The sequence below is a fragment of the Pongo pygmaeus genome, chromosome 1 (assembly GCF_028885625.2).
Source record: "Pongo pygmaeus isolate AG05252 chromosome 1, NHGRI_mPonPyg2-v2.0_pri, whole genome shotgun sequence".
Lineage (NCBI taxonomy): Eukaryota > Metazoa > Chordata > Mammalia > Primates > Hominidae > Pongo > Pongo pygmaeus.
Genome location: NC_072373.2, coordinates 84,522,753 through 84,594,841, shown reverse-complemented (window position 1 = coordinate 84,594,841; position 72,089 = coordinate 84,522,753). Strand labels below are relative to the sequence as shown.

Below are 72,089 nucleotides of genomic sequence, written 5' to 3'. Positions count from 1 at the left end.
GGGAACAGGTGGTTTTGGTTACATGGATAAATTCTTTAGTGGTGATTTCTGAGATATTGGTGCACCCATCAACTGGGCAGTGTACACTGTACCCAATGTGTGGTTTTTATCCCTCATTCCCCTCCAATCCTTCCCCACAAGTAGCCAAAGTCCATTATATCATTCTTATGAGGCCTGGGATTTTATATCTCAAATGAGCTCCCAAGTCAGGCTAATGCCACTGGTTAGGGAATCACACTTTAAGAACCACTGCTTTAAGACAGTTATTTTAGGTTTTTCATTGCATATAGCTGCACTTAATCTTTTCAGATACAGATCACCCCTCCTCTCAAGGAGCTTCCTTCCTGCCTCTTATGCTGTGTCCTGGGTACTTCGTGGCCTTGCACATTCCAATTAGGCATCTGGACATGTGCCCAAAGCCGCTGCCACAGAAGGGATCACTTTTAGCCACAGCCACAGAGGATGGTACTAAAGCTTATGATGAAAAGTACTCACGGGCATTTCTATAATTAAAACTTGAGCCTTGCCCAGTGCTCAGGAGTGTTACAGAAGGTTAAAGCCAGAAGGGGTGTTAATTATCATCTAGTTCAATTCCCTCTACCTCCTCTCCCCTCATTTTAGAGCTGAGGAAAGCAGGTCCCAGAGATGCTAAGTCCAGTGTCCAATATCACCCAATAAATTACAGAAGAGTTATTATGTAGAGTCCATGAAAAAACATCACAGTCACTCTCTAGCTTCAGAGGGCAGGGTAGTGATCTCACCCAGTCAAAGCCAAATGCAACATGAGGTAGGTCTAATATGATGTGTGTATCCCCCAAATAACAAATAATTCAAATCTGACTGCATGTTTCTACTCTAAACAGTCCAGCAGTTTGGGGTCCATAAAAGAAGTATAGTACTTTACCAATGTGGGTTTTACTCCTGTCATAAAGCCATGTTGTCAAGACATACATAACCAAATACTCATTTCTGCATGCTGTGGAGTGTGCCAGAGTCTGAGTCCTACATTCAGTTGACTCTGTTAGTATGTAATCAAAGCGGCATCTCCTGAGCGCAGAAGACAGCTACAGCAATCCTGAAGAGAGACACGGCTTTGCCACTAAAATAAACCAAACAACTAGTCAATATGCCTTAATCTCACAGCCTAGGTCTGGCTTACCTATGGACCATAGATATGGCCAATCTCATTTGAATTGCCACTGAGAAAATCTAGCCTTAGGAAAAGTTAAAATTTGTAATGACACCAATCCCTTAGAGTGGTAAATTGGCAGCAATCAGCGAAACATTAAAACTTGGCTACAGAACACTGAAATATGCTAGGTAGGTGCTGTGGTTTGAATGTATGTCTCTCTCCAAAATTCATATGTTGGAACTTAAATTCCATTGTGATGGTATTAAGAGGTGGGGCCTTTAGGAGATGATTAAATCATGAAGATGGAGCTCTCATGGGTGGGATTAGTAACGTTATAAAAGGGCCGCACAGAACTAGCTAGGCCCTCTTGGCCCTTCCACCTTTCCACTGTGCTAGAAAACAGCCTTCCAGAGGACACAGAAACAAGGCACCATCTTGGAAGCAGAGACCAGACCCCCACAAGACATCGAACATTTCTGTTCTTTATAAATTCCCTAAGTCTCAGATATGTTGTCATAGAAGCACTAATTCACTAATACAGTAGGTGAGCTACTTAGAAGAGCATTAAAAAAAAGTCAAAAAGAAAACAGCTAGTCTTAAAATGCTATGGGGCTTAAGTCATTATTTCTCACTCTTTTTAGATGCCGCAGAAGATCTAACTCTTAACCTGGACCTATTCAAAGATAGATGTTGAGAAATACAGATCAATGGCTCAAAAGCTTCTGAAAGTGATCAAGTAGAATATTTTTATTTTTAAATGTAAAATATCACCCCCGACTTGTTGCGAAAAAGTGGGGTGGAGGAAGTAACACCATTATTCATCCCCTCTATGGTGAAATATTCCTTATACTTAAGATGTAGTAGTCCACTCCATCTCCAATGATACATCTGTTTGTAGGAGATGATGGGGAGGTGAAGTGAGGGGCAGCTAGAATGCACATCCTCTGACTTTCTTTCTTGTAAACATCAATGGTGTTTACATGAGATCAGAGAAATGGTCAAGAAACCAAAGGGGTTAATTTGGCTGACCCCTAACAGTGTCTTAAGCATCAATACAGTCAACATGTGTCCCAGTTTCTTTCAAATTGATACCAGTTAATCGAATGACACTGACATTTTGGAAGCAACAGTCAAGGAAGAGGCTGCTGTGAAGGGCGAGTTGGAGAGCGGCAGACAGAAAGACTGGAGTTTCGGGAAAAGCAGAATCTGGGGAAGCTTGATTTCTCTGTCTCACTCCCTGGAATCGGCTGGATTTCCAATGGTGAATTAGGTTTGCAAGCCCCAGCCATAGGTGCCCAACACCCTGTTCCATTTGCTCTGCCTCGCACTGTTCTTCCCTGCCATCCCTACCCCTGAAGCCCTCTTTTTGGCCCCCAGAATCCTGCTAGAAACTCTCCTCTAGAAAACCATCCTGACCAATCTATCTACTGGCTGTACCTCCAGCAAACTTTTAGATACATTTCCTTAGAGTGGGTCCAGTGCATTCTTGAATGTAAGCATCTTACCCTCCCCTGTTTCGAGTCTATCAAAAGCTGCTCTTTTATTTCCCTTATGGACTCTGTCCTCATCACTTTCCCTGTTCTTCCAGCTTCTCCCCTTAGCCCATGGGGTGCTAACTGTTTAGGTTCCAGGAAAAGGCTGCCGATCTGCACTCCCTAACTGCCCCTGTATGTTAGGGCTGAGTTGATCTCAGATGCTGCTTTCTTGCAGGCTGAGAGAGCTTGAAAATAGAGGTCTGGGAAAGGTCTGGAGAAGAGTCCTAAAAAACTCACAAGGGCAAGCGTGCATGGTTGCTATGGTTACCTGGCAGCTTGGTTGTCTAGCCACCTCCTCCCAACAAGGCAACACTTCTCTGTGAAGCACAAAGAGAAGATGCTTAAACCCAATTCACCCCAAGAGCCGGGGGAGCAGTGACTTAGTCACATCGTCTGCTTGTCACAATGTCAACAGCAAAGTTAGGGGTCACTGGGGCTGTGAGGGGAGCACACATGGAAAGCTACCTTGTGAATATTTAAGATTAGAATGAGATTAAACAATCAAGCCAATGTGCCCTGCATTCTCTGAATTTTGTTCAGTTTTGCTTGAACTAACGCCACATCTGTCAGTGTGGTTCTTGCCATGCCTGGCAGCCGAGCACATGGGCACACACAGGGCTTGGCAGTGGGGAAATGGGCTGAGACCCAGTCAGGACAGTTTCATCTTTCTACCTGAGCCTCAAACTATGCTTTTCCAGGCTCCAGATGGTGTTCATGATTGTTAAAAAGCAACCATTATCCCTGTTAATGAGGATAATAAAACTAAACAATTCACGAGCACCGACAACATATGGAACATCCTACAAAACACAGATTTACCCAGCATTATCGGGAAATGAAGTTTTCCACATCAGTGAATTTTCTGGAAAATTAGGGCTTACCTCTTTTTTTAATCTTCAGTTTTTTTTATTTCAATAGTTTTTTGGGAAACAGGTGGTATTTGGCCACATGAATAAGTTCTTTAGTGGTGATTTTTAAGATTTTTGGTGCACCCATCACCCAAGCAGTGTACCCTGTACCCGAAGTGTAGTCTTTTATCTCTCATCACTGCCCACCATTTCCCCCGAGTCCCCAAAGTCCAATGTATCATTCTTATGCCTTTGTATCCTCATAGCTTAGCTCCCACATATGAGTAAGCACATATGATGTTTGCTTTTCCAGGGCGTACCTCTTTAGCTCTGATTTTTTTTTTTTCTGAAGATATTAACCAGTTGGGATGGAAATACGTGTCAAACATGTAATACATTCTCCCATCTTGCTAAATGGTGTAACAAATACTACATACACCATTTTTCCTGGATCTCTCCTTATGAACATGGAATGAACCACAGGGCTGGGGAGAGGTCTCCAACCACACCATCTTTGGGTCTTGATTGGGACAGTTAGCCCACTTCGCCTTGACCTAGTCAGCTGTATTCAGGTCTCTCTGCACTTGACAGTAAGCTCCTTAAGAAGGAACCAGGCCTTCCCTATCCTTCACCTTCATCCCTTACAGCCTTGCCACTCAAAAGGTGGCCCTCAGAATAGCAAATCAGCACCACTTAGAAGCTTATCAGAAAAGCAGACTTTCTGGCTCTATCCCAGACCTACTTAATGAATTAGATTCTGAATTTTAACAGGATCCACTGGTGATTCATATGCGCATTGAAAGTCGGGAAATATTACCCTCCAGTTGTGCATGCCAGCTTGTCCCTGACCAGTTAATCAGCATCACCTGAAGTTTCTTATTAGACACAGAACTTGGGGCCCGGTACAGAATCAGAATCTCTGAGAAGTGAAACTCAGAAATCTGTTTTTATCGAACTCTACAGGTAATTCTGATAGAGTATCCAGCCCTAGGCCTTGCTCAGGGGAGGTACTCAATAAGTCTTTATTAAATTTAATGGAATTCTTATATTTGTTTTTTAGGGTTATCCTATCTCCTGGACGAGCAAGGTGAAAGGTGTTCATCCTTTTGTCTACGTAGGTACAATTCCCATTTCTGATTTTCTAGCATAGTGACTAAGATCTCTAGCTTCACTAGTGAAAGAAGCCAGATACACTATGTAGGTATTTTATGATTGTATTTACATGAAACGTCCTGAATAGACAAATCCATGGAGACATAAAGTAAACTAGTGGTTGCCAGAGACTGGAGAGAGGGAGGAATGGGGGAGTGACTGCTGGTGGTTATGGGGTTTATTTTTGGGGTGATGAAAATGAAATGTGAAATTAGATGGTGGTGATGGGTACACAACCTTGTGAATATACTAAAAACCACTGAATGTACCCTTCAAAAGATAAAGTTATGTGAATTATATCTCAATTTTTAAAAGGTCTCAGGTTTTAGAATCAGGCCACCTGTGTTCAAATCCTGGTCTTGCCACATAGAGCCTATGTAATCTTGGACATGTTAATTAATGTCTTTGAGACCTAGTTACATTGTATGTAAAGAGAATAACAAAGTGCCTATGCCAGAGGTTTATTATGAGATTTAAATAAGATAATCTTTGTAAAAAGTGACATGTGTTGGCTGGGCGTGGTGGCTCATGCCTGTAATCCCAGCACTTCCAGAGGCCGAGGCGGGCAGATCACCTGAGATCAGGAGTTCAAGACCAGCCTGGCCAACATGATGAAACCCCATCTCTACTAATAATACAAAAAATTAGCTTGGCGTGGTGGCGGGCACCTGTAATCTCAGCTACTCCGGAGGCTGAGGCAGGAGAATCGCTTGAACCTGGGAGGCAGAGGTTGCAGTGAGCTGAGATCACGCCATTGCACTACAGCCTGGGCAACAAGAGCAAAACTCCATCTCAAAAAAAAAAAAAGTGACAGGTGTTAGAGCTCAAGACACACCACCCCAAAATATGACTGCAGGAGACCAAAATACACCACCCCAAAAATAGACCTTTTTGGCATATCATTTTGAGCAGGTTATTTTGAGAAATTGCAGACACAGGGTAGCTCTGAAATGTTGCCCTTTTGTAAAGGAAATTTACATTTATAAAGGAAATTTTTATTAGTAAAGATGTCTGTACCAGGAAGAGAGCTACTCCAAAATAACTTTAGTCACCTGAGAAACTTTTATCTTCATAACAAGACAATCTTTGTTCACCATGCATTTCCTCCCCTCATTCTTTCGTAACTCGTGTGCATACCCCACAGAAGCCCCTAACTCACATTCTTTAGTGTAGCTCAGCATGCTGTTATAAGCCTCAATCATCTCACCACTTCTTTAAGTCACATTTTTGTGGGACTCCCATGCATACACTATTAAAATGGCTTTTCTCCTGTTAATCTGTTTTATGTCAATTTAGTTTGTAGGCCAGCAAAGAACCTAGAAGAGTAGATGAAAGCAATTCTCTTCCTACACTGGTACATCACAAGTGCTAATACATTTTTCCTGCTGTAGGAGTGAAAAAATGTGTAATGCCTTTTTGATCACCCATCACAAGGATTACAACCAACACTCCTATAATAAAGGACAAATTAATAAGAGGCAAGCATTACAAATTTATTTAAAACCAAAATGTTATGTGACACAGGAGACTTCAGAAATGAAGACCTAAGAGCTGGGCATGGTGATGCCTGCTGTAGTCCCAGCTACTCAGGAGGCTGAGGTGGGAGGATAGCTTGAGCCCAGGAGTTTGAGTCCAGCCTGGGCAACGTGGAAAGACCCTGTCTCTTAAAAGAAAAAAGAAGGAAATGAAGAACCAACGACCCAGGGAAAAATATCGATTTTTTAATGCTTGGTTTCAATGAAGAATGGATAGCTGTGTAAAAATGTGATTGGACAAAAGGGTATGAACTAATAGTAGTAGACTCAGGGTGTTGGGAGAGGGAGCAGCAAGGCCTGTCCAGATTCTTCTTGACCTCTCTGTGTAACACTCTTTCCTCCATGCATAGGACAGAACATCTGTCACATAAAGAAGAAGATCAGACAGTGAACTTTTTAGGTTTTGTGGCTTGCTTTGGGGAGAGAAGTTTTAGTTTCTGTGACCTGCTTTAGGGGAGAGGAATTGTATGACTCATTTCCAGAAAGAAAGACAGGTGGGAAACAGGTGAGACAGACCTTGTTTCTGAGACCCTTCCAATCTTTTTCAATTCTAAGTATGTAGCACACCAAAGCACCATATTTTGGAGTATCATGTTCTGACCTTCAAACTGCTCATTTTGAATCCAACAATTCTTTTTTTTTTTTTTTTTTTATTATTATACTTTAGGTTTTATGGTACATGTGCCCAATGTGCAGGTAAGTTACATATGAATCCAACAATTCTTAAACTTTAAAATGCATAAGAATCACCTGGTGAGCTTCAAAAAATGAATGCCCTTGGATTTTCAGATTTGTAAGTCTAGAGAGTGGCTTCAGAATCAACATTTTTAATATGCTCACCATTCTGATTACAGATGGTCTGGAGAGGACACCATGAGAAATAGTATTCTAAACTCTTGTCAATTGGAAAAATAAACAATGTTTTTAAATTATTCATTTGTTTCCCATTTAGAATGTATAAACTGGAAAGAACATTGCTTCTACCCTTACACCCCCCAAAATTTTGGATAATCTACGAATTTGTTTTTCTTGAACCTATCAGAGAGCTGAGGTTGAAAGGGAAACCAGCAAACCCAAAATCTAAGGAAATATGGACATCTCTAAAGGGAGACAAACACAAGCACTTGATTACCAAGGGCAGAGGCCACTGCTCCCAGATAAGGATAATTCAATGAAAATTTTTAGCAAATTGCTAAGGGCTGAGTTTAGGCTAGCAAGAGACTATTAAAGCCCTGGGGACCCAGACAAAGGAGAATTTACCCCTTCTTGCAGGCTTTTCCCCACAGACCTTACTGAGTACACACAAAAAAGATCGGGAGCAGGACAACAGACTTCAGATAGCATCCCATGTGCTGCAAGCCTGGGAGAAAGTAATAGCTGCCCCCACAGGAAATGCATAAAGCCACACTTGATCTTTGTCCCTGACATCTCCCCTACAGAACAAAAGCCTTAAAATGTTGGTGGAAGGCAACAATCCCTGTCACTCTTAGGCCACTGATAAAGAAACCATTGCACCTGGGAGAAGGAGAGAGGTCGGGGGCAAACTGTCCAGCTATAGGAAGAAGCAAGTATATGTTTTGGGCCCAGACCCACAGCTAACGGTAAAAGAGGACCACTGAGAAAGCCCTACCCCCAAGACTCAGAGACACAATGCCTGCCTATACCTGAGACTTCTTTCTAAAATAATTTCAAATTTGATTTTAGATTCAGGGGGTATATATGTAGGTTTGTTATACATGAGTATATTGCTTGATGCTGAGATTTGGAGTATGAATATTTCTGTCACCCAGGTAGTGAGCCCAGCACCCAACAGGTAGTTTTTCACCCCTTATTCCCTCCCTCCTCTCCCCTTTTAGTAGTCCCCAGTATCTATTCTTGACATCTTTTTTTTTTTTTTTTTTTGAAACGGAGTCTCCTCCCTCTGTCGCCCAGGCTGGAGTGCAGTGGCGCGATCTCGGCTCACTGCAAGCTCCGCCTCCAGGGTTCACGTGTGTTTTTAGTAGAGAGGAGGTTTCACCATATTGGCCAGGCTGTTCTTAAACTCCTGACCTCGCAATCCGCCTGCCTCAGCCTCCGAAATTACTGGGATTACAGGCGTGAGCCACCACGCCCAGCCTTGTTGCCATGTTTATGTCTATGACTATCTAATGTAAAGCTGCTACTTATAAGTGAGAACATGCAATATTTGGTTTTTTGGTCCTGTTGTTAATTTGCTTAGGAGCATAGCCTCCATCTGCATCCATGTTGTTGCAAAGAATATGATTTTATTCATTTTTATGATTGCATAGTATTCCATGGTGTATATGTACCACATTTTCTTTATCCAATCCGCCGTTGATGGGCACCTAGGTTGATTACACATTTTTGCTATTGTGAATAGTGCTGCACTAAACATACAAGTGCATGTGTCTTTTTTGTAGAATGATTTATTTTCCTTTAGGTATGTACCCACTAATAGGCTTGGTGAGTCAAATGGTAGTTCTGTTTTAGGTTCTTTGAGAAATCTTCAAACTACTTTCCACAGTGGCTGAACTAATTTACATTCTCACTAACAGTATATAAGCGTTCCCTTTTCTCCACAGCCTTGCCAGTATCTGTTATTTTTTTTACTTTTTAATAATTGCTATTCTGACTGATGTGAGATGATATTTCATTGTGGCTTTGGCATTTTCACTTCTCTGATGATTGGTGATGTGAAACATTTTTCACATGTTTGTGGGCTGCTTGTATGTCTTCTGAGAAGTGTCTGTTCATGTCCTTTTCCCACTTTTTAATAGGGTTATATGTTTTTTGCTTGTTGAATTGTTTAAGTTCCTTATAGATTTTTGGATATTAGACCCTTGTTGGATACATTGTCGCAAATATTTTCTCCCATTATGTGTGCTATCTGTTTACCCTCTTCATAGTTTCTTTTGCTATGCAAAAGCTGTTTAGTTTAATTACGTCCCATTTGTCTTTTTTTTTTTTTTTTTTGCAATTGCTTTTGAGGAGTTACTCATAAATTCCTTCTCAAATCTAATGTCCAGAAGGGTATTTCCTAGGTTTTCCTCTAGGATTTTTATAGTTTGAAGTCTTAGATTTAAATCTTTAATCCATCTTGAATTAATTTTTGTATGTGATGAAATGTAGGGGTCCAATTTCATTCTTCTGCATATGGCTAGTTGGTTATACCAGCACCATTTATTGAATAGGCAGTCCTTTTCCCATTGGCTATTTTTGCCAACCTTGTCAAAGATCAGTGGTTGTGTGTGGCTTTGTTTCTGAGTTCTCTATTGTATTCCATTGGTCTATGTGTCTGTTTTCACCAGTGCCATGCTGTATTGGTTACTATAGCCTGATAATACAGTTTGAAGTCAGTTAATGTGATGTCTCTGGCTTTGTTCTTTTTGCTTTGAATTGCTTTGGCTATTCAGGCTCTTTTGTGATTCCATATGAATTTAAAATAGTTTTTTTCTAATTCTGTGAAAAATGATAATTAGTAATTTGAGAAGAACAGCATTGAATATAGATTGTTTTGGGCAGTATGGCCATTTTAACAATATTAATTCTTCCAAATGTTTTTGGAATGAAAAGCATTTCATTCCAAAATGAAATGTTTTTCCATTTGTTTGTATTATCTCTGATTTTTTTCAGCAGTGTTTTATTGTGTGTGTGTGTGTGTGTGTGTGTGTGTGTGTATGGCTATTGTAAATGGGATTACATCCTTGATTTGGCTCTCAGTTTGAACGCTATTGGTGTATAAAAATGCTACTAATTTTTTTACATTGTTTTTGTATCTTAAAACTTTACTGAAGTTGCTTATCAGGTCTAGGAGCCTTTTGGTAAAGTCTTGAAGTTTTCTAAGTATAGAATCATATTGTCACAAAGAGAGATAATTTGACTTATTTTCCTGTTTGGAAGCCTTTTATTTCTTTCTCTTGACTGATTGCTCTGGTTAGGACTTCCTACAACTGAGGCTTATTTAGAACAACAGAGAATGCTTCCCCCATACCCTACCACCAGGCTAACAAGAATCTAGTAACAAATAATAGTAGTCTACTACTGAGAGAGATGCAAAAGCAGGGAGAGAGACCCTCACTGGGCACAATGCAAAGGGAAGACCTAAAGCTGAGTATAGAGCAGATATTGGAAAAAACCTTCTGGCAAACCAGCCCCCACCCTAAACACAAGATATGGAGGAATATGAAAACTGTGTTACACCGAGGGTAACCATATCAACAAAAAAAAATCTCAAACTGGTTCAACTCTTAGAAGGATTGACTCATCTCCTACCTTAAATGCCAAGAATAAGGAAAAGCAAGCCCAGTTCCAGGTCTAACAGCTATAGTCATATATCTCTTAACGGGGGGATACATTCTGGGAAGTGTGTTGTTAGGCAATTTCGTTGTTGTCCAGACATCACAGAGTGTACTTACAGAAACATGGATGTAGCCTACTACACACCTAGGCTATGCCATATGGTATAGCCTATGGCTCCTAGGCTACAAATCTGTATAGCCTGTTACTGTACGCAATTGTAATACAAAGGTAAGTAGTTGTATATCTAAACATATTTAAGCACAAAGCAAAGTAAAAATACAATATTATAAATTCATGGAACCACTGTTGTATATGTGGTTTGTCATTGACCAAAACATCATATGTGTCACACGACTGTATTTAACTCAGCCTCTACTAAACTACACAAGATGTCTGGCATTCATCACAAAATTAGAAGGTATACAAAGAAATAAGAAAAGCAAAAACACTGTCAAGAGGAATAGCAATCAACAGAACCAGACTCAGATATGACACATGGCAGAACTATCTAAAGGGGAATTTAACATAACTATGATTATTATGTTAAAATACTCCAGATGAAAAAGTGACAACAGGTGTGATGAGATGGGTAATTTCTGCAGAGAGATGAAAACTATAGAAAGAATCTAATGGGAATGATAGAAATAAAAAATACGACAGCAGCTCGGAAGAATGATTTCAACTGACTCATCAGTAGACTTGAAACAGCCAAGGAAAGAATAAGTGAAACTCAAATAAGCCAATAGAAATTACCCAAATTTACCACGTGCAGTGGCTAATGCCTGTAATTCCAACACTTTGGGAGGCTGAAGCAGGAGGATTGTTTGAGCCCAAGAGTTTGATACCAAACTGGGCAACATAGTGAGACTCCATCTCTACAAAAAATTTAAAAAGTTAGCATGGCTGTAGTGCTGTGTGCCTGTGGTCCCAGCTACCAGGGAGGCTGAGGTGGGAGGATCCCTTAAGCCCAGGAGGTAGAGGCTGTGGTGAGTCATGATCATGCCACTGCACTCCAGCCTGGGTGGCAGAGCAAGACTCTATCTAGCAACAACAACAAATTACCCAAATTGAAACCCAAAGGAAAAAAAAGTAGGCAAAACAACAACAACAACAAAAACAGAACAGAGTACCCAAGAGTTGTGCGACGATATAAGTCTAATATGCGTGTAATTGAAATCGCAGAAGAAAAGAACACAAAGCAAAAGTTTGGATAGCGTATTTAAATTTATCTTCATTTACAGTGCTTTCCATTTCTTTGAGTAAATTCAAGATTCTGTCTGGTATCATGTTTGTCTGCCCAAAGAACTTCCTTTAACAGTTCTTGTAGCTCAGGTCTGCTGGAAGTAAATTCTTCCAGTTTTTGTTTGCCTAAGATCTGTATTTTTCCCTCATTTTTGAAAAATGGTTTTGCTGGATATGGAATTCTAGGTTGACAATTTTTTTCTTTCAACTGTAAGAATGCCACTCCACTGTCTTCTGGCTGTTTCTAGTAAGAAGTCTGCTGTAATAGTTGTCTTTGTTCATCTAAATGCAATGTGTCTTTTACTTCTAGCTACCTTTCAGAATATCCCTTGTCTTTCATTTTCAGTGATTTGGATTATATATGTAGATGTGTGTGTTTTGCTATTTATCCTGCTTGATGATCTCTGAGTTTTCTGGATCTGTAATTTGGTATCTTAATTTTGGGCCTAACTTTGCCTAACATTAGGGTATAATTATTTAGCTGACAACTAAAGAAGGAGATCTTAGTCAGAAAAAGAAAGGGTAAGCAATGTTTCAGAGAAGAGGGTCCAAGAGACAAAAGAAATGGCATGATTAGTAGCCTACAGGTAAAGAGAGATCCTCACACTTTAGGCAAATTAAAAAGACTGTTATAACTAAGTGAAAAGAGTGAATGCAAAGGTGCAATAGATAAAATTGACAGAGGATTCATTTTGGAAGACTGTGTAACCACATTAAGCATTTGTTATTATGGTAAACAGTGAAGGTTTTTAAGCAGTAGGGTGACATAATCAGATTCAAATTCTTAAATCCTAATTCATAATGATCACTCTGCCTGCTAAGTAGGGAGTAGATTGTGTGCAATGTCTTAGAAGCCAAAACAAATTTTTGGATAGAATCTTAAGCTATGGACTCTTCTCTTCCATATTCCTTTACCTATTATATATCTCCTAGTCTCCCTGGAAAACTTACCTATGCTATCGTCCGTTCCTTTGGATCTTGCTAAATGTTTATAAATATCCTTCACACAGCTGAACGGTGTTTTCCAGACTCCCTTGCTGTTGGATGTGGCCACATGCCTGAGTTCTGCCAATATGAATAAGAAATAAACTTTTATTACTCTATATCACTAAGATTTAGGAGTACATAGTTACAGCAGCTCACCTACTCTTACAAATAGACCTAGTAACTACCTAATAAACAAGTAAACTAAATTTCACATGGCTAGTGAATTCCTTGGATTAATATATTATTACATGAAAATGTTATATCTTATAGGGGCACTAAGAAATTCATAACTAGATTAAGAAAACCTAAGTAAAAGTTTGTGTATTCTCCAACTCACACAAAATCAAGCGCTACACACTTTATTTTACCAGTCTATCTTTAGGAAGTTTCTGACAAAATCCTTAGGCTTTATCATCTTAATTAAGCATGGTATGGTACAATGGAAAGTTCCTTACATTTGCAATAGGGAGACTAGCATTATTCTTTCTGAAATGTTACTGACCAGTCATGTGGCCTTAGAAAAAAATCTTTTTTATTTTTTTAGACATGAAATCTCACTCTGTCACTCAGGCTGGAGCACAGTGGTGTGATCACAGCTCACTGCAGCCTTGAACTCCTGGACTCAAGTGATACTCCCACCTCAGCCTCCCAAGTAGCTGAGACTACAGCCATGCATCACCATGCCCAGCTAATTTGCTTTTATTTTTTTAGAGACAGAGGTCTCACTATGTTGTCCTGGGCTAAGGCAGTTCCCCCCACCTCAGCAACCCAAATAGCTGGGATCACAGGCGCAAGCCACCACACCCAGCAATTTCTTATTACTTTGGTTTCCTTTTTTTTTTTTTTAATCTGCGAAAGAGGGAATAATATTAATACCAATTTTCATGGGTAAAGGATTATACCATGAGGATTAAACAAGGCAATATCTGTATGGTAAATTGCTATAATTGTACTAATTATTTTCTCTTCCCTGTATCTACACCCTTTGCCAGGTGAAATTTCTCTATCAAAAGGAATGGAGTACATTTCCCCACACCTTGGCACCAAATTCATGTGACTTGCTTTGGCCATTATATGAGACCTTGCAAGGTTTGCTTGCTTTCTTGTGCCTCTTCTATCTTTTCTTTCATTACCATGAGAACATGCCTAGGTTAGCTTCGTGAAAGATAAAAGACACATGGATCAGAGCTGAGTCCCCCAGGTCATCTGATAGCTCAGATCAATTGACAGCCCCAAACCCCCAAGTATATGCATAAGCCTAGCCAAAATCAGCAGAGTCATGTAGCAAACCTCTAGACTTATGAGCAATAAATCCATATTGTTGTATGCCCCTGCGATTTCATAGTTGTTTGTTACACAGCATTATTTTGACAACAGATAACCAATAGTCTGGGAGATTAGGCTCCCACAAACTGTAAAGTATTACACAAATGTAAACTATTAAAGCTTAAGGATGGCGGAAAAATATGTATGTATCCAAGGGCTCCCTTGGCCTATGAGATATTAAAGCCTACGCAAAATCTCATTAAATCCTGTTTCAGAGAGTCATGGGATCCCAGTTCAAGTTGGACAGGACATTAGAGAAGGTCCAGTCTTATTCTACTTGTGTATGAAAACTTTTCTCTTCTCGGTAACATGGATACTCTTTTGTCTGTACCAACAGACTTGTTCCTTCTAGCACTTCTATTCTCTAACAGTTATAAAAGACATCATCTTTAAATCCTGCCGTCTCTCTAGCACTCCCTGTGCACACAACCCAGGAGGCTGGGTCTGGTTCCATCCCGCTCATTTGGCCACTTCTCTGTGTTGACATCTGTCAGTTATGCTCTGATCATGCTGCAATTTGCAATTTTTCCAGATGCTTTCAACATGCGGCCACTTTGACAAGCTAAAAGCTGCTAATGCTGCATCATTTATCACATTTTCCCATATATTACATTAATCTTAAAGACTCAGCTTAATGCACACAAGGACATCCTCCCTGAATACAGAAGGGCTAGTCTACAAGTTTCATAAAATAAGCATCCTCCCAGATCTCCAAAGGAATAAAAAGCCACAAGAATAAATTGGAAGAGAAACCAGGCAAGCTGTTTTGTATTTTCTAAAGGAAGGAGGAAATTATTTAGCCTGATTTCTCTTTCAGGCATCTCACACATTGTTATTGCTGAACAAATACTTATTATTCTCTGAACAATGAGGTAATTCGAGATAGACCTTTTCTTCCCTAAAAGGAATAAGGAGTCTTTCCAGGTCCCATTTCTGCATCCTAGATGGTATCTTCACCTTAGCTGCTGAAGGATCCTTTTTTCTCTAACCTAGAATAAGGCAGGAGGCAGAGTGCCTGTCTAGAAAAGTGACAAATCAGACATGACATACATATAGACCCATTACTTCTGTCATATTTCTCCTGTTAACTTTTCTCAGCAATTAAGGTTTCCATGAGCCTCCCACTCCTTTTCAAATCCTGCTCGTGAGGCAGTTGTAATTAAATCCTTAATTTCCCAGTGCTGCTTCTTCATAAAATAACTTTATCTTAGAAAAGTTTCCCTTCTAAATTTCCCCAAACACTCTTTCCTAACTAGGGCTGTGATGGAAAAAAAATCTTTTCCTTCCTTTCTTCTAAGTCTAAATTGACTCTTCAAGCCAAGCACTACCTCTTGCAGGAAGCCTTCCCTGACAACCTAACCCAGCCTCATTTCCAGGCTCTTTCTCTGGACTTCCATAGCTTCTTATACACACCTTTATTATAATATTTACCACACTGTCTTGTAATCATCAGTGTCCTATTGTCTCCCATACTCAGCTTGTGCAAAGAGGACAGGCCATGCCTCAACGGACTTTGCATCCATGGAGCCAGTTTTGCCAGTAGAATACGAGAGGAGAAACACTGACCAGTTACTTATCCACCCTCACAGCAACTATTTTGTTTCCCTTGAGAGTGCTGTCAATGTGCTAAGCTTAATTAGGACACAGCCTTTGTTCCTACCTTGTTAGCATCACAAAAAGAATAAGATGTCATGATTTACCTGGTGATGAGCTTGATGGAATCTTCTGAAATCGTCAAATAACGTATCAAGTAATCTTTGAGCACCTGACATGGGGCCAGATTTGTACTAAGCACCACAGTGGGAAGGGAGCAGTAAGAAGGATGTAAAACTAGGTTTCAGATCATAAGAAATACATTACCTCGTTAGAGATTTAAACATACGTGTGTAAAACACTAACTTTACATCACAGTATATAAGTGTTATTTAAGTCACATAGACAATCATAGCTAAAGAATTCAGGCCGGGCGCGGTGGCTCACGCCTGTAATCCTAGCACTTTGGGAGGCCGAGGAGGGTGGATCACGAGGTTAGGAGATCGAGACCATCCTGGCCAACATGGGGAAACCCCGTCTCTACTAAAAATACAAAAATTAGCAGGGCCTGGGGGCGGGCGCCTGTAGTCCCAGCTGCTTGGGAGGCTGAGGCAGGAGAATGGCGTGAACCCGCGAGGCGGAGCTTGCAGTGAGCCCAGATCGCGCACTGCACTCCAGCCTGGGCGACAGAGCGAGACTCCGTCTCAAAATAAATAAATAAATAAATAAATAATAAAATAAAAAGAATTCGGAGAGAGAGAAATTACTGGAAAAGGAGGAACGCTTTTTAAGGCAGCTTTGCAAAAGCAGCGAGTGTTGGACCTTGAAGGAGGGTAAGATCCCAGCAGAGGGAAGAGAAGCAGGCGCCGCCCTTGCCAGGAACAGCATAAACAAGGGCGCCGAGCAGGATCTGCACAGTCTGTTTAGATGTGAAGAATAATGAGTAGACTCGTCGGCTAGGATGAAGGCCCTGTGATGAGAATAATGGGAAATTAGGTTCCAAAGCCTGGCCAAATTATCTTCATTTTTTCCCCCCAATAAAAACAACTGCCCAAGTCACCTACTTCTAAGAGGCCCCATGGTAGCCTTGTCCTGAACAGGAAATGCGCACTTAAGCAGGGAATGTGCAGTATTACCACAACTCAGCCACCACCAATTACTCCTCAAGAGCACCATGTTAACTCCTCGCTAGCCAAGGCAGTTTCTCACACAGATGAAGCTGTCTGTGCTTCATTTATTTCCACCAACCAGCTTAAAGTGTATACCCACTACATGCTAATCCATGTACTAAACTCCCTAAATAGCTAAAAAATGAAGAAGATAGAATTCTTAACCTCAAAGAATGTCTTTTCCTCTTATTTTTCTTCTGTCACAGTTCTCTGCTCTTCTACTATTTCTTAGAGACAGTATTCATTTAGGAGTTCCATCAAACCTTCTGTAGCCCTACCTTGCTAAATGCATCTTAATCATGCTGGTAGATTTAAAAAGAGAAGAAAGACAAGCCAGTAAATAATTTGGCTTCAAAGGGGAAGTGGTTAAATTCTCAGCTCCTTCTTTATAATGTTAGATCTTCAGCCATTCTCCCCTCAGTGGTTAAGAGTGGCCTCCAACTGCCAGAAAACGTCTTCTGCATCTCCCTCTGATGAGAAACAAGACGTCTCTCTTCTTGTCTAAATGAGGAATTGAACCTATGGCCAGGCCAAGAGAGTACAGTCCAACTCACCCTTCTGAGCATGACGTGGTCCAGCCTCTGAGCAGGTCCCCAAGACAGCACAGGAAGCCTGGGAAACCTCCCTCTCACTGTGCCAAGCCATGTGTCTCCTTTCATTTAAATACTTCCTGAAATCCCACCCTCTCAGTGCTCCCTGATGACTTCAGAGAAGAATAATGAACTCCTTCCCTTCCTCAGATCCTGTCTCCCCACGAAAGGCTTTTGGCCACTTTCCCTGATCACAACCCCAACCCCAATCAGGCTTTGCATTCTTCTTTGCTCCACACTCCTAAATATATGTGCCCTTGAAGTGTACTCACTATAAATAGCCTGCATTTTAACTCATCTGTGATACTGTAAACCCTTTCTGGTGGTCCAAGAAGTCTTGAGCTTGTTAGGATCTAGGGAACTAGCCTTGTTTGGGGTTGTTGTTGTCAATGAACTGAGAAAGGACTACATCAAACAGGCATTTGTTCGCATAGTATTTCCTCACTTAGGCCATGTGAATGATAGCAACTGTAAAAACCAATTATTTTTATAGCATTTATAAAATGCTTTCTGATCCATGACTTTATTTTATTTTTCTTCAAAATAACCCAGTGAAGTACCATTTGCATAATCCTCTCTTAATAAGGAAATGGAAGTTAAAGGAGATTTAAAAACTTGCCTTTGGTCAAGCAATAAATGGGGCCAGGAAAACTATTTGGGAATAATTCCATGTAGATGCTGCACCCGACACCATAAATAAATCTCAGATGGATTAAATGGTTAAACACAAAAAAATAAAACTATTAAGAAGAAAGATAGCTAAAGATTTGCCTGATCACTAGATGAAGAAAGGTATTCTACACATAAAAGCAATGGAGGCCGGGTGCAATGTCTTACACTGCTAATCCCAGCACTACTATGGTAGGCCAAGGAAGGAGGATCACTTGAGCCTAGGAGTTTGAGACCAGCCTGGACAACATAGCAAGACTCTATCTCTACAAGAAAAAAAAATTAGCCAGGTGTGGTGGCACATGCCTGTAGTCCCAGCTACTTGAGAGGCTGAGGCAGGAGGATCACTTGAGCCCAGGAGATTGAGGCTGAAGGGAGCCATGATCACATCACCACACTCCATCCTGAGTGACAGAGCTAGACCCTGTCCACCCATATACACACAAAAAAAAGCAATGGAAAAAATCCCAAAAGAAAAACATTCTGCTCTTGCCTGCCACCATGTAAGATGTGTTTTTGCTCCTCATTCGCCATCTGCATAATCGCGAGGCCTCCCCAGCCATATGGAACTCTGAGTCAATTAAACCTCTTTCCTTTATAAATTAAAAAAAGAAAAGAAAAGATCAGTCTACATAAAAATATACAACACTTATGTGTCACAAAACCAAATAGAAAGCCAAACAGTCTGAGGGAGAATTGCCTGAGAAAGGAGTGCCTTCTCAACTATAGATTTCAGGCAAATATATTTTTAAATCCCTCTAAATTAAAAGATATTACAAAAAGAGCAGACAACTTGTAGAAAAATAAACACAATTAGCTAATAAACTTATTTTTAAGGTCCAACTTTAGTAAAAATCAAAGATGTACAAAATAATACAATAAAACACTATTTTTGCCTGTCAATGTAATTGTAATGGCAATACACAATGCAGGTGATGGTGCAGTGAAGTGTACACAACCATTACATTGATGAAAGGATAAACTGATGCAATCCTCCTAGAGCAGTTAATAACTACCTACCAAGACCCTAAAAATATTCAGACAGATTGATCTAGTAATTCCACTCTGGGAACCTATTTCATGGAAACAATAGGGGATATTCTAGAAAATTTTTGTATGTTAATATTCATCAGCAATATTTAAATCACAATTAATTTGCACAAATCAACATTCTATTATATGCAAATAATGAAAATACTAAGCAATGTTAATACAAAATAATGTATATAAAGAATTATAATGAAAGAGCAAATATATTTATCATATATAAAAAATATATAATCTATTATATCTTATACATAATACATATAACATATATAACATATATTAAATGATATATTTATCATATTATTAAATAATATTAAATACAATGTGTGTATATATTATTAAATACAATGTGTGTATATACATACACACATTGTATTTAATAATATAATATATCATCATATATTAAATATCACATGGTATTTGCAATACTGTGTGTGTATATATATACACACACATTGTATTTAATAATATATACACACATTGTATTTAACACATTATATACATACACACATATTGTATTTAATAATATTATATATTATCATATATTAAATATCACACGGTATTGACAATACTGTGTGTGTATATATATATACACACACACACATTGTATTTAATAATTATACATACACACATTGTATTTAATAATATGATAGATATATCATTTAATATATGATATATACACACACATATATATATACACACACATACACATTGTATTTAATAATATAAGCTTGACTATATAACTATATGTATGAACAGTTAGGTTCTCCAGGATGTAGACAATAAGGAGTTATGAAAGCAAAATATTTTATCAGGGAGTAATACGTGCGAAAGACAAACAGCAGAATTGCATGGGACCCTCAAACTACAGTGCAGAGGTGGAAAATCAGTGCCAACCCAACAAGTAGCAACAAAGCAAAGATCGCCCTTTAGAAGAGCCCTATACTGGGAGAAGTAGCCAGGCTTTGTGGCACAAGCTGGCCCAGTCACCTGCTGGGACCACCACTAAAATAGTGGAACCTTGGCTCGAATGCTGAGGCCAGTCTTGAAGGAGCTAACAGCTGGAGTCAAGGTGCCTCTGGAAGGGGGAGCTGAGTGGTCCACAACTGCATCTGCATAGAATAAACACTGGGAATGTAACAAAATGTTAATAGTGATACTGGAATTATGCATTATCCTTATTTTCCTTTTTATACTTTTCTATATTTTTCATGTTTTTGCAGAAAGCATAATAATCAGAAAAAAAGGATTATACTCAGAAAAATAGGATTTTTTAATTTTAAAATGAGGACTATCTAGGGATTTCTGTGTTCCTTAGTCTCTCTTACTTCCATCTTCACACATCCTTTGAGAGTGGTAGTCCTAATGTATTCATATTAATAGTTTGCTTAGAGACATTTGTGTTAGGACATTATTTCCAGAACAAGACAAAGCCTTAAATTACACACACATACACACACAGAGTACTGCTTTTGATTTGCTTTCTGCGGTCTTGTTTTTCTTCAAGTTTTATAAGGAAGTTTCCAGTTTCTCTCTCATTGTTGGACTGCATTGGAAGAAACAGAAAGAGTATGGGTGGGCAAAGATGGGAGTTTACAGTTACTGCCTGCTACATGCCGGGCAAGAGTAGGAGTTTTACAAAAAACAAGGTCCAGAGTCAAGTATGTAGCCACACATCTAGTAAAAGCTGGAGACAAAATTCACTCCAGTCAGCTTGGTCTCAAATCTTTGCTCATTCATCTATCCCTAGTGCCTTCAATCAAGAAATATACATATCCTGCAGCTCAGCAAATTTGGCAAAGCTGATCATCAGAAACACCATTGCATGCACTGTGGAGTTCTGCCAAGAGTGGGCAGAAAGTCAAGAGACTTGTGTTCTAACCCTGGCTGTGTTCAAGGTGTCAGATGACTTTGGACAATTTGTTTTCTTGCCCGTGGAGGCAGTGGCTGGGGCCAGTGGTTTCAAAAGGGCTTTCCTGCCCTTAACCTCTGACTCTCTCAATATTCATTTATTTCTGCATTACATGTGCAGTTAATACATTCATTTATATATGTATATAATGCTCTCAGCAAGCCAGTGCTATTGCCATGCCACATCTAAATAACTCATGAATGCATTCTGCTTCTATAGAAAATTGAGATCTTTAAATAGTTCCCTGCTATTGCCTCACCCAGAACTACTGATAAAGACAACTGCGTTCACTGCAGCATTATTTACCAGCCAAAGACTGGCAACAATTCAAACACCAGTGTATAGAGGACTAAATAAGGTATGGCACAGCGTTGCAATGGAATACTATGCAGACATATGAAAGATTTAGCAGACTTAGCCAATACTATCTAGGCTGGGCTTCTGGGACACCATATTCTCACATTTCCCTCCTCCCTGACTGGCTGTCCCATCTCAGTCACCTGTGTCGGACCTTCTTCCTCTTCCCAACATCTAAATGTGAAAAGGACCCAGGAATCAGTCCCTGGCCTTCTTCTGTCTATATTCTCTCTCTACATTCAATCCCAAAGTTTAAAATAGTGTCTGATGATACCCAAACTTTTATCTCCAACTCTAGTCTAAGCCATGCCCTCTAAACTAAACACCTCATTGCTTCCTGAATATTGTATTCATTAATATTTGAGTGCCTATTAAGGGCCAGGCACTGACTGTTCTAGGCACTGAAATTGCAGCAGTGGAAAAACAAGACAAAATCTCAGCCCTCCTTAACATTCCAGCAGCAATACCAGAAAATAAACAAGGGAATGGTAATTATGTTCTATAATGCCAGGTAGTGCTAAGTGCTGTGTGGGAAAATAAAAACAGTAAGAAGACATAAGTGATGGGAGCTCTTTGAGATGGGATGATCAGGGAGGGCCAGTTTGGGGAGGTGACATACAGGAGTGACGCATGCCAAGGACAGGGTGGACGAGCCTTCCAGGTGAGGAGAAAAACACGGACAAAGGTCCCAGGATGGGGATGTGTTGGCACATTAGAGAAACAGAAAGGAGGCCAGTGTGGCTAAGCAGAGTGAGACACGGGAGTCAGGGGAGAGGACATCACAGCAGTGGACAGGGGACGAGCCCATGCGGCCCTGTGACCATGGCAAGGAGTTTAATTAATGAATATGTGTCCTGGTATAGAACAATTTCTAAGATGTATTGTTCCATGAAACAGCAAAGTGCAGCTGCTGCTTAGACTCCTTCTGGAAGGACACACAAGAAATTGTAAAAGGTGGTTGCCTCTGGGAATGGACACCAAGGGGGAGCCAGTAACAGAGAAAACTATTTTTCAGTGATAATTTTTTATACTGTATTAAATTATCCCCAGGGACATGAATTATTTTTTCAATTTATAAAAATCTCCTTCTATCTGGTCACTGGTGGTGTTCTAACTGGCCCAGTGGACTAAGCCACATTTGCCTTATCAGTAGAACTCCTCAGCCTCATCTATTGCCTCCCAGGGTCCTTAAGCTTTTCAAGTTCACTTTGTTATCTGAATGGAGATCACCGCATCCTGTAGGTTTGTTTTTGTTTCATTTTGTTTTGCAGGAGGGAGGTTCCTCACCTTGAAGACCAAAGACCAGAGTCTGTCATTCTCCTGAGCTCTCGGCGGCTCTTCTGTGGAAGGATACTTCTCCACTCCCCTCCCAAGGAAGCTGAGAGCTTTGCTGTCCCCAGGTTACAGTGTCCGCTCCTCTCCCAGTGGCTCCTGGATGTTCTAGACCTCAGGCAGCCAATTCCAGGGTGCACCAGTCACATTAGTTTGGACAATACTATTTTTAAAGGACAGCTAGAATGTGCAGGAGGTGAAGGAGCTGTTTTGCATGCCACCGTTTGTCCCTGGCCTGGACCCCGCAGAACTTGAGACCCAAAGCCATAGCTGTCTGGATTCACAGATGAGGAAACAAGCTTACGGAGTGCAATACTTGTCCAAAGTTGCATAGTGAGTTTATGAAAGAATCAGGACTAAAATTCAGGTCCCCAGATTTCCAGTTGCAGGCTCTTTCCAGCTAGGTCTCCCACCCCAATCCTAAATCCAATCCAATTAGCCTTTCCCGCGGCTCCATGCTTGACTTTCAGCAGGAGCTGAAGCAAGAGGGAGGAGGAGAATGAGTTGCCCAGCCAAGGCAGTTTCCGGAGCCTCCAAAGGGGCACCGGCCTCCCATGGATTTGGCAAATGCTACAGGCCAGCTCATGAACACTCCTGGGTCTTTTAGGGACACCCTAGTAATCTCCTCGGACCTCCTTTGCAGACCTCAACACACACATGATTTCCCTCTCATGCTCCAAAAAAAGAATCAGAGTCAGTTGTACTTTAAGTTGCCTGCAGAAATCTCATACCAAAAAAAAAAAAAAAAGAATGGGGGTTGGTAATTTCTTTTTTTTCTTTTCTTTTTTTTTTGTATTGAGACAGGGTTCTCCCTATGTTGCCCTGGCTGGTCTCAAACTCCTGAGCTCAAGGGTTCCAACCACCTCAGCTTCCCAAAGAGCTGGGATTACAGGCCATTGCACCCAGCCGGGGGTTGGTAATTGTAAAAGCAACGATCAAATGATCAAATAAAGCAACGCTTCTCCTTGGTAACGCATGATCATGAAGAAGAATGTTTAAAAAGACACTAAGGACATAAGATCCCATTTTTAATGAATTTATTCATCCAAGGTTACATACTCACACACACTCACCTGTCCTAGTCAGAATGCACGACAAGATTTGAGAATGACAGGTCTGATAAGAGAGAATCAAGAGGAAGCTTTAAGAGTAGCCTTCCTGTAACACCCCCAAGAAAGTTCATTGTCAAGAGCTTTTATCCAGTGCACGGGATGACACTGTCATACAATCCAGCATTGTGTGCAGATAGATTACCTGCATCAAGTATGCTTTGTGTGGCAATGTTGCAGGTCTGTATCCACACAGCTGTGTCCCAGCCTCATTCACATGGAGGGTCCTGAACATACATAGACTTTGATTGCTTCATGCAGAAACCTTACCAGTTGCTCTTGCTGTGCTTAGAACCACGGATATCTGAATAGCTTCTGAAGATAATCTTAGCCGAGCAGCTCTTTTGGAATTAGGGGACTGGCTCTAACCTCTGACAGTACTCGGAATAACAAACCATTTCTAACTTACCAGCAAATTAGTAATTCTTACGGCAATTGCTATTTCTTTGGGGGAATGTATATTATTATATTATTTTGGATTGCTATTTTATTAATAATTCATAACCATAAAATGAAATGAAAATAATAGCTACTATCTTTTATTGAACACTTTTCTGTATGCCAGGTGCCCTTTTAATCAAATGGCCTGAATAGCTCATTTAATGTTCAAAGCAATCTTAGTAGTAAATTATGATAATCCCCAGGTAACAAAACTGAAGAGATGTTTGATAAGTTGCCAGTTGTACAGCTGATAAGTCAGGTCCACCTGACTCTAACATTCATGTTTTAACCACCAAGTTACATGATCTCCCATTCCTGAGTATTTAGAGCATTTATAGTATGCTACAGGCATCATGAAGGAAGTGATTCTGTTGTAGACTCTAACTTGGAGCTTTCAGCTAGTTAACCAAAGGGGCAGCAATAAACACTAGATTTATCTTCATACTACTGCTGCCATGTATGTGAAGAAAATCCTCCTTCAATAGGAAACTGGAACTTTTATATGCACAGCTACAGTTGAGATCTGGGTTAGGTAATTCATTCCCCTAAAAAAATCTTTATGACACCGTAATTCACACTATTAACTGGCAATATGTCATTAACATAATTTCCTTCAGTAAGATTGAATCAGGACCTATTATGAGCTATTCATTATATGAAAATACAAATAAATAAAACAAGATGAGGTCCGTGGTCCCCAAGGAACTCACAGTCTGGTGGCAGAAATTTATATTTGTGATTAGAATTGCCATGAAAGTACAAAGTCCAAGAAAGCTTAGAGTAATTCTGTCTAGAGGAATCCAAGGGAGCTTGGCATTTGAACTAGATATGGAATTTAAACTGGGTCTTGAAGGGTGAGCAGGAGCTTCAAGGCCAACAGAGTGCATGAAAGAGAACTTCAAAGGGAAAATACCATAGAGAGGCTTGGGATACCACCGTCAGTGCCAGCAGAGCCAACAAGCACCTGTGTTACTACCTAGGTGGTAACAAATGAGATTGAGAAGGACAGTTGGGTCCAGACCCTAACAGGCCTAGAATCTCACATGTTAAGAAGATTGAACACCATCTGCACACAGGAAAATGGTGAGCCATTAAAAGTTTCTGAGCACAGGAGTAGAGCAATCAAAAAGCTTTCCTGGCAAAGAAAGATCCCTCTGGAGCCCAAGAGGCTAACAGATTAATAGGTATCTGGGCCTGGGTAGATTTGGTGGCTCTGAATATTTCATTAAATGAATTTCCTAAACACAGAAAGTAAGATACATTTTAATGTGTTTCTCTCTCTCTCTTTCTCTCTATGGCAACTAATCGTAATTATCTCAGAACTCTGAGTTCAAGAAGATATCTCCTCTGTTTACCTTCAGAAAGAACAAGGCAAGGGTTTACTCTGAGTATTAAATGTGCATTTTTATAGGTTTAGAGCTTAATTAAATAGTGTTGAAATCCATATGCAGGTTATTGAAAGCGTAAGTACCTGAAATGATAGGGAAAAAAATACTTAGAAAGTTGCCACGTTAAAGCATTGTTATTAAAAGAACAGAAAACTCTGTTAAAAAACAATTTACTGTGCCCTGGGTTCTGTCAACTGGAGCTAAATCCATGTCCCTTGGGTTCTTAGAGCATCTTTCTTCACTACAAAGAAAGTCAAGAAAGGAAATATGATCAAGTCCACCCCATGTACCTCCACACCTCCTCATTCCCCACCACATATGTAGGCAGTGCCTACCACCCAACACTAATATCATAACCCAGTTTCCCATTGTGGTGTACGTGACTCCAAACGTTCTTTAAAAGTCAACCCAAAAAAACCACATTAAGTTGGGGTAATCACCTGTCACAGCAGGGCAGTTGAAAAAGGAAGCAGTGTCACTAGTCAAACAAAAGAGGCAAGCCCTCATGATATACACCAGCATATGTATTCAGTTGGTCATCTATTCATTGAATGATCAGAGAGCACATGATATATGCCCAGAACTGGCCCGGGTACTGTGAATGCTAAGAGAAATTAGAAACAGCCTTTCTCCTCAATCAACTCCATCTATCTCTTGACATTTACTACAATTCTATAACTGCATTGTTCAGAGGAGGAAACTGATGCTTAGAGACACTAATTCACTTCAAGATCAAAAATCCCATCCAGGGGGAATTTGGAGTGAGACAAAAGGACCCAGGTGAGAATTAGGTGAGGACTGTGCCTCTGACTCCAAGCACAAACTCAGCAAGGCACATGTCATAAAAGAAATCCTGGAGTCTGGGAGCCAAATTTATACAAGGGGACTGCAAATAAGAGGACAAAACACAACCTAGGCAAGAATCAGCATGGACCATTATGTTCCCCCAAAGACCATCTTAGCACTAAAAACATGAAAAAGAGATTAATTTAATATCCATAGTAAAGATATTCAAGAGGCAGTGTATATAGTGGTAAAGTGTGCCGCCTCTGGAGACACAAAGTCTTGGGTTCAAATCCCAGCTCTGCATCTTCATAACTGTGGACAAGTTATGGGCAAGTTAATAACTGTGGGCTGGTTACTGAAGTTTGCATGGGTTGATAACCTTTACTGCAAGGAACTGTTGTGAGAATTACTAAGAGACAACATATGCAAAATGCTTAGTGTAGTGCCTGGCATTCAGTGAGAATCAATAAAAGTGAGCTATGATGATCAAAGTCAATAAGCCCAAAAATGAAATCATTATCTCTTCTCAAAAACCTGTTCATTCTGTGCCTGAATTCTCTATTGGCATGATTTCCACCCACTCGCCAAAATCAGGAGCCATTCTCAGTTCCATTTCTCAAACCACCACCCTTCCACCTTCCTCTACTATCATCATCATCATCAAACCTAACATTTCTGGTGCCTTTCTAAGTTTGAAGATGCCAAGCCAAGCACTTTAGAAGATGACCTTCTTTAATTTGGCAGAAGAAAACTTTTATGAGGAAGGTACTGTCATTATCTCTATTTTGCATTTGGGGAAGGTGCAACTTAGAGAGGTTATGAAACTTTCCTAAGGTTCCACAGCTATTAAGCGAAAGCAGGAAGATTTTATAGACAATCTGAGTCAAAACCCATGCACTTAAACACTATATTACATAGCCTCCCAACCAACAGGTTGCTCAATAAGCCCTACAGTTTCCTCTTTCCAATTCATCTTGGCTCTACCCCGTCACCACCCTTGGGCCACATCCTGCTCTGCTAAAGCACAGGCACACAGTGGGTTGTATTTTGGAACAATCGTGGAGAGCTTTGAATGTCAGGCTGATGGGGAATTTGACCAAGGAAGAGTGTCTGAACCTGAGAAAGAGTGTTGCTGAGCGAGGGGCAGCCCCGTCGTTGACAGTGGACTGGAAACACAGAGGCCAGGGAGGAGACCAACGCATCAGTCAAGATGTGAGGTACAGAGGGCCTGAAGCAAGGGAGTGGGAGTGGGAACAAAAAGAAAGGCTGGATGCGACAGACATTACCTCACCAGGCACAAATACTCTCGAGGCTGGAACTCGGTTTAATAATTCTGTTACTAGGGCAACAGCAAAAGAACCTATCTCAGAGAGAACCCATCGTAGCCTGTTTCTGCACAGAAGAGTGGTGGCTCTAAGCTGGGAAAACAGGGTTGAAGGCAAGTGGCAGAGTGACGCAGCAAGCCCCGTGGATCAAGACTTCACATAGACATTTTTTAGACCTTTCGCCCTCTACAATTTGGGGAGTAGAGACATTTGAAACAGGCTTTCCGAGAAGGAAGATAGCAAGATCTAGGGAGCTGAAGCTATTGAAGCCCCATGACAGATTAGCAATACTGTCTCTGATTTGTATTTTATTTTTCTTTGAGATAGGGCCTCACTCCATCACCCAGGCTGGAATGCAGTAGCACAGTCACAGCTCATTGCAGCCTCAACTTCCCAGGCTCAGGTGATTCTCCCACCTCAGCCTCTGGAATAGCTGGGACTACAGTTGTGTGCCACCACACTTGACTAATTTTGTATTTTTTGTAGAGACGGGGTTTTGCCATGTTTCCCAGGCTGGTCTAGAATTCCTGGGCTCAAGCAATCCATCCACCTCAGCCTCTCAAAGTGCTGGGATTACAGGCCTGAGCCACTGCACCCAGCTGCCTCTGATATTTAGACTAATTTAAGGACACCAGGAAGAGGTGGGGAAGGGATGCCTTTGCCACATCTGTCATCATGGAGGATCTTGTGGTAAAGAGTTCAAACGGCAGCATGTCTGGCAACAAAAGCGAAAGCATAGATCCAAAAGCTGACCACTCAGCTATCTGCTTTTCTTTAACTTGGTGTCACTGGAACTATGGCCAAGTCTTAAAGGTAACTTTCTCAGTGTGTCCAGGAAGTGAAGTGCTAGGAAGAGCTTACCTATGGAAGTGATCCTTTCATCCTTCTGTCCTTTCAGGAATATTGTGATGAGATAGCCCTCATCGCATCATTCCATTCATCTCTTTGTTAGCAACCCCAGCCAGAAAAGAAATTGCCTTTTGAAAACATTAGGAAATCTATGTTCTATCCAGCTACATTCTCACCAGCCTAGGTACCTAGATATTTATTCATTTTCTGAGTAAGCTTAGGCAAATTGTTTTTCCACTTAGTTTCCTTACCTGGAAAAAGAAAAAAATAATTATACATATATATGTATGTGTGTGTGTGTATATATATGTATATATGTGTATATATGTGTGTGTATATATAAAATATATACATTAACCTTAATCTCAAAGGTTAATATAAGAACTTAAAGCCTGAAACATGTCATAAGCCTTCTGAAAGACAAGGGAACCAAAAGCATAAATAGAGCACATTAAAAACAGTAGTTTGATCTGGTCTGAAGTCAAGGCACAATTTAGGGCTAGAGCGGGACAATGTATTCCACGGAGCTGATGAAAACAATAATGAGCATTTTGAGGCACTGATGCTGTACTACAGCTCAGTAGTTAGAGCTTGTGCCCAGTAGCAAAACTTCCTGTTCCAATATAGCCTTTGTCACTCACCAGCTCTATGACCGTGGGCGAGTGGCACCTCTTGGAGCTTCTGTTTCTTCATTCATAAGATGAGGGTCATGCAATATGACTCACTGGGTTGCTGGGAGGATCACATTCTTGACACAGGGTAAATAGTAAATGGTGGTTATCGTGTTTCCTTAAAATCACAGGCAATCTCTATAACAACACTGGAAAAGCAATATTCATCATCTCTATTTTACCAAAGAGAAAATCGATGCCCACAGAAGCTAAAGTGTGTGCCCAAAGCCACCCACAGAGGAATCTTCTCACTACAAAGCTCACACTGTGCCACAGTTTTCTCTCCCATACTGAAATCTACAAGGCTCCTATAAAGGGTCCATATTCTCTTCCCAATCAATGGGCTTAGACAGCCACCATTATTGGCAGTCACAAATCAAGTTTCAGGCATAAGGACTGCTACACATAAGCTTAGCCATGGGCAAGAGTTTATTGATTTGCTATAAGCTGAAAACATGATCTAATTCTGCCCCTAAAAAGGGTATACAATTTACAGGCTTCCCCTTGGATTCCTCTGGACAGTGAATCCTGCAGAAGTGTAGAATGCGGATGAAGCCTGGGAAATTAAAGATATCCCTGGGGAATGCAACAAACGGGAGTGATTTCCTCTGGCCCTCTGGCCTTTACTCTGTTAGAGTCAGATCTCCTGAGTGGGGACTCCGGCAGCCTGAAGGGAAAAGACAAAAATAGTTTCTACCAGCTGGCACGGCAAACAGAACCAAGGCTCATGAATAGACAGATACATACATATTTAGCCCTTAGGCCTCAGCCCTCCCGGCATGTTTTGGAACTCTTTTTCCACTTTCAGGCTGAACTTTTTGTCCCCAAGCCCCACACCTGCTGAGAGATGACTTTGCTGAAGAGAGCCCAGGCAGTGTCAAAAGTCTGGAGTGAACTGGATACCATAAGTGGCTCCTACACCAAAGTCCTTGAGACTGTTACATTCTTTAGACCTGAACCCACAACATTCCCTGCCTGGGGAGCAGTTTAACAAAGTACTGACTTGTGTGCCCCTACGTTGCTAACCCCATGTAAGTCCTAAGTTGAGCACATTGGCAGTTTCAACGGAATAAAATGGCATGTGCACTTCCTTCTGCTATTTTTCTCCTGAGAAAATAAAAGCATGCCAAAATTAAATATCCCTTAGCACTTGTACCCAGACAGCTGAGTGGACTATTTACTAGCTAACATTCGTGGTCTGCTTTGTAATCGCTTGACTCTGTCTTAGTTGCTTGGGCTTTGATGCATCAATCATCTGTTCTCTCCCTTCTCAACTGAAGTTTGATGGAACTTTAAAACTGGGAAAGCCTTTGGAGAGCGTCCTGTCTTGTTTTACAGAAAGAAAATCAGGGCCTTGAGAGGTTGCAAAGTCATACTGCCTCAGCCTCTCAATTGTGTTCACTTTGCCCTGTGTCTCCCAGTCTCTTCTTTGTATGATATCAGGGCCTGTGCCCACCTGTCCTTCGGATCACCAGAGAGCTGTTTGGAGGCACACTGGCACCTGAGAGGGATCATTAAGCTGGGAAGACAGTGCCTCCATCAGATACAGCTAAAAATAGGAGCCTGCCTGAGAGCAGAGTCAGCTAGCGCGATTGTACGAGACAGGAGGGGCCTCTCCAAGTGCTCACTTGATGCTTCACCTGTCCTCCTGGAAGGATGGGCACACCAGCTATCCAAGGGGCAGGGGCGGGCTAATAAAACAGCCACACACACGAAGGGCGACCATGCTGCATCTGAAGCTGCATGAGCCGCTCGCTGGGTAGAGAGATTGCCCTTTTTGCAGCCACATGATAGGTGGGACTATATGGTGTGATTAAAAGGAGTAGAAAGGCGGCCGGGCACAGTGGCTCACACCCCTAATCCCAGCACTTTGGGAGGCCGAGGTGGGTAGATCACGAGGTCAGGAATTCGAGATCAGCCTGGCCAACATGGTGAAACCCTGTCCCTACTAAAAATACAAAAATTAGCTGGGTGTGGTGGTGCGCATCTGTAATCCCAGCTACCCGGGAGGCTGAGGCAGGAGAATCATTTGAACCTGGGAGGCAGAGGTTGCAGTGAGTCGAGATAACGCCACTGCACTCTACTAAAAATACCAAAAAAAATTAGCTGGGCATGGTGGTGGGGGCCTGTAATCCCAGCTACTTGGGAGGCTGAGAAAGAAGAATAGCTTGAACCTGGGAGGCAGAGGTTGCAGTGAGCCAAGATCACGCCACTGCACTCCAGCCTCTACTGGTTTGCTGGGTGATGCCTGAAACCTTTCCATTATGAAGGAATTTGGAAGTCCTAAAGACACTTGGAAATTATCTACTTCATTTCTCTCAATATGTAGATGACAGAAATAAAGCCCAGAGAAATTAAGCACCTCAACCAAGGACAAACAGCCTAGTGTAGGACTTCCTAAAGCAGGATTTCTGAAATAATAGTTTCACAAGTTGTTCTTTGAAAACAAAATTTCTTTAAGGTTCTGAAATCAGGTAATTCAAGCAATGCTACATTCTCCATTCTCCTTTGTCTAGTCTACTTCTTTATTGAACATATGTTTATTCAGTCTCAAAATGAGGTACACACTTTAGAGATGTGGTCTAACCTGGGAAAGCTGAAACTAGCCCATGAGTGTCCAGGCTTCAGGACCAAAAAAAAATACAGCTACCTCAAACAAAAAGAATATTCCCTGAGGTTAAACCACTCATAGTGCTTTGTGAAAATGGTAATACTCCAGAGACAGGCATAGCTGACTGGTGTCAGTCAATAACCTTTAGCATGATATATTTACCTGAGGCTTTTCTAAGCAGAGCACTTGTAACCATACGGCCAAACAGGTAGGCCTAATCCTGAGACTACTATCTTAAGAAAGCTAGTGTGGATAAGGAGGCTGGAAATGAAGTAGGGCAACCTGGAGATGGGGCTGTCTGAGGGGAAGAAGTCAGAAAGAGGGAGAACGGCATAAAAGAAAAGGTGAAACGTCAGCAAAATCACTCCATGAGCTTTGGCGAGTGAATCAGTGATCATTTCTCATCGAAAGGAAGCAGAAAACAAACACAGCCCTTTCAAACAAAGCATCCCTGCCACACTCCACCAGCAAAACACACCCTCGCCACAGCTCCCAGAGCAGTCACTTTGGAAATTAATTCTTTTCTATAGACTTCATGTGCCAGATTTCTCTCCTCGGCAATCACGTAAGATCTAGAAAGGAACTTATTTTTCAATAGAATTCGTTTTAATTATGAGGAAAGGGTGTCTGCCCTATCAATTAAGTCATGCTTCAATTAGTACAGCTATAACTGGGGTCATTACTTTAAGTATTTGAAATGTCTACGTAACTAAGGTCACTTTCAATTTGGTAAACACGCCTAAGTCATCATATCAATTCACAGCCAGTCACCCAAGGAATGCTGAGTAAGTAAACAATCAAGCATTAGCTAACTAGCCACAAATCCATTTGACTTTATTAATTTCTCTCTTGGCAAAGAAGCAAGAGAAGGAAGCAAACCATCAGAAACATTCTCACATCGTTCATTCACTATACATTTATTACATACCAGGTGCCAGGCACTGTGCTTAGGTTTCAATATGTTATTAATATTCACAACTCAGTATATATGAGTGTTTTTAAAAAATGAAATCCAATTTTCCCAAAAATAAAAGTTTCATCTCCTCAGATGTTTTATCTTATTTCTGCCTGATATGCCTTCCTCCACGGGGTGTGTGATACATCCCAACTCTTCAGCTTCCAGGTTTTCTATCCCTCGGTCCAAAAGACTCCCATCACCTGACAAGTAATTAATGAATATAAACTCACGTTAGAAGTACTAGAGAGGCACTCACTATTTTAAAAGTCCTAGGAGAATACGAGTGGTAAAAAAATAGTTCTATTGTTGCACTCAGATTTTTTATATATACATTTGGGTTTTGTGTTAGAAGGAGTAGCTTATACTTATTCAAAAACTTTTTTAAAATACACATACATATATTCAAAATGCAGACAGAGATGTATACATCCTAGGAATAAAGTCTGAAAAGAGTACCACTTTATCAGAGGAATTCCCCTTGCCTCATTTCAAAAGAAACACCCCCTTTCCCATCTTCTTCTGGCAACACTGAAAAACTGGCACCCATCCAAATCAATACCCAAGAAAAGACCCACGCTGAGAACTGACCTCAAGCAAGTCACTGCTCATCACTAAGAAAAGGAGTTGGCCTAGAGATGTCCCATGTTCCCTCTATGGCCTGCAGATTAGGGGGTCCAATGTCACCTAATCTTCTACTACAGCTCCATGGGGAGAGGGTACAGATACTATACACATCCACACACTGAACCCAGCCTTGTCCCCAACACACACATGCTGCAGGCCCCTACCCATGAGGCCCCAGCTCCCCCAGGGAGTTCCAGCTGGCTTACCAAGACACATAAAACACCCCCACATCACCCAGAAGGAGAGGTGAGGAATCTCTTTCCCTTAGCCAGGCAGTCTCCTGAGGCTGCTGACATCACAAAGGTGTCAACTGGCAACCTCATTGTCATGTGGCTCTCCCCTGGCTCCCCTTCACTTGCAAACGCAGGGAAAGGGTGAGACCTTTCAAAGCTGCCAAGTGGGCAAGCTTCCAGCAGCAGTCTGGGAGCGAGCGACAGAGCCACCAAGCTGGGCGGCAGGGCATTGAGCCTCGCGTTTCAATTTCTGTTCAGTTCTCCTGTAATGGAAAATTGCTTTGCACAAAGCTAAAGTGTTACAGTTCTTTCCAGCGCCCCTCCCCCGCCCCACCCCCTCACCGGCAGCCTTCGGATCAGAGGGACAGAGCCCGCAGGAAGGTGAAAGGAGGGTGGTTGTGGCTTCTTACTATGTCCCTTGCTTCAAGCCCTGGCCCTGGGTGGTTACTCTTTTCCTTTGGAATGGGGCTGGTATCAGGGTCAAAGTGTCCAAATAACTGTCTGTGTCAAGCCCAAGAAGTAATCTGCACAGGGAAGCAGTTAACCGAATACCCCCTTGACATACCCCTGAACACCCGGAGGCTGTTCCTGAACCAGAACAGAATCACTAGTTTGCCAGCAATGCATCTAGGACTCCTCAGTGACCTTGTTTATTTGGACTGTCAGAACAACCGGATTCGAGAGGTGATGGATTATACCTTCATCGGGGTCTTCAAACTCATCTACCTTGACCTCAGCTCCAACAACCTAACCTCGATCTCCCCATTCACTTTCTCGGTGCTCAGCAACCTGGTGCAGCTGAACATTGCCAACAACCCTCACCTGTTATCGCTTCACAAGTTCACCTTTGCCAACACCACCTCTTTGAGGTACCTGGACCTCAGAAATACCGGCTTGCAGACCCTGGACAGTGCTGCTTTATACCACCTCACTATTCTGGAGACCCTGTTTCTGAGTGGAAACCCCTGGAAGTGCAACTGCTCTTTCCTGGACTTCGCCATCTTCTTAATAGTGTTCCATATGGACCCCTCAGGTGAGGGCTTGATTGAGTGTGGGGAAGAGGATGTGATTGAAGTGGCTCCAGAAAAGGTGAACTCAAAAGATGGTCAGAATGGGAGAAAAAGTTGGGTGAAGCTGATTGAATGCATTCTTATTACTCTGCAGGGCCCACCCTTGGGTTGACTGGAGTAGCAGTAAGAAAAAGTTCTGAAATAGGAATTCAAAGAGCTGAGTTCTGGTCCCAAACTCAGCACTTACCAGTTGGCTACCCTTGAAAATGTCACCATTTCTCTGAGCCTCAGTTTTCTAATCCATAAAGTGGGGACAATAATATTACCTAAGGCACAGAGTTGCATCAAATATATGACGTGTTTAGAAATGATAAAGTACTCTAATTGCAAAGTGACAAGGTAATATAGGGACACTGTATTCTGTTGGTAAACTGTTTTAATCTGTTTAATTCAGCAACTGAATTTTTCCAGGATCAAAAAGTAAATTCAGTCATTCATATAGGAGTATGATATATAGAAGGGAAAGTTTAATATACAGATGGAATGAGGGGCACGTGAGCTACCCAGACAGTGAGAGAGGGAGGGAAGAAGGAAGAAAGGGCTTTTGATAGCTGCTTTGTTTTGAAGATGCTGGCCTCCTATGGAAGGAGAGAATGGCGTGAATCAATGGAGAAAGGGTCCAGTGCTCACTGTGTCAAGCAGAGAGATTCTAGTCTTACAGGTAGATGCTCAACTCTTACCTGGGAGATTTCCAAGCTCCTTGCCACCACTCTACCCGCTGTCCTCACCCGGCCTGCCATGGCCCCTGTGCTTCATTCCCTCTTTATCTTAGGGACTTTACTGTCTCATCCTTACCCTCCAATTCTTCTCTCCACCAATAATAGCATTTTTACCCAGGAAAGTCAGAGCTTCAGAAAAACGAGAAATAACTCCTCCCAGAAAGTCTGGAGCCACTGATGTAATCTGGCAAAATTGGACTCTGGGTAGAAAATCAAATCCTGTCAAAACCATGTAGTTTCTCCCTTCCCTGGGTGTTTGCCTTTGAAAACATTTTCACAGACGCAGCTTCATAAAACTCCTGCTGAAGCTTCCACCATGAAGTCCTGCCCAGGTGGCAATATGCTAGAAATAATCCTGGCCAGAATGACAGACTTCAAGGAGAACTGGGGGAGAGAGAATCAAGTGGTGACAGCAAGTAAAAAACGTGCCCTCCTGGCCTCCCAATGGGTGTGTCTCAAAAAGTCCTCCTGGCAGAGTCTGGACTGGGATGAGGCAAGCAGGGCTTTTCGTAGGCAAAATTTAAGGAGGCACTGAGAGCGAGTGCACTGAGAATAAGATATTGTGAGTCAGTGCCTCCTTAAATGTTGTGCCTTAGACACCTGACCCTACTGCCAGATACCGCAACTTGCATTGAGGTATCTAACAACTTGAGTTGTTAGAATAAATCAAAAGAAACTAACTTTGTCAGACCATCTTCCAACAGGACTAGAATGCAGAAGCAGTTATCTCAGGTAGATTGCCTTGCCTCTCTATAACACCAACTCTAGGAGCCAGAGATAATGTTTCCTACTTTTGTCCAAAACTGTGATAGTGTCTAGAAAGCACTTTCAAAGAGGTTCAGTATTAATCATCCTCACGCATGACCTGTGGTCCATAAAGGGGATTCTCCCCTGTCCATGTTCCTGTAAATTAGCCTGTGGAAGGGTGTCATCTTCTCTTGCCCCTCCCCACCATACATGTACTTTTCCTTGAGTACAGCCCATCAGGTTGCAAGTGGGACCTCCCACCCCAGATGACAAGAGTAACATAGCTTGGCTTCCACCCCAGCAGCCAAGCCTACCATTTCACCTCCCATTCCATCTCCCTTCATCAGATTTCTGCTTGCACAGTTGTATCTTCTCAGAATTTTCAGGCTGACCACTTTGGACTCCTTGACTCTTCAGTTCAATCCACAGTTGAATGGGATTATAAAGTAGATCTTTTTCACTGCATATTTTCCAAGACATCAGAAAGGAGTGTCTATCTTGTCAAGATTATAAGCTCCTCATGAATGAAGACTCTGTTTTATGAGGTAGACAAAGCTTTCATTCCCCAGCCGTGGGACCCCACACACGCACCCACAACTGCTAATTTGCTCATCTCCCTCCATTTTTCCACACATGGTACCTCATTTCCTTTAGCATGAGTGTCACACCAACACTTAAACTTGTGCCCTCGGCCTGTGGAAGAGACTAGGATTGGTATTTTTAACCCTATCCTTGGATGAGAAAATAGACTGACCTGCCCAAAATCACACAGCTGATAAGTGGCAAGAAAGTAACTTGAACCCCTTGATTTCAAATGCAGGTCTTTTTCCACAAAACTATACTATCTCGTAAATCCTCAAATTACATAACTATCATCCTGTAAGTGAGTTTAGTTATAAATATAAGTTGTATTATAAACATATGGCTACAGCATCTAAACTTCAGCTTTACTTTCTATCTGGCTGCCACTTGAAACTAACTCAAGATCATTTTCATTGGATAATAAGCACCAACCATCATAAATTCATTGATATGCCTGTACTTCCCTTGCAAACCCAGGTTTCACCCCAGTCTACCCCAACTCCAAAAGGGTGAATCTAACCTTAGCATTTGCTCTCATTTGGGCCTTAATCAGTCTGGTTCTCCCTTCCCATACACACATACAATCACAAATATGCATATAAACACACATGCAAACACAAATACCTACACACGCATATGCAAACACAAAGGTTTGTATATACCATATATACATACGTTCATACCATATATACATACATACTTACATACCCACACATATATACCATTTATACATACATACCTACTTACGTACCCACCCACATATTACATACACATACATAAATGTACAGGTTCACACCCACATACATGAACAGATACATGCATACCCATAAAGTTGAACACACATACAGTAAAATTCATTAGCTGCTTCTCTTGCCTTCTAGCCAAACCTCAATGTAAGGAAAGGTATTTAATTCATTTGACTCTCATATGATGATTCATGGTCTCTGCTAGGTGGAAATATCTTTGCTATTGGCAAACATTCTTGGTGAAGTCTCAAACTTAAGCCCACCTATTTATACCACATTTGTTATCAAAATTGTGATCTTTGACATATTCTAGCATGGAGCCCATGTATCTCTCCACATATATCCACGTTTCAGGAGATAGGAAGATTTCTATGAAATAAGCTGAGTTATCTGGTGTTTATAAAACAGAATCCACTTCACAAACAGGCTCATTTTAGACCCAAGGAAATACTGAACCTTAGCCCTGGGAAATTTTTACTGTAGTGTAATATCAAAGGCAATATGAGAGTGCACATATATTCCTTGAAAAGCAATGCCATGAAGTAAAGGACTTCCATGCTACAATTCAGTTCATCCATTTATCTATTTAAATACTTATTGAGTGCCTATTAAGTGCCAAACAAGTGCTCATGAAGGTAACTAACCAAGAAACCTGAGGCTGCATATGGAGACTTATGTAACTCTGGGTCATCTGTGCCATATCTATGTCATAGTTTAGTTGTGCATAACAGAACAAAACAGGGCAGGACAAACGAGGCCAGCATGTGCCTATTGGGGTGACAGGCACTTGGGGCAGCCACTTGTCCTCCAAGAGATGAAGGACAGTCACCCTCAGGCAGCAGAGCCCGGTGTTAAGAGCTCAGCTTCTGGAATAAAATTGACGGGTTATAATCCTAGCCCTGATGCTGACTATCTGCAGGATATAAGATAAGTTACTTAACCTCTCTGAACTTTAATTTCCTCATCTTGAATACAAGGATAATAATAGAACCAACATTCCTAGGGCTGTCATAAAATGAAATGAGAACATTTATGAAGTGCCATTAGCATTTAAGCTTGACACACTATAAGCAATCAAAAAACAAATGGTTGGTAGATGAGGAAAGGTACAGGATACTAACAGAGTAGAATACCAGAAAGCAGTCAAGTGTTCCCCTAGATAAGCAGTGGACTTCAGGAAGGCTCAGTATACGTGGTGTTAGAGGACAATGCACTCTGTCTAGAAACATGACTATAGAGATGCAGGCAGGAAGATAGATAGGATGTGGGAAGGTGGGCAGCTGCTTCTAAGATTCTAATCCATAAAAAATGGGGCAAGGAGAATCCTGGAGGGACAGGACAAGTCTATGTCACATTCTGACTAAGTTGGGTATTATTAGATAAGTTAAGAACATGGGTTTTCAGACCCTAGAGAACAAAAGCAGAAGCTCAAATCAAGGCTTTGTCTCAGCCTGGGCCATGAGACTTGGGGCTGGACCAGCAGCAGCAGGGTGCCTGTTCCTGAGTCACCTGAACGTAGAACCAAAGCTCTACCTAAAGACAAGCTCCACTTCCAGAGGCAGGTGTGGATGTGTAGACTACATTCTAGGGATGTGTAGGCAACTTTCTCTAGCCTCAGGAGAAAGACGTCACCTACATGGTATAACTGAGCAATAAATACTTTTGCCCCAATGTGTCCCTATCCACTTCCTACCACTAAGCTGAAATTAGTCACTAGAGGTTCACCCTTTTGGGTCCCAATTATGTGTCATGATCTTGAAAAAGAAACTGCAAAAATACATGAACTCCTGGGAAGAATAACACAAGTGTCCTTAAGCCTTTATCATCTCTCATATCAGAAGGAGGAGTTAATTCTTGGGAATTTGATTAGCTAAGATTAATTCTGCAGCAGTGGAGAACCTTGAAGGAAACAGAGGTGCAAGAAGGAAGTGGAGAGGTCTTAAAAGAAAAGACATGAGGGCAATATCATATGCTTCTTCTGTGTCACATTTTTGCTAAGGACCTCCCCCGTAGAGGGGTTGTAGAGGAAGCCCAGTGTTTCATTCATTTTATTTTATCATAAGGCTACACTGAACAAGAATATCAAAACTTTCTCAAGTTGGCAAGAGATCTGGCACCATAATCAAAGGTCTGATGCAAAAGAAACTCTCCAATGGCATACTCACCAGATGTACTGAAAAGTATTCAGTTCTCAAAGAGTTAATGTAGTCACTTTTTAAACACAAAAGTTACAGCAGAAATGGAGGTGTGTTGTAATGTGTCCCTTGCTAGGGTGCTCTACTGAGCCCTGATCAATACAGACTGAAAACAGACCCACACATTCCATTTCCTTTCTAGCCCAGGTTAGCAAGTGGGAGGACTAATCCCTGGCCAGCACTGTTATTTTCCAGTCACTAATGCTACTTGAAGGTGAGAGTGGTCATTGAGTTCTTCCCAAGATATTTGATTTCCCTCAGGGGACAGGGTTGAATGGCTTTCAGGAGGCTCTCGCAAACTCACTCAAACTCTAAGCTCCAAAACATACAAAACCTAGCCTCATACATCCCATTCCCCTCTACCCGCAAAGTCTGCTCTAATGTCCAATAGAAGTTTCTGCAACAGGGTAAATAGTCTATATATATGGTGTCGGATACAGTAGTCACTAGCCGCATGTGGCCATTGAGCTCTTGAAATTTGGCTAGAACAAATGAACTGAATTTTTATTTTATTTCAATACATTTAAATAGCCACTTAAGGCTACTGGCTACAATACTGCTCAGGGTAGCCTTTTAACATAGGATGTTTAAGCTGGATGTTTAACATAGGATGTTTAAGCTGGAACTTTAGAATCCAGAGTCACAGGTAAGTGGCTATAGAGAAAAGCCCAGCACAGAGATATCCTGACATCCAAGTTCAATGTTTTTCCCTGATGCCAGCTGTCAAGCACATCATGATCCATTTAACTCTGAAACATTTATTGTATATTCATTATGTCCCCAACATTGCATTATAATGCTGGGGTGGCTGTTTCACAGAGAAAAAAAGTCATAATTTTTGTCTTGAATAAGATAATATAGGATACAAGAGACAGAAAATAGAATCGAAAGCCAGGAAGCCCTGTCTTGATCCCAGAAATGCCACTGTGTGATATGGGGAAAGTCACTTTCCTTCTTCAAGAGTCACTTTTCTTGTCCTTAAAATAAAGGATTTGGGTTAGAGATCCTCAAAGGCCTCTTATAGCTGGTAGCCTATGGACCTAACTAGAAAGATAAGCACACAGGAGGTGAGAGGAGAACAGTGCTCAGCAGGCAGGGTCCCAGGGGAGCAAGTGCATAGTGGCAAGTGCTGAGGTGGAGGTGTTCTCAGTGATGAGGGCTATATCACATAATTAGGAAGTTCAATCAAGAAGAAGATGCCTCTAACTCCTGTACTCTCCCACCTCCTATATTAAGCACCCTCAACTTCACTAAAACAATGCCTCCACCCCAAGAAACTCATTGCCCCAGACTTTCCTTCCAGGCCAGACCTGCTCAAACAGTGCTTCTCAAACTCTAATGAGTACAAGAATCCCTGGTCCTATGCCCTGAGGTTCTGATTCAGTCAACTCTTCAGGCCGGTTGTCCTTAGGCCACTTTTCAGAAACTCTAGAACAGTGGCCTGTGTTCTGGACCTTCAGTGGCTGTTCTAATTAGTAAATGAATCGATTTGAGCTGAGATGCTAATGGCTAGTTTTTTGAAATATCCCCTCAGGGAGCATTTGCAATTTGACAGGGAACAACCAGAAACAGTGAGAATTCAGAAAGTGACAAGCTACCAGGGGCTAGAGTGGGGCGGTTTGAGGACAGAGAGTCCCCTCTGTGTCAGCTCTGATAGCCTTAGCCAGTCCTAAATGAGCCTGATGGTGGGGCCCACACATCAGAGGAGCTTGAGCAAGGGTGCTGCAGAGGCAGTGGACAAAGCCACTCAGGGCCATCTGCATGGAGCAGATGGGTTGAGTCATGTGCTGCTTCAGGTCCAAGTCATTTTGAGGGCGTTTTGAGCAGAGAACATCTTAGTTTCATTACGAGGTTATATCATCCTGTATTCAAGACTGCTGTAATGGGATAATGGCCCCATTTCAACCTACCAAGTACAAAGTCATCCACAACTGTGCCCAAACTTAGATTTCCGGAATGAATTCAGGTCCTCACGTTATTCCACTATCAATGCTTACCCATGTCCTCCATCAGGGAAATTAAAATAAAGACCAAAGGCCAAAAAAGAAAAAAAAGAAAGGCTGGGCAACCAGCAGCTCCAAGGCTTCCAAGGCTGTTGAAAGCCAGAAAAGCAGCCTCCTGAGGGCAAGGAGGGGGCTGAGAGGGGTGCAACTGAGTCAGTGATCCCTAAGCCACCCAGAAAATCCAAGAAGGGATAGGAGCAGCAAGCATAGGACGTTTAGGAACCCCTGGGTGATGCTGACACACTCCCTGACTCAGGCCAATTGGGATCCCTAAGAGTAGGTGATTGAAGGTTACTCCAAGCTCTGAAATGCCAGATTTCTACACCTGGCCCCTCAGGTCACCCAGCATCACTCAGAACTCTGAAAAACAGCAGTGCAAGTCTGGCCAAAGCAGCCAACCTCAGTTTGCTCATCTTTAAAGGTGAAGAGCTCCTCATCCTGGAGGTAATCCTACAAAGGATGGATGCGGCTAGAGAAAAGGATGGGGGCCCAGCTAGGAAGGGCCTTGAATGGTTTTCTGGGGAACATGCAATATAGCCTAAGAAGTCTTGGGAGGCAAGTGTGCTGGAGGTAAGGCTGGGAAGGAAGCTCCTATAGGCGTTCAAGCCAGACAGTATGGCAGCCTATGGCAACAGTGAGGAGGAGAGGTGTAGACATTTGAGAAGGAATCATTTAGAAGGCAGAAGTAATAGGATCTGGGACTGAACTAGCTCCTCTCGTAGTTTCTTGTGCACCCTTTGTAACTTCTGGCACAATTCTAATTAATAAATGTGTATTCATTTAACGTTTGTCTTCCCTGATAGACCAGAAGCTCTATGAGAGCAGATCTGGATCTTCGGAAACAAGCACAGGCCTGACACAGAGAAAATGCTCAACTACTGTTTCCTGAGTGAATGAATGAGATACAGAAAATATAGAAAAGGGAAAAATCAATGGTAGCTCCCAAGACTTTGGCTTGGACAGTGTGGGGGCTCTGCTGACATAAACACACTTGGAGGAGGGCAGTGAGGAAGTCAGGCTAGAAGCCGAGTCCCATCTTGACCTTACTGAGTGGGAAGTCCCTATAAAACACTAGGCATTTGGATGTTCTGACCTGAAATTCAGAATAGAGAACAGGGCATAAAATATACATATATTTGGGGATCATCAACTCACTAGTGATGATTGAAACCTAACAGAAGATGAGATCAATCAGGAAAAAGAGTTTCAAATGAGGATAATAAAAGGGCCAAGTACAGAAGCTTTAGGGAATGCAACATACCAAAGGGTCAAGTAAGGAAGAGCAGCCCATGTAGGATGGCAGGAGGCCCCAGACAAAGGAAATTAGAATGAGATAAATTCATGGAAGCCAAAGAGTTCCAAAAAGTGGGAGCAGGTCAGATAAGGACAGAAAACTGTCCATCAGATTTAGCACCAGAGATCCCTGATGTCTTGGGCAGTTCTGCTGGCATGATGAGAGTGAACACCAATCCATAATGGGCTATGGACTGAACATCAAAGATGAGAAGGAGTAAACCATGTAAACTACTCTTCCAGAAAGCATGGCTGTGGACTGAAGGGAATAGGGTGCTAGTTGGAGAGAAAACAAATGAAGAAGGAGGATTTTTAGGAGAAAAGAGATCCAACCATGTGTTTATCTGCTGATGGAAAGAGTTGATGCAGAGAAAAAGGACAAAGATATAGGAGAGAGGGGAAGTCATTGGTGGGGTAAAGTCCCCGAGGAGACAGGAGTGGATGGATGGTCTCCAAAACCAAATAAAGGGGTAATCCTTGAAAGCGGTATGGCACCCCCTCTGCCCTCTGGGACTGCAGAGAAGGAGGCAAGGGTAAACATAGATGGGGGTGACTGTGATAATAGGGGACAAATACAATTGACAGGCCCAACTGGTGCCTGTATTCCTCTTTCAGTGAGGTAAAAGACAAAGAATGACTATATATCTGTAAAGTACACAGTTTCATGTAATGTTTTCTATGATGCTTCCATAACACCAATCCAATTAGGCGACTATAAAATATCCGTTGTCCTTGAGATGCTCACATCCTAGTTGAGCAGGCAACACCAAGGTGGGTTCTGGATGCAGGCTACCTGGCTTTTCATTCTGCCTCTGTCACTTGCCAACTACTTGACTGTGAGCAACAATCTCCATCCAACCCAAGTTCTCATGTGCAAAACGCAGATAAAAATAGTGCCTATTTCCTCAAGTTGTGATAATTAAATGAAAAAACCCAAATGAAGATTTTAGAACTGCACACAGTACATGTTCAATTAATGCTAGCTGTTGTTGTTGTTACAAATTCTTTGCCTGGTGGTGATTCTGAGTGTCACATGAGATGCAGAGGAGGGGTAGAGCAGTGTGGGTTTGCAGAAACAAACAGAGTGAGCAGAGGCAAGGAGCTCAACTTGGGGGAGCCAGAGCCCTTGAGCGGGATGTTAAAGCTTCCAAGATGATGTCATAAAAAAACACCTAATCTGCTGCATGGCCCATATGCAATGATAGTTTGTTGTTGTTGTTGTTGTTGTTGTTGTTGTTTAGAGGCAGACTCTCGCTGCTCTGTTGCCCAGGCTGGAGTGCAGTGGTACAATCCCAGCTCACTGCAGCCTCGACTTACCAGGCGGGGGTGATCCTCAGCATCCCCAGGAGCTGGAACTATAAGCATGTGCCACCGTGCTTAGCCAACTTTTTTATTTTTAGTAGAGATAGATTTTGCCATATTGGCCAGGCAGGTCTGGAACTCCTGACCTCAAGTGATCCGCCCACCTTGGCCTTCCAAAGTGCTGGGAGGTGTGAGCCACTGCCCCTGGCCAATGATAGCTTTTTTGATCACACAGGTGAATTTGGCTTTCTCCTCAACCCAAATAAGAAAATAACTAAAAATTCAATGCATCCAATTAAAACATAGTTAAGATGGAATTAAAGTCATGTTAGACAAACCCTTGTAATTTTCAATGCATTTTCTTCTAACAGTCAAGATGCTTTGGTCACAGCATTTGGCTGAGGTGAGGCACAGGCATTGTTATCCCTATTTGACATTTACAAAGAGGTAAGGAGCCCAGGCTGGGATCTGAGTACATGAATTCACTGACAGTTACTCAGCACCAATGAGATGCCAGCACCTTGGCCAGGCACGGGGCATACTGGTGTGAACAGAAACAGATGTGCTCTCATGAAACTTACATTCTAGTGGGAGAAGAAGACAATAAATAAATTGATATATGACATAATGTCAAATAACAAGTGCCATGGAGGAAAATAAGAGAGGGGAAGAGAAGAGTGTGCCTGAGATTGAGAACAAGGCAGATACTTCGGGCTCAGTGGGCCTGCGGAGGTAGTTTTGAGCAGAGAACTGAAATAAAGTGAGAGAGAAGCCATGGAAATATTACGTGGGGTGGGAGAAGGTCTTTCTAGACCAAGGGGAGAAGGAACACAAAGGCCCTGAACTGCAATGAGTTTGACATATTAGAAAGGGAATATGGTTGGAGCAGAGTGAAGGAAAAGAAGAAAGGGAAGAAATGAGATAGAAGATTACTGATGCCAGGTCACATAGGGTAGATAGGCCATGGAGAGGCTTTTGTTTTTATTCTAAGTGTGATGGGAAGTCATGGAAGGATTTTGAGCAGGGAAGTGACATGATCTGTAATTACAGATTGCTCCCACTGCTGTCTCCAGATAAGAGATTGTAGGAAAAAGCAAGGACACACATTCAGAGGCCAACACAGTTCAGGCAAAAGAGGATACTGGCTGGGACCAGGGCAATGGTCCAGGTAATTAGAAGAGGCAAGAATCCGGACACATTTTGAAGGTAGGACTAGCAGGGTTTGCTTACGATCCGAACGTGGAATGTGAAAGAGGAAGCAAACAGTTTCTGCCTGGTGTTTCTGCCTGGTGAACTGGTGAATGATGGTGCCCTTCGGCTCCTGGGGTTTCATAATGGTTTGTTATCCATGAGGACAACTGTCTGCTCTCTGGATTTTTCTGAGCAGATGGGTAGTTATTAAGCAGGCTCAGCTCTAGGCCAAACTGAGAAGAAACTAGAAGAAAAGAATTTAATTTTTAACTTCCAAGAAGAACCTGGGCCCAGCCCCCAGCCCCATCATACAGCTTGTTCCCCTCACTCCACCAAAAGGTGGTAGCAGGGGGCTACCCCTGAGTAGGGATTAAGTCATTTGCTTCTTTTTCAGAAAACTTTACACTTTTGAGTGTTATTTTATTGGTGAAATGAAAGGTTTCATCTCCCACTGACAGAGTTCTGGGTACTGACAAGCCCATGAGAAGGAATTATGAGAAAAAGAAAGCTTTTTGCCTCTGAATCATGCCCATATGCAACCAGTTATACACGAGACCAATTCTGTAACCCAAAACACCTGTAAAGCACAGGAATAATCAGGTTGAACTTGCTGAACGTCAAGGTCTCGTCTACATGTTCCATGAGTCTATGAATCACTTTTAACCTTTAAAAATCTATAGACTCTATATACAAGGGGGGGGGGGGATTGTGAATACCAGATAAGAATTGTACTTTGCACAAGCCCAAATAACACAAATCCTTAAGGTTTTAAGGTGCCTAGGATGGATTAGACCAGGAGTCAGCACATGCTTTTCAGAAAGGGCCAATAGTAAATATTCTAGGCTTTGTGAGTCTTTATTGCACCTACTCAACATTGCCATTAACGTGAAGGCCGCATTAGAAAATATGTAAAAGGATGGGAAAGCTGTGTTTCAATAAAACTTTGTTTACAAAACAGCAGGCTGGATTTGGCCCACAGGTTGTAGTTTGCTGACCCCTGGCTTATGCCATCATTGCATTACAGCTGGGCAATGAGTAAGTGGAGCTCCAGAAAGGCAAAGGCAGAAGCCAGTGCCAGGGCTTGAAATTCTCATAGGTTTGTGCATGAGGATCAGAAAAGGGGGCCTTGTTGGCCAGTTGGCTTTGGTGTTCTTGAGCAGTCATATTGCCCAACCTAGGTTTCCTTCAAGGGAATCATCTCCTCTAGGCACCTGTAGTACAACAGAATATATAATAGTGATCCCTTCAAATTCCATTTGGGGAACCTGTCCTAAACAACAGGCCAAAGACATCAGAGTTTTAAAAGTGCTATAGGAGATCAGACCAATAATCCACCCTTGCATTCAACATACATTTATTGAGCACCTACTGTGTGCCAGGCACTAAGGATACAAGGGTACAGAAAAAGGGTCTCTGCTCTCAAACAGTTCTCAAAAAGTAATTTGGAAATAATAATAATTACCTTTTGATATCATGTCTGCAGCAGTTTGTCCTCATACTCTTACCCTTGTTTCCTTCTCCTCAGTCTCACAGGACAGAGCAGGTGCCCTTCCCAGTTCAAGGCTTATACCTCCATTTGGTCCTAGAGAGCATCCATTCCTGCCTCCTTAGAGCTTCACTTAGCTCACTGAACCCTCCCCAGACTCTCATACGGATTGGTACTCACCCAGTGTAGAGTGTCTGAGGCAGTCCAAGGTCAGCTGACCCACCTATAATATTCTACCACTCAGGTTCCCTTTCCTCCACCTGAGCATTATGTCAGGGACAGCAAGCCCAAGGGGTTTGAATAACAGTCAATTCATTCAACAAATACACCCTGCACTGTAGCATCCTGATAGATGTCAGTGAACAAAACAGACAAAAAGTCCCTATCCTCATAGCATCCGTAATCTAATGAGTGGAGTCAGACAAATGAATAGGTGGCAAATCAATTTCCTTAACAAAAACATAACTTAGCTTGCAAAAAAATAGAAGGCAAAGCACTGCACATCTAGTTATATTTGGGTGGACTGGGGCCTAAAAGAAAAAATGGGGGGATTAGGTTTTTCTCTAGATCCAGGATAGAAGTTGAGGAAGTGCTTGACAAGGTGCATAAAGCTGATAGAAACATAATTTACTCACTGAGAGGTAATTGCAGTGCCTTCAGATTCCACCCTCTTGCTTTCCATTGCCACCATCTAGATGCTTGCCCCTCCAGTCAGCCCAGAAGTTTCCTGAGCAAGCTACCACAAGGGCTCAGAGCAACCTGCCCAGGGCCTGGCTCCTTTGGGGGCACCAAGGCCCTGGGAACCTGCAGCAGAGCCCTGGGCAGAACTGGGGTCCTTCCTGAAGACCAAGAAAAGAAGCAGTTCCCCTTATAACTGGAGGTTTCAATACTATTTTCTGAAAGAGAATCCTCCTGGGCTCCTACACTAATAGGTGTGGTTCCAGCACCCAGACACTGTAGTTCTTCCATGCATCTGATTCTGACAAAGAGGTTTTCTGCCTTTGAGCAATATGCTGTGTACAGAAATAAACCAGGTGGTTGTTTATGTTTCCTTAGGAACTATTTGCAATAAGAAGTTCAATATTAATGACATCTGTAGTTAATGCCCTGGCCCGCTGGAGTGAGGCTGAGGAAAGGGATGGCATAAAGCTGGGTCACCTGTCTATAAAATGAATGGAACCTCCTGGAGTTGTGCAGTGCACAGCATGTAAAACAATACTTGCTGATCCCCTGTGTGAGAGGCAAGGAAATCAAGAAAGCCAGAGAAGGAAGAATTGTTGTATAGTTTATTCATTCCATAGCATGGGAATAATTAAAACTACCGTGTGGGATGATCAAGAGTAGAGCTTAGAACTTAATTTTGTAAAGCATCTCATACAGTGCCTAGCACATGTCAGGCACTCCAGGATCAGTAGATGGGTATAAAACCTCTAAAGTCATCATACTAGAACAGGAAAAGAAGGTATGGTTAATGAGCTAAAGAAAAGGAAGTTAAAGATTTAAAAAAAAAAAAAAGGAGGCAACAGGTTAGAAAAAGGACAAGAAATAAGTGAGACAAATAAAAAAATAGACACTAGGTATAAATCCAAATATATCAGTAATTACATTAAATGTCAATGGGCTTATTAAAATACAAAGTTTGCTAGCTTGGATGAAAAACAAAACCCAGCTATGTACTGCTTACAAAAATATACCTTAAATATAGGAACACAGAAAGATTAAAAGTAAAAGGACAGAAGAAGATACACAATGCAAACACTCACCAAAAGAATTTCAGTGCAGCCATACTAATGTTAAACAAAGTAAACTTTAAGGCAAGAAGCATTACTAGAGATAATGAGAGATATTGGTCAATGATAGAAGGGTAATTCTACCAGGAAGACCTAACAATTATAACTTTGTACGCACCTAATAACACAACTTTAAAATTTGTAAAGCAAAGGCCAGGTGTGGTGGCTCACGCCTGTAATCCCAGCACTTTGGAAGGCCGAGGCAGGTGGATCACCTGAGGTCAGGAGTCTGAGACCAGCCTGGCCAACATGGTGAAACCCCATCTCTACTAAAAATATAAACATTATCTGGGCATGGTGGCATGTGCCTGTAATCTCAGCTACTCAGGAGGCTGAGGCAGGAGAACCACTTGAACCTGGGAGGCAGAGGTTGCAGTGAGCTGAGATCATGCCACTGCACTCCAGCCTGGGTAACAAGAGTGAAACTCCGTCTCAAAAAAAAAAAAAAATTGTGAAGCAAAACTTGAAAGAACTATATGGAGCAGACCAATGCACAGTAAAAACTGGTAATTTTACATAATTAGAGGGACTAGTAGACAATAGTCTAATAATAACTAAGAGACAATAGATGTTTATAAATAAAAAGTCAATAAGGGTATAGAAGATCAGTACACCACCACAACCTAACTGACATGCATAGAACAATGTACTCAACAAAGAATACAGTAAATCCTAACTTAATATCCATAGGTTCTTAGAAACTGCCACTTTAAGCAAAATGACATATAACAAAGCCAACTCTACCATAGGCTAATTGATATAAACAAGAGTTAAGTTTCTAAAGCTTATTTCTAGTCATAAAAACATCATCAAACTTCTAAATAAAGGTCAAAAAACCATTCTAATATTTAGCATTGAAATATGAAACATAAGAAAGATTTATACAAACAAGTAAGATAATATTTGCCTAATTATTTCAGCTCAGGGTTGTGAGTGGCTGGAGCCTATCTTGGCAGCTCAGGGTGTAAGGTGGGAAGCAGACCTGGCCAGGACACCATTCCGTTGGGGGCCACGCATACACATACTCACACATACTTAGACTGGCACAATCTAGACACACAAGTACACCTAATATGCACATCTTTGAGATGTGGGAAGAAACCAGGGCACCTGGAGAAAACCTGTCCAGACATGGGGAGCGCACACGAACTCCGTACAGACAGTGGCCCTGGCTGGGAATATTTTTTTCTCATTAACATTGTAACAAAATGACGTAGAATGAAACAATGTTATTAGAGCATCTACTGTATAATACATTTGTAGCACATGGAAAATGTACCAAAATTGACCTTACATTCAGCCATATAGCAAATTCTCAAGAAATTTCAAAGGATCAGAGTGTTTCTATAGAATTAAACCAGAACAGTAGGATTAACCTAGAATCTCATAATTTAAAAAAGTACCAGAACATCCCTCAATTTTACAAATTACACAACTCAGTCAATGAATGATAGCTATTATTAACAAGAACAATAATGATCAGACATGGTTTATATCTTTAAGAGCTAAAAGTCTACCTGGTAGGGGAGAAAGGGTGCACATTGTAAATAACCATCATGCAAGACAGAATGTGATAGGTACTTAAGAATGACACAAGGAAATGCTAGGGATGAGTTCACGAGTGAGAACAATCACGTGTCCTCTGAGCTCTGAGGACAGGGTGGTTGAGGAAGGTCTCCCTGGAATAGACGCATTTAGGCTAGATCTTAAAAGATGGGAAGAACAGGATCCTGCAAAACTAGGGGTATGAGGCATCTGATTAAAAAGGAGCAGCGTAACAAAGTAACTACAGATGAGGGCAAGGGTGAGGTGTAATCAAGGCATAATATGTAGTTTAATTTAATTGGAGCAAAGGTTACCAGCAGTGCTGAGAAGTAAGGAGGGAAGAGGAGAAGGGTAGATGCTGAGGGGCTCTGAATGCCAGGCCAAATGGTCTGGGTGTTATTCTGAGGTTCACAGGAGGTCAGAGGACTGTTTTGAGCCAGAGTGTGACTGAGAAGAGCTGCACTTGGGGAAGGCAATTTGGCAGAAGTGTGTGAAATGGCCCCAAGCTGGGAAAGGGGAACAATAGAGATAGGGAGCCTGGGAGGGGAGAGCCCAAATCTTGGCAGTGACTGAGACTGGGAAGAGGGGGAGATAATTCAGTGGGAGAGAAACCCAGGCCTCCCTCCCAACAAAGCCACCCACATCCCTCACTTAGCAGCCTAACAATGCATTAAAATCACTGCCTAATTGCTCCTTTCAAAGTTAATGCTCCAAAATGGGGAAACGTGTGTGATGTTTAGTCTCATCTCTGCCGCCCAAGCTGCAATTTGAAAGCCCAATCTTTTTAAAAATAGAATGAGATAAACCCCCCTAGACACATCCCAGACCCTCCGAATCCCGTGTTTTCCTTTCTCAAATACATCTTTCTTTGAAGATTCATGTGTCTCCCACAGTTTGGGCAGGTGACCTGAGCTCTCTCTCGATAGGATTCCTGGAGAGCTCCCAGGCGCCTCCCCTGTTCATGGGAGCCCCATGCCCAGGCCTCCTGGGCAAAACCACAGAGGTCCTCAAGCCAGGCTGACGAGAAAGAGGTACAGAGGCATAATTGTGTTCCTGCGACTTCAGCCCTCAACTCCTTTCCCTCTACTTGAGAGCTCTCTGGTGGGGCAGGTTTGCCCTGAGGGCCACCATCCCACACTGTCTAGAGAGAGGCTTCTTCCTCTCTCTTCCTCTGTAATCATTACAAACAGTGGATATGACACAGTTCCTGCACTGGCTTCCCCTCTTGTGTCTACAAGCTTGAGTCCTAAACAGCATTACACACTGCAGGCCATCTTCCTGAACAAAACAAAATGACTTTGCTGTAGGTGCATTGATACAGAAGCAAGAGGCAGGTATTGGTGTCCGGGTGAAGAGGACAGCTCTTTCCAGCCACCCATAAGCCTAAATGTCTTCTCCCCAGCCAACTTACTTCTGTACTTTTTCTTTGAATGCTGCTTCCAGCCCCCATTAGGATTTACCTAACTGAACCTGATTTTCCTAACATCCTGGGTCACCAAGGATAGTGATGTTTTCACTAGTCAGGCAGTTCCTGCCCTGAAGTTTAGAGGAAACTCCTCTCCAAAATAGCTCCTGTTTGCAAATCCCACTTACGCAAAACAAGCTCACACTGACTTTCTGTCTTCTGTCTTCTATATAGATTCTGCAGTTATCTAAAACCTTCAAGTTATGGGATCTCCTGAATCTCAGTTTCCTTATTTGTAAGACAAGGAAAATAATATTATGTGCATCAAGGTTATTATTAGAATTAAATGAGATATTTGTAAATCACTTAGTGCATAGTAAGCACTTAGCAAATACTGGCTGCTATTATAATTCTGATTGTCGTTGTCTCAAGCCCTGGCTTCAGCCCTGAGCCGGAGCTCAGTGATCTAGTGTGTGCTGGATACATTCACCTGAGCATCTCACACAAGCACTCAGCCTCAGCATGAGAGAGTATATGGAGTTAGAAAAATGCAGGGGCAGTGATAGGGCTCTGAGGATTCCATGCTCGAGGCACAATCACCTGCACCTTCTTACCTATGTCAGTAAGTTCTCTCAACTATCCTGAGAAGTGTCATTCTTTGCACTGGTAAGATGAGGAAATGGAATTCAGAGAGAGAATCCGGTATCCTGCTGAAGTTCACAAAATTAGCAAGTAACAGAATCTGGATTAGAAGCCTGGCCTGTCTAGCTCCAGAGCCCACTTTTCTTTCTGTCATATAGGGAAGGCCATGGCGCTACATATGGGGAGGTGCTCAGAGAAGTAGCCAGGAAGCTGAGTCAGCTGCTAAGAATGACTGAAGACTCACGTCAATGACATAATCAGCCACTGATGGCCAACATCACCACTGAGAAGCAGAACTGCCTTCCTTATTGGCAACCTGTTTACCCTGGGTTCCCCCGACTTGTTCAGGGTGGGGAAAGTGGTGAGCGGGTAGAACACACAGTAAACATTTCAAGAGAATCTTGTCCCTCCCTAGAGTTGAGTGGCTTGCAATGCTCTTGGGGGATGCTAGTGGTGCCAGGTTGGACTCAGCTACTGCTAAAGAGAAAGGTACAAGGTGAAGGGAAATTTGGGATGGAGGCAAGGGAGGGGCAAGAGGGAGGTGACTGGTAAAGAACAGAGAGATGTCAACACTCCATGGCAATCTTGCCTAACCTTCCAACCTCCCCACCCCTGTTGTGGCCTCTCCTTCCTTGAGCATCCTTAAGAAGCATTTTCATGGCCTGAATGCAGCAAAGCCTGGGGACAAGGAACAGTCCAGGCCCAGTACTTCTCAAACTCCAATGTGCAACAGATACCCTGAAGGTCTTGTTGAGATGCAGATTCAGATTCAGGAGGTCACAGGTGGGTCCTGAGATTCTGCATTTCTAACAAGGTCTAGGTGATGTCAATGCTGCTGGCCCACAGACCACACTTGGACCAGTGAGGGTGCAGATGGTCTCTCCTGATCCCCTTTGGCCTTAGGACCCTGGGAGTCATGCTGTTTCAACACCCTGCCTGCTGTGTTTTTCTTCTTAGATGATCTAAATGCCACATGTGTGGAGCCCACAGAGCTGACAGGGTGGCCCATCACCCGGGTGGGGAACCCACTCCGATACATGTGCATCACGCACCTGGACCACAAAGACTACATCTTCCTGCTGCTCATCGGCTTCTGCATCTTCGCCGCGGGAACTGTGGCTGCCTGGCTCACAGGTGTGTGTGCTGTGCTCTACCAGAACACCCGCCACAAGTCGAGCGAAGAGGACGAGGACGAGGCCGGGACTAGGGTGGAAGTCAGCAGGCAGATTTTTCAAACCCAGACGAGCTCGGTCCAGGAGTTCCCTCAGCTTATTTAGTTGCCAGAGACCACTATCTTATGTGCCTCCCCCAGGCTCCCTGCTTTCTCTCTTGCCCTCCCCATCCCACCACCTTGGAGCTGTCATAGAGATTGAAACCTTCTAGTAAAATAAATAAAATCTCTGCTGGCCATTTCACAGTTTGGTCCTTTCCCATTTCACCAGCCCGAGGATGATTCCTTGAGCTCAGCAGGATGGGGTAGAACAAAATTTAGAAACGTTGTTGGATGCATCTAAATACCGAGAAAGTCTACCCCAAAAGTAAGCCATCTCATGTTTAATAAGTACTTATTACATCCCCAAACTAAGTGTTGGAGGGATGGATACAAGGAATACAAGATTTAAGATCTTCCCTAAAGAGCAAACAATTTAAGTGGAAGTGAAGATTAATATTAATCAAATGGAGAAAAGTATGAGACAATGATAAGAACTAACATTAATGGAATGTGTCCATGTGCCATCTTCACACTCCATCTTGTAGTTATCACAGCAATCCTATAATATTGATATTATTTTACCCTGAAAATTTGAGGCCTGAACAAGTTAAACAACTGACTGAGGTCACCCAACTGGTAAGTAGCACAGCCTCCCAAAGTCCATGTTCTTTCCTTTACATGAAATATAAATATTTAGCAGCACAACCAAGGGTTCATCATGTAAGCCTGGCCACACAGAGGTGGCCACCACCCAGCGGGTCCATCCCAAGTGCCCAGCATTGTGCCCAGCTTTATGCACATATGCCCCTGGGCTAATGTGCATGACAACAAAGTCAGGTGGTCATTGTTACTGTCGTTTTCCTGAGGCATGGAGAGATGAAGTCACCAGCTCAAGATCACATAGTTGGTAAAAGCAGAGCAACTGCTGGACCCATGCCAAAGTCCATGCCCTCTCACTATGAGCTACTGTTTGTCACAAAGCACTAAACAGAATAGCCAAGTGTACACAAGCATGTCCTGTGCTCAGGGACATGTGGGAAAGGGAGTGAAGAGAGGGTCGGCTCAACCCAGGCCCCAAGACCCCATTCCAGGTTTTCCTTTTTGCTCTACTCAGATCAAATTATACTCATGTTCAAGATTCAGATCAAACCCCCACCCATGAAACTGAAACTAGCTGTCTTTGAACCCCCAACCAGACCTGTTTTTACATCTGCACTTCCACTGTGAATTGCATGTGACTCTAATCACCACTTGCCCTCCAGTTTGTTTGGTGCAATGCTTAAGAGCATGGGTCCAGACTCAGGAGCTGGATCTCTATCCCCAGTTCTGCACTTAGCACTGTGTGAACTTGGGCTTCCTACTTATAATGACCTTGAGAGCAGAGACCACTTGCCTTCAGTGTTCTCTATTGACACAGCATATAGAATGATAACTTCCACAAAATAAGTGTTTATTACTGCATTCTATTTAAATCCCAACCCACCAATCATTCCTACCTTGTTATCCTGAACTAAGAGTGACCATGGGCAAGTTATTTAACTTTTGTGTGTCTCAGTTTCTTCATCTGTAAGTGGCAATCACTACAGTACTTATGTAGGGATATTTTGAGAATACAATGAATAGCAATTATAATAAGAATTTATTTTAATACACTTTTTATTATGGAATAACTTTGGACTAAGCTACAGAGGTAGCGCAGAGTTCCCACATATCTCTCACCCAGTTCCCCCTAACGTTATCTCACATTACAGTGGTACATTTATCAAAGCTGGAAATTTTATATTGGAACACTACTATTAACTAAACTCCACACTTTATTGGTATTTCATTAGTTTTTTTCCGCAATGCCCTTTTCTCTGTTCCAAGACCCAATCTAGCATACCATATTTGCATTTAGGATATTTTTAATATAATAACATGTCTAACATTTACTGGGCACTTCTATACGCTAGGCATTGTTCTAAGTGCATATACATACACACAAACACATACACATACACACACAAACACACACATCTCAACTAATTGAATCATCACAACAATCCTACGAGGTAAGCATTATTCCCATCAGATCCTGAAACTGAGGTTTAAGAGGATAAGTAACTTGCTAAACATTACATACCTAGTACAACCAGAAGTGAAACCAGCTGTGTCTGACTATAGACTGTTTCCTCCAAATCACTAATCAATATTGTCTCTCAGGAATTTAAACTACCAAGAAAGTCTTGGCAAAAGAAATGTGAATTGCAGCTTTTCATGATAGCTTCTCCCCTAAGATTTTGCCTGGATCTTCCAACAATAAGTAATTCCACAAAAATGGACTGAGCACCTACTCTGACAAGGCCCGAGAAGATCACAGTGAACAGGGCAAAGTGGTGAAAGCTCAAGAAGCTTCCAGTTCAGTTTGGTGGAGACACAAGAAAACAGTCCATTTCAAGACAGAGTGGTAAATGAAGGGCCGGCACAGTATTCTAAGGGGACCCAAAGGAAGGGCGCCCCAACCAGGAGGCAGTAGGGCATCCTGGAGGGCTTCTTAGAGGAACAGGCATCTACGCTGAGGCTTGAAAGTTGAGTTGAGATTCACCAGGCAAAGTGGTAAAGTGGATGTGGGTGACAAAAAGACATCCTAAGCAACAAGAACCGCATCTACAAAGGCCTGGAAGTGAGGAAGAGCCTGGCATGCCATTATAACTGGAATATGGAGTATAAGGGAAGGAAGAAAAGAGAAATAATATTAGAGAGAGAAGCAAGGCCAGATCCTGAAGGGCCTTTTATATCTCTGTGTTGGTTAGGATTATGATAGGCTATGCTACAATAAAAAATTAACCCCAAAGTTTCATTGGCTTACCACAACAAAGACTAATTTGTCACTCATGTAGAGTCCCATGTGGGTAGGGAGCCCTCCCACCCTGTAGCTCCAGCACCTAGAACATGGCCTCAGAGGTCCACTCCAGAAGAGAAAAAGAGAGGCCATAGGCACACAACTTGTAACTGCTGGGCCTGGAAATGACACGTGTCACTTCAACTCACATTTCACATGGTCCCAACCTTACTGAAGAGAAACACAGTCTGTGTGCCAAGAAGGCTATGGAAAACAAGGAATTGTCTCTGCCCCACCAGGAAAAGATATGGGACTTGCTCCTGAAGTACACTCAAGAGTTGTAAGCATGAGAACCACCAAGTCTAGTTAATTTGTGTTTGAGAAAACTCACTCTGGCTGTAAGGTGAAGAAGAGACCAGAGGGAGGCATGACGGGAAACAGGGAGACTAGCAGTATTGCAGTATTCTAGCAGCGGGGTGAGGGTGACAGACCAAAGGCAGTGGCTGTGGGAACAAACAGAACTGGATGAATTTGTGAGGTTATGTCAGAGGTAGAGTTGGCAGAATTTCATGAGTAACGGATTTGGGATGTTGGGGAAGAATTAATGGAGGGAGGATTCAGAGAAAGAAGGAGTTAAGGAGAGGGCCCAAATTTCTGATTTGGACAGCCAGGTGGCTGGCAGCATCAGTCACCAAGGTGGAGAAAACCACCACATGGCATACTGGATGCAAAAACGTGCTGGGCAATAAAATATGGGGAAGGGACATGGGGAGGATGGAGGGTTAAATCCTCATTGTCTCAGTGGAAAGTCGGTAGATGGTGCCTAACACTGAAAAATCAAATGGGAGCAATAAAAGCATAATTTTTAGACATATCAAAAGAATCAGCAAAAAGAGTTCCAGGTGCTTGCCTCTGGAGAGGAAAAAACACTGGGACAAAAAATGGAAGACTGCTGTTTAATTTAAAAAAATGTTGTACAACTGCTACTCTTTAAACTACGTGCATACATATCTGATAAAAATGAATTTTTTTAAAGGAAAGACCAGCTGGTCTAGGATGTTGCTCCTTTCCTCCGAGAGGTGTCTTTTGTCTTTAACCACCTTAAATAGCGAGGTGACCATCATGATTACAAAGGGTAGGGTACTAGTCAGTGAGACACTCATACCACCTGCCACATTTCCCCATTTGCAATAGGCCCCTGCACTTAATTCTCAGAAAAATCAAGGAGGGCTTTTTAGGGGAGATTATGCTTGACCTACATCTTGAGAAATCATAGAATTTCACACAGGAAGGAGCATTTCAAATGGATGGTAAGGGTGAGAGCATGGAGGTATGGCAAACAGATGTGTTAGGGGAAGAGTTGTAGTTGTGTTTGGAGCCTGGAAGACAGATGAAGGTGACTAGAAAATGGAGACAGAAGACCAATCAGGGAGCTGACGAAAGTGGTAAATGTTTCTCCAAAGAAGGCTCATGGACCCACATCAAGATCCTGATGATCTCTCAATCCTTCAGATGCTCAGGAAGGATGGGCAGTATCCCGCATTTTAGTAAGTTCGCTAGGTGAATTTCATACGCACCAAAATTTGAGAAACACAAGTCAAGCAAGAGGATAAAGTCCTGAAATAAGGCCATGACAGTGCGAATGGGAGGAGGAAATGGTTATCAGACCCAGGGTCTCTTGGGTCCAGAGCTAGCCTTGGCCAACAAGTCAGGTAAAGTGGCTCTTCTGCCTGCAAAGAAATGCAGAGCGTGGGGAAGCAGCAATGCGCTACAGCTCCTGCTTACCTTTGACTTTCATTCCTGCCTCAGTGCAAGTCCTCCCACTAAATATGATATAGGGATTTCAAGTCTCAGCTTTTCCACTCTGTATGTAATCTGAAAAAAATCACTTCATTGCTTGAGTCTCAGTTTCCCCAACTGTAAAATGAAGTGGTTAGACTAGATTACCTCAAAGGCCACCTCTAAATCTAAGCTTCTAAAAACAACTCTGGATAATATCCAGAACATACAAGGAGCTCCTACAAATCAAAAAGAAAAGCATGAAACTCCAATAGAAAAAACTGGCTAAGAATATGAACAGGCAATGGATAGGAGATGAAAAAAAACTATCAAGCATATAAAGAGGTGCTGATGCTCATCAGTAATCAGAGAATGCAGATGAAAACAATAGATATCACTGTGTCCCTATTAGATTTGCAAAGCTTTGAAATCTGGATGTTGCATTTTGGCAAGGATATTGGGCTGCAGGAACCCTCATGCCGTGCTGAAGGGACTCTAAATGGGTGCAGCCAGCCTAGAGAGTCATCTGGCACTAATAAATTAAATTCAGTGTATGTCTACCCTGGAACCCAGAAAATCCACTTGTTCCTGGGTGTTTCTCCACAGAAATGATCATACAAGTCCCCAAGGGAACACATATGAAGACATCCATGGCAGTATTATTTGTAATGGCAGGGTGTTGGAAGACTGACTAGGGAAAATTTGTGGATTACTATAGGACAGTTACAAATAAATAACTAGGGGCCAGGTGTGGTGGCTCACGCCTGTAATCCCAGCACTTTGGGAGTCCGAGGTGGGCAGATCACAAGGTCAGGAAATTGAGACCATCCTGGCTAACATGGTGAAACCCCGTCTCTACTAAAAAATACAAAAAAAAAAAAAATCGCCAGGTGTGGTGGCGGGCACCTGTAGTCCCAGTTACTTGGAAGGCTGAGGCAGGAGAATGGTGTGAACCCAGGAGGCGGAGTTTGCAGTGAGCCTAGATCATGCCACTGCACTCCAGACTGGGCAACAGAGCGGGACTCCGTCTCAAAAAAAAAAAAAGGAAAAAAAAAGAAAGAAAAAAGAAGAGAGAAATAAATAACTAGGTATACATCTAGCAACAAGATGAATACAGCTGAGTAGGGAAAAAAGAATAAATATAATGAGAACACTCTATAACACTGAGCATCCTGAAATGGCTTCCTATTTCCCTCACAATAAGAGCCAAAGTCTTCACAACGTCCCACCAGGCCCTAAATGATGTGCCTCCACCCCTACTCCCACCACCACTTTACCTCACTGATGGCATCTTCTATCACTACCCCATTGCTTACCCTGCCCAGCCTCACTGGCCACTCTGCTGCCATGAAATGATATGGGGCATTGATGCTGCCACAGAGCCTTTGCACTGGCTCTTCCCTCTTGCTGGGCTTGTAACCCTTCAAAGTACCCTACACATGCACTCACACTCTTTCTCCCTTACCCTGCTAAATTTTTAACTTAGACAATAATCAATTGTAATAACTAAATTGTATCCTAGTCTAAAAGGCAATAAGTACCGTCTTCTCACCCCCACCTTCACCTCTAGAATATAAGCTCCCTGAGAATGGGCATTTTTGCTTATTTTGTTCACTGATGTCTCCCAAGGATGAGAGCAAAACCTGTCCCAAAAGAGGCACTATTTTAAATACACTTTTAAACACATTATATGAATGCACATGCAGAAAATGATGAGTGGGAATTGGCGGTAAAGAGGATTAACAAAATAAGAGAGGAGCCTAGCCTGGATCAAGGATGATAACACACCATTAAGGGAGGATTCTCAGTAATTCAACCTTCTATACCTGAGGTTAACAAAAGGGGAGGAGGGAAGCAGTGTCTGGTCACCTCCCCTGAGCCCATCTGTTGAAGTTTCTCTTTTTGCCGGGTCTTCGCCAAGCCCATCTACACAGCAGCTGTTTCTGAGATTGCAAGGTCGTTACTGGGCTGAGGATACCCCACAAGCAACCCTTCCATGTACAACCCCACCCACCTCCCTACATTTCCTCAACACCGGCCCACCGGAGGAAGAAAGGGCTAGACTCTACATAGAACACTACCTAATAATTTTAGAATGATTTCTAACTCACAAATCACTCCACAACTTTGAAAGATATTACTGTTCTCATTGTATGGGTTAAAAAAACTAAGGCTTAGAAAGATTCATGGTTGTCCTGTTTCACTGGCTAGTCCCCAGCAGAACTGAGATGTTCAGCAACCCAGGTCTTCCTAAAACCACGTTTCACGTTTTCTCTACCAACTTACTCTCCCACTAGGTACAGATAAAAAGACTTCCATGTTAGGGAAATTAGCAAAATACGTTTTTCCAAATCTGATTTTGCATGACCCTGTTCTCAGCTCTTTCCTGTTTCTAAGTAACTGCTCTCCATCTCTAGGCTAGGATGCAAATTCAAAACCTGTGGATTTGACACAGTCTGTCTAAAAGCTAATGTTAGAAAATAAGGCCAAACAAATCATCTATTACTATTAAGACTTTAAAAGGATTATCCGCTCTTTGCAAGGAGCCAGATGGTGAAGACTGCACACTGTCAATCAGCTCTGGCAATAATAGTTCTGATACTACCGAGGAGTACAGAGGAACCACTAAAAATGTGGAGAATTCTTAACGCAACACTCCGTGTTTGACAAGAATCAGATGGTGAAAGGGTTAGGGCTGGTTGATGTTTTAAGCAGGCCGACTATTTAGGCCAAGAGATTAACATTTAAGAACAACAGCCGGGCGCGGTGGCTCACGCCTGTAATCCCAGCACTTTGAGAGGCCGAGGCGGGCGGATCACCTGAGGTCAGGAGTTCGAGACCAGCCTGACCAACATGGTGAAACCCCGTCTCTACTAAAATTACAAAATTAGCCAGGTGTGGTGGCACATGCCTGTAATCCTAGCTAATCGGGAGGCTGAGGCAGGAGAATCGCTTGAACACAGGAGGCAGAGATTGCAGTGAGCCGAGATTGCGCCACTGCACTCCAGCCTGGGCAACAAGAGCAAAACTCCATCTCAAAAAAAAAAAAAAAGAAAGAAAAAAAAGAACAACAGACTCAGGTACATAACTTAGAGTTTACTTGCATGCCACTCCTCGGACTCATTTAAGTGACTCTGGGCTCATTCTCATTCAGCAAAATGGATCAGCACTGGCACATGCTCATGGCTTCTAGTTCTTCTTTACCCCCACTTAACTTGGCATGGTGCAGTACACATGGCAGGGGCTCCATAAAGCTCCTTGAATTACAGGCTCACTGAAACTCATACTGCAACAACTTACATTAAAGCACTGAAACCTCACGAGTCTCCTACTAAGAAAGCCTCTCAGGGATTACCAGTTTCCAGTGAAAATCTCCTTAGGCTGATCTAGTCTTAACTCCTCACCCTGCCCAATAAACAAGTAAAAAGAAATATAATATAATGATAAGTATTATTGACATGGTTAGACATTTCCTAGTGAGTGACATGAGCCTTGAACACATTATAATCTCTGTTATTCTCTTTTTCCCTCAAATTAAAATGGGGATTAAACTCACCTTGTGGTTCTAAAAGTTAGAGACTCTTTATATAAAGGACTTTAGTACCTGGCACAAATTAGGTGTTCAGAAAACTGGTGGCTTTGGGGAGAGAATGAGCCACCTTAGCACCCACACACAAGAATGCTCTTTTTCAGATGGACTCAGCACTCGTGTTTCGTTCTTGCTTGACACCACCAGCTGCATAATCATAAGCAAACAATTTTATCTCTCTAGCCTTCAGTTTCTTTATTAGTAAAAAAAATAAAGGTTGTGGGCTAAAGTTGTGATATTCCTCCTACCTCCTTTTTTTTTTAATTTTAGATGGAGTTTTGCTCTTATTGCCCAGGCTGGAGTGTAACGGCATGATCTCGGCTCACCGCAACCTCCACCTCCCGGGTTCAAGCAATTCTCCTGCCTCAACCTCCTGAGTACCTGGGATTATAGGCACCCACCACCACGCCTGGCTAATTTTAGTATTTTCAATAGAGAAGAGGTTTCACCATCTTGGCCAGACTGGTCTTGAACTCCTGACCTCGTGATCCACTCATCTCGGCCTCCCAAAGTGCTGGGATTATAGGCATGAGCCACCGTGCCCGGCCGCCTCCAATTTTTTTACGCTTGTTATTGTAGGGTTTCGTTTAAAAGAAGTCCTCAAGTGGGGAATCTTGGTTTCTCTAAGCCTTAGCTGGGTTTTGCACAATTTTTTTTGAGATCAAAAGAATTTTTAAAAATTGTTTGGAAAATGAAATGGTACCCTACTTTAAGACTTTGCACCCCAGGCAGAGGGTCATATAAGCAAATAATAACATTATAAGATGGATTCTGCACACATAAGTATATGTATAGACTTTTTTAGACCACAGAAGAGCAAAGAGCTCTCTCAGTCTGGAGAAGCTAAGGAGTGTTTCAACGAGGAGACATCTGAGCTGGGATTTCAAGGATGGAGGTCAGGAAAAAACATTGCAACTGAGGAAAGCATGTGCAAAGTCCCCAAGGTAGGTGACAGCATGACATATTCAAGGATTTGAAAGAGGAGAGCACTGAAGCTACAATATAAGCAATAAGAAGAGTGGTGCAAAATAAAATGGGAGAGACAGGAAAAGGCCAAATCAGCAGAGCCAGGGAAAGGGTTTTGGTCTTTATCCTAAAAGCTACTGAAAGTCACTGAAGAGTTTTAAGCCAAAAGAAGATATGACCAAGTTTGAATTTAAATAAAAAGACTCTGACTAGAAAGGAAAAAGAAAGGATGTAAAAGGACAGTTAGAGGACATTGCAATAGCCAGGTGAAAGAGGATCATGGTTTGGTAGGAGCAGTAGGGATGGGAAGAAGTGGCTGATCACAGGGTCCCCAATGAGGTAAAGAGAAGAGAATCTGTAGATTGATTGGATAGAAGAGTAAGGGAGAAGGAGATACTAAGAATGGATTCTAAGTGTTTGCCAAGAACAACTGGCTGGATGGCCTTGTCCTTGAGGGTACACTTATGGTGACCAGAGTTAAGTCTCACTATACTGACATTTATGTGGAAATCATAGCAGAGATGTCGAGCAGGCAGTAGGCTATATGGGTCTGGGACTCTGAGGCATCTGTGCTGAGAATGTGGAAATAAGAATCAACAGAGAGTACTTAACTGAAGCCATGCTTATGTATAAGATCACCTGTAGAAGAGCGTAGAAGAAGAAGAGAAAGGGGCCAATGAAAGCTTTGAGAATGCCAACAGTAAAGAAGGATGAATCACAAGTGGCTGAGAATAACAGGGTGGAAGAGAAACAGGAAACCTTTTCTCAGATATTGACAAATTACCTTTCATCAGCTCTGCTTTAAGTAAGAAAAACTGAATAAGGAGACAAACTTCCATAGCCAAAGGGAAAGATAGAAACGAAAAGGCTCGAATATTCCATGTATGCAATGATCAATACTTGTATTACCAAGAATTCCCTCTATTAAAATTCTTACTTGCTACAGATTACACTATTCATTTACAAAGCTCCTACCATGTTTCCTTTTAGATGAAGTACACTTACCTACCAAGTGACTCTGAGCTTGACCATATGATCATGAATGTGAGCAAATGTGATACACACCATGGCCAAGCAGAAACTTTAAATACACTTATATGGATTGGCTCCAGCCTTCTTGGGTTTCTGCCCTCCACCATGAGAACAACATGTTCCTTCAACCAGGGTCCTGCAATGAAAAGATACAAAGAGCAGAACCCAACATAAGCAATACATAAACGAATGTGATTTTTTTTTTTTTTTATAGAGTCGAGGTCTCATTCTGCTGCCCAGGCTGGAATGCAGTAACCCAGTCATGGTTCACTGCAGACTTGAACTCCTGGGATCAAGTGATCCTCTCGCCTCAGTGAGAGGGACTGGGACTATAGGTTTGTGCCACCATGCCCAGCTATTTTTTCTTAATTTTTGTAGAGATAGGGGTCTCACTGTGTTGCCTAGGCTGGTCTCAAAATCCTGGCTTCAAGCAATTCTCCCACCTTGGCCTCCCAAAGTGCTGGGATTATAGGCATGAGCCACCACACCACACCTGGCCTGAATGTGACTTTTAGCAGCTGAGCTTTGGGGGCTGTTTGTTACTGCAGCAAATGCTGACTAATGTACTTGTCCACAGTGAGATATCTTTGACACTAAATCTACTTATTTTAAACTCCAGTCCAAAGAAGAAATAGCACTATTTGTCTAGATTGTATTATATACCTGGCACTAATAAGTGATTTATAGACATTATCTCATCTTAATCCTCATGACAATTATTTTCACCATTTTACACGAATAAACAGGCTCAGATAAGTTGACTACATTTCTCAGGATCACAAAGCTAGCAAATAAATAATGGAAATGGAACAAAAATTCATCTAACTGATTCCAAAGCCTATGCGTTCTCTATATTGCCATATTAATGAATCTCCTAGAAATCAAAACCTAAGTCTCCCACATGGGAAACAAGACATATTAATACATTGGCAGTTGTGCTGCTGTTGAGCAAGCCAAGAGCAACCAGCAGGAGAATATTTACAGCTCCAGAACCAAAGCTCATATTGCCACAAGCTCCACCTTCCTCTCACAAACTATCATAGCTGAGAAAATGGGAGCCTTATAGCTTGAAATTTGGTGAAATATGGTGCTCAAGTCAGGTCACACTGAAACATTGGAAACAAAGGTTTCATTTTTATCTCAATCTCTATAGCCAGGTGACTTTTTGTAATAGCTCACTATGATCACCACTTATGAATTCAGCTTGGGTTTCCCACCTGATCCTTGGTAACAGGAGTCATAACTACCTTTCTGAATCTTGAGGCAAAGTTAAACTTTTAACATATTAAGGAACAAGGAGAAGCAAGATATAGTAATCACTTACCAGTGTCCATTTGTCCATTGAGGAGTTACGTGTCCTGCTTGGAATTTAGGGCTGCCTTGCAGATCCCCTTATGAGACATTGTGGGGTCAGTGGGCGTGAGGAGAAATAGTGAAAAAGCATAAGCTTTGAAGTCAGACAAATCTGGGTTTAAATCCTGCTCTGCCTCTTACCCACTTTGTGATCCTAGGAACTTGACTTTATTTATCTGATCATCAGTTTTCTTGGTGTAAAATTCAGGTGATAGTAGCTAATTCAATTAGCTGTTTAAAGGTAAAATGAACTGGAATATTCACTTCTCTACTGTGATTCATCAGCTTCTGTCTTGGGCTGCAAGGAGACTCTGTGGCCAGGACTAGGGCCCTAAGATCTCCTCTCAAGTTCCTCCCCTCCCCTTTAATGGCATGCACAATGCTGTATAATCATCATCACAGGCACCAACAAGGTCAGGCAGCAAATCATGAACACCCACTCTATACCAACATTTTTCTAACTCTAATGCTTACAACATTGAAGCAAAACAAATTGTATTATGTTCATTTTAGAGGTCAGCAAACTGAAAGGTTAAGTGGCTTGCCACAGCTCAGACCTGGTCCTCCTGACCCCCAGGCCCATGCCTTTCCCTCTTGGCACACTGCCTCCTGCTCTTAGCTGCTCAGCTGGTTATCTGTGTCCATTGCTTTCAATGAGACCTCTGAGAAAAAAGCAAGTGTCCCTGGCAGGACCACACAAACTCACAAGAAGGTATTGATTGTAAGAATTGTACACCAAAAATTAAGTCATTGCTCAGAAAAATTAAAGGAAACCTATATTAAGGGAGAAACATTTCATTCATGTACTGGAAGCTCAGTATTGTTAAGGTACCAATAATTCCCCCCAAATTGATCTATAATATTATCCCAGCAGGTTTTTTTTTTTTGCAGAAATTGAAAAGCTGATTCTAATATTTATATGGAAATACAAAGGACTCAGAGTAGCCAAAACAATTTGGAAATAAAAAGAAAGTTGGAAGACTTATAATTAATTGCAAAATGTATCATAAAACTACAGTAATCAACACAGTGTAGTACTGCCTATAAAGATAAACATATAAATCATTGGAACAAAATTGAGAGTCCAGAAATAATCCGTTATATTTATGGTGAATTAATTTTCAACAAAGGCACCAAGACAATTCAAAAGGGAAAGGATAATCTTTGCAAAAAATAGTATTGGAACAAATGGATATCTACATGCAAAAAGATTAATGTACACCCCTGCTCACATCACACAGAAAAAATAACTCAAAATTAATCACATGCTTAAATGTAAGAGCTAAAGCAATAAAAGTTTTAGAAGAAAATCTAAAATCTAAAAGAAAGTCTTCTTGATCTTGGGTAGGCAAATATTTCTTAGGACACTAAAAGTATGACTCAAAAAGGAAAAAAAATCACACATGGACTTCATCAAACTTAATCACTTCGAGCTTCAAAAGACACCATTAAGAAAGTGAAAGAACAAGCCACTGAGAAAATATTTGCAAATCATATATCTAAAAATGTATTTATTCAGAATTTGTAAAGAACTCTTACAACTAAATAATAAGACAAGAAACCAATCTGAAAATGAATAAAAGAGTTGAAGAGATATTTAGATAGAGGAGATATATAAATGACAAATAATCCCATGAAAAAATGCCGACTGTATTGATTATTAAGGAAATGTAAATTAAAACCATAAGATACCACTGTACACCCATTAGAATCAGAAAGACAGACAATAACAAGAGTGGCGAGGATGTAGAGAAGTTGGAAACTTTATGCATTATGGTGAGAATACAAAATGCTATAGCCACTTTGGGAAACAATTTGGCTGTTTCTGAAATATAAATTTACCATACAACCCAGTGAGTTCACCCCTAGCTATTTATCCAAGAGAAATGACAGCATATGTCCACACAAAAACTTGTACACAATGTTCATAGCAGCATTATTTACAATAGCCAAAAAGTAGAAATAATCCAAATGCCCACTAACTGTTGAATAAATAAATAAAATGTGACATAGCCACACGATGAATAATTCAGGAAAAAAAAATACTAATATATGATACAACATGAATGGGCCTCAGGAATATTAAAGAAGCCAGACACAAAATACTACATATTGTGTGATTTCATTTATATGAAACATCCAATAAAGACAGAACTATAGTAACAGAATGCAGATTCCTGGTTGCCTGGATCTGGGGCTGGAAGCAGGAACTAACTGCAAATAGGTACAAGGGATTTCTGGGGGATGATGGAAATATTCTAAAACTGGATTGTGGTAATGGTTGCACAGCTCTGCAAATTTATGAAACCTCATTGAATTGTTCACTTAAAACAGATGAAGTTTATGGTATGCAAATGATACCTCAATAAATCTGTCTTTTAAAAGATCTTAATGATTCCTTTGCAAAATATCAGAAACAAAGCAAAGGAGGCAGCCTGATAAATCTCCTCTCCAGCCTTTCTCCTTTGTGTCCTCTGGGAAGGACACTTGAGTTCCTATCTCTCCACACTAAGAACTGTCTCCCTAAGCAGCCTACAGCAGCTGTACTGGACTTCTCTGCCTAGAGACTTAGCGGCCCCAATTCAGGCTTCTGGCAGCAAAGCTCACCTTGCAGAAATACTATAAGAGTTATAAATACTTTAGGTCCTTAGAGAGCTCAGTCAGTTCTCTGCTATGGCACTAGTGACCTAGGGCAAGGAAACTTCTATTCGTAGGACTGAGTGTCAGTGAGCAAGGCTGCAAGGCATTCTGGCATCATAACCTCTTTAATGGCATGGTTTGGACCCTTAAGACAACCATGCTCTATTAAAAGCTAATTCCTACAAGCTAATTGCAGGCAGCACCTCAGAAAAACAGACTGCATGCAGGTAATTCAAACCAAAGTCCATTCATCAGGCATAGGGGTTGGGGAATCTGACTTCAGAACAGGCAAAGGGTCTTAACCTCAGCTGCATAATTAAACTACCTGGTAAGCTTTTTAAAAAATACTATATCAGGTATAGTATTTTCTACTAAGTCTTAATCACCACAGAGATATGGATTTAACTGGCCCATATGGCTTAATATCTGTGTTGTTTTTAAGCTCCTCGGGCAATTCTCCTGCTCATCCAGGGCTGCAAATCACCAGCTTTAGGAGACAGGCTTCTTCCACCTATTCTCTACCAGTGACTCACTCAAAGCCCAAAATGCACTACTCCTTAAAAAAGGACTTTCCTCCCCATCTAGTAAAAGCAACAGGATAAAGATGGCTGAATGTCAGACAACAGGATGTTGTCATTTGCAGTGTAGACACTGCCAATTTTTCTCAATTTATCCCAAATGAGTTTATGTTGAGTGTATTGATTTATATGTCCTTAATCATGACACCCGAAAGAAGGGTGTCAAACATAACTGATAGTGGAGAGGCTAAAAGAAAAAAAATAAGTCTATTTTCAGTATTCAAGGACTTTTCTCCACAATAGGGAGGAAGAATAAAATTAATTAGCATCCAGTACAGTAGTAACACATTAAATATTAAAGGAAATAATCAAGCATGAATCTCAGACATCAGCAATCATGAGAATTTGGGACAGAGTTCCCCGCTGGGTTCAGTGGACAGGAAAAGCTTTGTGGAGGGGGCACAGTTCTATCTGGGCCTTGTAGGACCAACAGAATGTGAATTGGGAAAGTGAAGGAACAGAAAAAATCACCCAATAACAATAATTGCAATAGCTATTTACTGTACTCCAGGTATTCTCTCATTTCGCGCATCCTTTTCTTTAAACCTCGTAACCACCTTATGATCCTCATTTTACAGATGAGAAAATGGGAGATTAGAGAGCTTTAAAAAGTTGCCGTGGTGACTCGTGCCTGTATTCCCAGCTACTTGGGAGGCTGAGGCAGGAGAATCACTTGAACCAGAGAGTCAGAGGTTGCAGTGAGCCAAGATCGCGCCACTGCACTCTAGCCTGGGTGACAGAGCGAGACTCTGTCAAAAAAAAAAAACACAAAAACAAAAAAACAACATTGCCCAAATTCACAGTCAGCAAGCAGAATTCAAACCCATGTAACCTGACTTCAGAATTCAGGTAGACGGGCCAAGGCAGAAAGGCAGAAAGGCAGAAACACAGACAGGAATCTCCCATTTGTGTGATGTTTTGCAAAGATTCCAGCCTGCTAAGAAGGTTGGGTTCTTGTCACTAAAAGCCCAGAAGAGAAGAGAAAACTGCCTAACTAGGACAAGGTCGGATCATCCACACAGCTCTACCCAGATATTAAGCCAATTGCAACAAGGAGAGCTGAATCAAACGTCAACCAAAAAGGGATATCCTTTTTTAGAAACACAAGATGATAAAAGCATCAAATAGGTGAGCATGACTAGGGAAGCACAGGTCTGGAGGTTCCCAAGGGGTGAAGTTTCACCAGAGGCTGTGAAAACGCTGAGAGCTGAGACTGGAAAAGAGTCACTAGGTATGAGTCTATGTTCCACCCATCAAGGACTCTCCAGGATGGTGTGAAGGGCAGAAGAGCTAGAAAAGGCAGAGGCTGTGTGGAGGACATTCACAGGAAGTCCACAGGACAGCACAGAATGTTGAGGCAAGTAGCTAAGCCTGCCTGCCTTGGATGAATTACATTTTTCAAAATGCCTAGTTGAAAAGTAGTCAAAAGGTACTAGGCACCCAGTGTATCCGGGAGCATGACCATGGAAGCATCTGTGAAAGGCACACAAAATATGTGAATTCTGCCTGCAAGGAATGCATACTCTTGTCGGAGAGACAGGGAACACATACACAGAAAGAGAGCATGAATAGTAGTTTGAGTGATTTCCTCAAGTCATTGGAACCAACTGACAGAAGCCTCGATTGTTTTGGCTTTTCCCAATCCTGCAATCTGAGAATAAGCAAAACATCAAGAAAGAAATAAAGGCAAAAAGAAGGAAGGGAGAAAGAGAGGAAAGGAGGAAGGGAAGGAGGGAGAGAATGCAAGGCAGGAGAGAAGAAAGGGAGGGAGGGAGGGAGAACCAAATTCATATAAGAAATTCATTAAGAGCGATGTTAAGTGTGAACTACGTACCATCTGCATCAGAGTCACCCTAGGTGCTTCATAACAAGACAGACCCTCTGAAGCCGGGTTTGGGAATCTGAACTGTGAGCAGTACCTCAGAGGATGCTTAGGCACTCTGAAGTCAGAGGCCCACTAGTCTGGACACTGCCTAAGGCCAGTCCATGTGCTCAGACCTCTGCATCTGCTGCCCAGCTACCAAACTACCTAACAATCTCACATTCAGAAGACTGGTCCTGAGGTGAGACAAAGTCCCGAGTCATCAGATAAAGATGAACTTATGTTCACAATTTGTCGTGGGCTTTGGAGTGAGGCAGACTCCAATGGAAAGCCCAGTTCTCCTTCTTCCTAGCAGAGACTTTAGGGAAATTACTTAAACCTACTGAACGTCAGGGTCCTCATCTGTAAAATCCTCACAGGGTGGTTGGGAGGATGATCAGGTAGGAACCATGGCTTTCTCTAAGCCTTTTATTTGCTGACTTTTGAGAGGGGACATCTTACTCAGGCACAGTCACATGTGCCTGCAGCCCTAGCTACTTGGGAGGCCAAGGCAGGAGGATAGCTTGAGTCCAGGAGTTCAAGACTGCAGTGTGCTATAACTGTGCCTATGAATAGACACTGCTTAGGCAACACAGTGAAACCCCACCTCTAAAAAGAAAAAAAAAAAGACCAGACATCTTAGAAAGATTCTTCAAATCCTAACCCTAGTTAGACATTAGACATTGAATGCCTCTCCTAGCCTCGACTAATGGAGAAAAAATGCCCTTAAGTGTTTCATCTATTTCATCTTACTCATTCCTCAGAACATTCTGCTGACATCAACAGCCTCCAGGCCTTTGCACATGCATGTCTTTCTTTATGAAATACACACACACATGCACATGTCTCTACGCCCTGCTTATTCTATAAATCCATATTCATCCTTCAACTTCTTGCTCAAGTATCACTTCTATTCTATAAATCCATATTCATCCTTCAACTTCTTGCTCAAGTATCACTTCTATTTTAAAATTTCCCAGACACCACAGCCTGCCCCAACTCACCCATTCTCACTGCAGTGACGGCTCCCATAACCTGAACAAACCACAAGTCTGATCTTGCCGCACTATGATGACTGATCTTCTGGTTTCTCCCCAACAACCATGGGTTCGGCAAAAAGCAATACTTTGTAACCCTAGCACTTACTATCATGCCTAATGTCTAGCAAGTACGCACAATTTGTTGAGTTAATATATTCCACATGTAGCTTCTTCTCCGAGAAAACACCAAATGGCGAATGACGCGTGCAGCTGGCCGGGTAGGGGGGCCGGAGGCCCCGGGAGCCCTGGGATGGGGAACCACAGTGGCTTCCGTGGAGGTTTCGGCAGTGGCATCGGAGGCCGGGGTCGCTGCCGTGGACCAGGCTGGGGCCGAAGCCACGGAGCTCGCAGAGGCAAGGCCAAGGATAAAGAGTGGATGCCCGTCAGCAAGCTGGGCCGCCTGGTCAAGGACATGAAGATCGCTTCCCTGCAGGAGATCTATCTCTTCTTCCTGCCCATCAAGGAATCTGAGATCATTGATTTTTTCCTGGGGGGGCCTCTCTCGAGGCCTAGGTTTTGAAGATTATGCCGGTGCAGAAGCAGACTGGCGCCGGCCAGCGAACCAGGTTCAAGGCGTTTGTGGCCATCGCGGACTACAATGGTCACGTCGATCTGGGTGTTAAGTGCTCCAAGGAGGCGGCCACTGCCATCTACAGGGCCATCATCCTGGCCTAGCTCTCCATTGTCCCCGTGCGCAGAGGTTACTAGGGGAACAAGATCGGCAAGCCCTACACCATCCGTTGCAAGGTGAGAGGCTGCTGCGGCTCCGTGCTCGTGCTCCTCATCCGCGTGCCCAGAGGCACTGGTATCGTCTCGGCGCCTGTGCCCAAGAAGTTGCTCA

The 72,089-nt window shown here is 42.2% G+C and overlaps 1 protein-coding gene and 1 pseudogene across 1 annotated transcript; both read left to right on the top strand.

Annotated features, from left to right (window-relative positions):
* Window positions 1-33,754: 33,754 nt before the first annotated feature.
* Window positions 33,755-53,786, top strand: LRRC52 (leucine rich repeat containing 52). Its single transcript, XM_054454043.1, has 2 exons — window positions 33,755-34,693; window positions 53,334-53,786. The coding sequence occupies exons 1-2, from the start codon at window positions 34,072-34,074 to the stop codon at window positions 53,651-53,653; spliced, it is 942 nt and encodes a 313-aa protein (XP_054310018.1). The 5' UTR covers window positions 33,755-34,071; the 3' UTR covers window positions 53,654-53,786.
* Window positions 53,787-71,438: 17,652 nt separating this feature from the next.
* LOC129042673 (small ribosomal subunit protein uS5-like) overlaps window positions 71,439-72,089 on the top strand; it is an 890-nt pseudogene continuing 239 nt past the window's right edge.

Excerpts from the sequence above, each read along its gene's own strand:
- LRRC52 (XM_054454043.1), top strand. The coding sequence starts at position 34,072 with ATGTCCCTTGCTTCAAGCCCTGGCCCTGGGTGGTTACTCTTTTCCTTT. Across the intron at positions 34,694-53,333 it reads GTTCCATATGGACCCCTCAG|ATGATCTAAATGCCACATGT; the intron begins GTGAGGGCTTGA and ends TTTTCTTCTTAG.